Below are 72,089 nucleotides of genomic sequence, written 5' to 3'. Positions count from 1 at the left end.
TGTTAACAATATCTAGTATCCAGAATCCTATGAAATTGCATCAAGTTATTTAGCATGGCCTATTCCAAAAAAAGAAAAACTAGCATGAAATTGGCTTCCATGAAATGTATAAAACTGTTCCAATATTTTATTAGTTGATGGCAGGACTTTGAGTTTGGTTCAGTTTTATTCTATATGGAGAAGTTAGTCTGATTAACATATGTGACCAATGATTGAGTCAATTTCATTCATGTTCTTAATTCCACAACTACAAATTTGTATTTCCACCTGTAAAGAAATGAATTACTAACGCACTAACTTGAACTGAACATGGAATTCGCGTAGAGTTAGAATGTTATTCTTATTTAATTTATTGTTTTGTTCATATTCTCTTTCTCTTCTTCCATTGAGTTGAGAAATTTGAACAAATTCAACGTAATTATTAGTAAGTCCATCCTGATTTGCTTATTTCTATAATGGTGTTGAGTTATTGGAAGGTACTCTTTGGCATTTATTTATATTTTTTAGTATACTCATTTACTACGGATCATATTTTCGTTGTTAGTGTTACAAGGATTCATGATACCCTGTAAAAGCAATAGGCAGGTGTAGCCATTTCTATGAATTTGTTTTCACCTATAGAGAAATGAATTACAGACCCACATAGTTTGAATTGAACATGAAAGTGGAACTTGGAATTAGAATTTTATTTTTATTAATTTTTTTAAAATTATTTATATTCTATTTAAGTTCTTATTTCATTGAATTAAAATTTGAACCAAACTCAATATAGTTATTAGCGAGTTCATAATGATAACACTTATTTATAGAATGATGATAAATTCCTTCAATGTTACTCTTTTATATTTATTACATTTCATCATGGAATCCTTTACTGCAGATCCAATTTTCACTGTTGGTGTTACAAGGAGTTGTGATACTTGGGGTTCTTGATAAAAGCAATATGTATGTTTAGCTGTTTAGGTCTAGGTTAGCTCTCTATAACTTAATATAAAAAAAGGGTTTGCTCTCTACTAGCGAGAAACTCTATGGAGTCATCAATTCCACCTCCTCTAAACAAGTAACAGGTGAATCAAAAGTGTGAAGGCTGTACTGATCCTTCTATGATCAAAGGATAGGGTTTTCCTTTTCACAAGCCTTCCTATTTCTCTAGTCTAAGTGAACAAAAGATAGATGAACGAACTAGGTTGATTACTCTTGTTTCTCTAGAAGGCTGGAAGTGTGCATTCCTGAGGTTGTAGCAGAACCAGCAACAGCCCAAGAAATGCCAAGCACATAAGGTTCTGCATGGTCCATCTTGCAACTGTTTAGTCCAACAGCATAAAACTGTTTTGTGGTTTCGAAGGAACAAATGATTCACAACAATGCTGCTTCTTTCTTTAAGTGGTCAATGATCATTTCCTGTTTTTTGCTCTGAACTAAAAAGTCCAACTTGTCAATTGCAAAAATTCTTTGCTATGTTGCTGAAGAGCTAAAAAGCTACCTTTCTGGAGCATCCTCCTTTTCCTGAAGTTGTTGCTAGTCAAATACAATTTCCATCGTGATCTGGGGTAGAACATTGATATTGGATTGCTTGGTTTGTAGAAATATTTACCTGGTTTCTTTTTTCTTACAAATGGGTCTAAGAAACCATTATGATGAGGAGCTTTGAAACTCAAGCTTCTGAAAGCGGAAGCTTATTTTGTAGAATGCAGGTTATTATTGAATATGCAACTATTTATATGAAGCCCTCAGATATTGCGTATTATTATTGTGGTGTTCAAGAAGCTAAACATAAAGACAGCACTTTGTTTCAATAAACTAATAAATATCAATTATATCCTGATTTTTGTACCTTGTTTCTTCTTTCAATTAACAGAAAGCACTTTTACACATATTAAATTTTATACTTATTTTGGATGTTTGAATATTTAGGATATTACGACAGTTGAAACTCAAAACAGAAGGTGATTATATGGGCAAATGGATTTCAACATAAGCATGTTATGTCGTTCAATATGATCAGAATTGTATTTTATTGTTTATATTTCAAACTTTTGCTACAAACAAGATGCTTTCATAAATGAGGAAGAACTTATAGACTTAATAGAATGTTTGTCTTGCAAATAAATAATTGAAGTGTCAATGGGTGCAACCCATTATTGCCTTTATTATGAGAGTAATTTTCTTATAAAGTTGTACTTTAGAGTTTTCTAGTTTATAGAAGGATAGGTTCTCCTGCACTTTGTGGGACACTTTGGTTGTCTACATTTAAGAAAAGACTTGTTGAGTGGAAGAGGGGTTCCCTCTTCAAAGGCAGCAAACTAACTCTAATTGATGCGGAATCCAAGATCAACCAACTTGATTAGAAACTCACACAATTTTATTCAAAACACCAAAGGAATTTGATCTTATGAAAACTTTCTCTTTTTAATCATCTATCAAGAATGATAGAAACTAAAATTACTGAGAAAAAGAGAATTAAAAAAAGAATGGAAAAACGTTATAAGAAATTACCTTGATTAGTAGATTAACTCCTTACTCAACAAGAAGAATGAAGATACCCCTCTTAAATAAGGCTCACAATATTATTGTTTTCAATCTTGAATGCTTACAATGAAGATTTGATGACGTATTTATATGGTAGGTCATGTCATGTGAATAAAGAAAGTAATAAAAATTTTCTAATTTAAAATTGCAATTGCATAGAAAATTAATTAAAATTTTTAATTATGAGTAATATAATCTTCCCTTTTTATTAAAAGAGATTATGAGTGATTTACGAGAAAGATTATGATAATTTAGGGTCGGCTATAAAGGCTCCCTTGTTAGCCGCCCACAATTTCCTCCTTTTTTTTGGCCGATTACTTCCTTTTATGGCTCATTTCTTCATGTGCTTGAAGTAAGTTGATGAGATCATTATGCCATTGGGTTAATTAGTTGGGTAGCTTCTTTCCTTGGACTTATTTAGTGAATCGAAACCTATTTTCCTTATTAATCCAAGCTTAAATGAAGAGTTGGAGAGTTTGTTGTAATTTTTTAGTCCAGCTCCTTGTTATAGGCCCACTTGGCATGATGATGTCTCTTCCAAGTGGCCCAAGGTGATCCATGCTCACATCACTTACAAAAAGGTACCGTTTCCAACTTGCCTATCTGTTATTAGTCTTTTTTAATCCCTGCTAGTAGCTAAGAAATTGGAGACAACTTAACGTTTGTTCCTGTGGGGTTATTCTAAAGAGTACAAGAGATTCATTTGTCAGCGTGAACACGCTGGAGCTTCCTTTTCAGAGGTCTGGGCTTGCAATTAGATCAATTGTGAAGTTCAAAGAGCTTTTCTTGAGAAAATGGCTTTTGAAATTTACGAATGACATGGCAACCTGTGGTGAAGGGTGATCATAGCCAAGTCAGCATGGCGGCGGGGTAGAGGTCCAAGCAGTCTAGACCTCGATGTTGTGGGTCATTGGATGAAAATTAACTGTAGTTTGGATGAGTCTTATGGGTGGCTCACATGGAAGATTGTTTTCAGGGTGGATGGTGAGGTTTTGGATGGACAATTGGAGTAAAGGAGCGGTTTTATATTAGCATTTCCTACTATATTTTCCTTGGCTGGAGTTAAGGAGCCCACTATGGTTGAGATCTCCTCTTTTTCCTTTGGCTCTAAGGTGTGGGCTACAGATCTTGTTAGAACTTTAATAATTAGGAGGTAGATTAATATCTTGGTCTTCTCTAGCACTTTTTCTTGTTGCAACGATCCTTATGGGATATTGATAAGCCAATTAGGAAGCTGGATTCGGCTGCATCTATTCTTGTGAAATCTTTCCATTTATACCTGGTCAATCTTTTGTTGACCATAGTAATTTCTCCAAGGAACAGATTTGGAAGCATAAAGGGAGAATTTTTTGTTTATTGACAACCTTAGAAAAGGAGTGAAGATCCTAATGAATAGGTGTTACTTGCACAACAGGGTGGTTGAAATCCTGAACCACATCTTGTTATGGTGTTGTTTCTCCTTTTGACTCTAGTGACACTGCTTTTGGTTTCTTGGGAGTGAGTTGGCAGATGGTATAATCAGTGACTGATGAAATTTGGGTTTTGATGAGGTATTCAGGATGACAAGTGTGAGAAGAAACTTTTATCTGTTATCCCTTTGGTCATATTTTGGATTATTTGGAAGGAGTTGGATGAAAGGGCTTTTGGAGGCGCTAAGTCTGTCTTCAGTAGAGTTAGACTTATGGTTCTGGAATCTTTATTTTTTATTAGGGGTCATCCTCTTAAACTTTATTTAACTTGTAAACTTTATCTGTAATTGGGTTGCAACCTCTTGGTGTGGTGTTTTTATAATTCTTTTTTTTTTCCTAAAAAAATGTTAAAGCTAATGCTTTGCTTTGCTATTATTATACTCTTCTTTACAGCTTTTAGTGAGCTTCTGGCAAGATGAAAGTGAGCATGTACGAATGGCTGCACGTTCTTTATTCCATTGTGCTGCTTCACGAGCTATACCTGTTCCGCTGCGTAGTGAGCAGGCAACTGGACATGCAAAAATTATGAGATCTCTGTCTGAAGTTGGCGTAGATGAGCTTGAAGTGTTAAACACAATTAAACCATCCACAAATGTATTGGAGTCTGACAGTTTACCGGAAACAAAAGGCATTTCTCATGTTGAGGACACTAAATTGGTTGCTTGGCTGGAATCATTTGAAATGCAAGACTGGGTTTCTTGTGTTGGCAGGACAAGTCAAGATGCAATGGCATCACACATTATTGTTGCAGCTGCCTTGGCAATTTGGTATCCTAGCCTTGTCAAACCTACACTTGCCACATTGGTTGTGCATCAATTAATGAAGTTAGTTATGGCCATGAATGAGAAATACAGTTCCACTGCAGCAGAGCTCCTTGCAGAGGGCATGGAGAGGATATGGAAGGCATGCATTGCTTCTGAAATACCTCGTCTTATTGCTGACATATTCTTCCAAATAGAGTGTATGAGTGGTCCATCTGCCAACTCAGCTGGAGAACATCCAGCTGTACCAGCATCTATTAGAGAGACTTTGGTTGGTATTCTTCTTCCAAGTCTAGCAATAGCTGATATTCATGGATTTCTAACTGTTGCAGAAAGCCAAATCTGGTCTACTGCTTCTGATTCACCAGTACATCTGGTATCTCTCATGACTCTCATCAGAGTTGTGCGTGGTTCTCCAAGAAACGTAGCTCAATACCTTGATAAGGTTAGTAGATCTGATTCTACTTGCATGATGCATTATTTATTATTTGACAACATAAATTTCAAAAAGTGGCAATGATACTGTAATAAGTGATGAAGACAACAATGTTTTAATGCAAACTGCAGGATGTATTGGTTTTAAAGATTTGTCAAACCGAGTATATCAGATGTTTCTATTGGTATTTTGTTTTAGTGCTACAATTTTATGATGGTATCCTCCTCCTGTCTGCTGCACGGGATTTCTTCGTTTGCAAATGTTTCTACTGTTTTATACTCTTTTTCTTGCATTACTCTTTATTTCCATGTTTTAATCTTTTGCAGTGTTGACTTTCTTTTTCTGAATATTGTCTTGTTACTTTTTATTCAAAAGTGTGATATGGTTGGACATGTATAGGCGAACTTTTGAATAACATTTGGACAGACATGCAGGTGGTCAACTTTATTTTACAAACTATGGACCCTGGCAACTCGGTCATGCGTAAAACTTGTCTTCAAAGTTCAATGGCAGCATTGAAGGAAATTGTACGTGTATTTCCAATGGTAGCTTTAAATGACTCTGCAACTAGGTTGGCAGTTGGGGATGCAGTTGGAGAGGTTAATAATGCTACTATTCGAGTATACGACATGCAAAGGTATCAGAAACTAAATTGTAGTTTAATGTGAAAATGATTTCTTGTGCATCTTTTAGAGGCTAGAGTTAGCAAAATATTATGTTGGGAGTTATACCTGCAACTTATTGGGCCAATGATTAAGTGTGTAACTAGTTAGCTTCTTGCATACAATCTTTTTTTTTTTTTTTTTTTTATATTTCTAATTTGACATAAGAGAAAGGCTCATGTTCAGTTTTTTGAAAAACAAATCTGACTGGTGAAGCATTTATTGTAACATTTGGTAGCATTAAGTAGGATTGGACAGAACATTAGGTTATCATTTCATGTTTGATAGCAAAAATATTTAAACTGAACAGTACAAAAAACATTAAGAGTTGGAACAAGTTTCCTCGTATAGAATACTGGAACAAGGTTATCATTGCTAAAACAAATAAGATTTCTCTTAAGTACCCTTCCTCTCTCTGTAGTATCAAATTATTATTTTTTAAGTTTGATTTTGATTTTAAATTACATTAGTTGGAGGTTGATTTTTCAATTTAATTATACAAATTTTTGTGAAAATACTTAGGAATGTTATTAAAGAAATCTTAACCTTTTAAAATTTTTAAAGCTTCAATTTAAATTTAATAGCTTATGTTTTTACTAAAATTTTATTAATTAATAAAAACTAATTAACCTATTATTTAGCTAATCTAAGTTAAAATTTTAAATTAAATTTAAATAAATTAAAATAGGACAAGAAATTTAAATAGCACAAGGGCATTGAAGTAATTGTATTCTGTGTTTTCCCTGTCCAAATTTATATTTATCGAATCCATTATTTTCTTTGTTCAATCATATTTACTAATGTTCTTTTCTGTCCTGTCTTGTTCTATAGATACACCAGCTTGACCCACAAATGTAACAACATATATACTGAATTTTTTGGAGTTGAATGGTTAAAGAAATATCTCTTTTAAAGATGTGACTTTTGAATGGAGTATACAAATTCCGGATACATGATTCAGCTTGTATATATGAGACTGATACCCAGTCACATATATATATATATTTTTTGAAATAAAAACATGTGAATTACGTATATGACACCATTGGGGGTGTTGCCCCTATACAAAATTATTCATAAATTAGTTAGTGCATCAAAAACCCACCCAAAATCATCTCACCCATACACATCACTTATTTTTTAGATCACATGTTTTTGTGGAAGAAACAATTTGTATTTTTGTTGAGATTCTGGACAACATTGTCATAGTTTTCCATAGATTCAGTAGGAGTAATAATTCTAAAGTTGGGAAAAAAGCATGGAATTGCAAGAAGCCAAGAACCAAACCCCAAATAGTTGCATCTTTTGCATGGAGTTTCTGGCGGTCATTTAGTGATTTGGAATACTTGGGTAGCAGCATTTGTAGACTCTGTTTCTTTGTGAGAAAAAATAATTTACTGAAAGGACGCCAAGGGGATGCCACTTGAGTACCAAATATTCTATATATTTACAGTTCTCTCAGGCTTAGTTGCAAATGATCCACAATATCTGCCCCATCTTGAATGTTTGGCCCCTAAACAAAGTATTTAAGAATCCTCCACCAATGGTGTTTGATGTTACCAAAGGACGAGGACGAAATTTCAAAAGTTCTCCTATTCTTTGCTTCTAAATGACCCATAAAATGGACAAAGGAACAAAGGACATGTCTTCGTTTTGGACTAGTACGATACCTTCCCCAACGTTCCTCTGACCAAGCAACACGTCAGCCGGGAGAGATTGAGAGAGCAAGAGCTGAATCCTAAAAACAATCTAGTTTAGGAACATGAAAGGGACGGGATTCTCACCCTTCTAGACATTAAAAAAGAACATTTCCTGCAATTCTCCCACTTCTTATCAGGTTATCCAAAGTAAGGATCCTACCCCTAGCTCCTTCCTGCTCAAGAAGAATGATAGGAGGCTATCCCTCCACACTTTTTCCAAGGATAAACAATCCAAAATATGGTCAGAAAACTTATGGTGGTAGACTTCACAGGAAATTAGCCATTTTTACTATCTTTCCCATCAGGACATCTTCTTGATTAGGCTCTTTACAAGTTTATTCTAGATTTGCTAACAGGAAGATCCATTCATTGACGTCTCTATCACTGAGGTTAGAGAGGGGAGAGAATGTTTTATTGAATCCTACCACTGTGCACCTTGTAGCATTCCTTTAGCCTTAGTCTTCTTAAACCCGGAAACAGAAAGTAACATTAGGGAAGGTAACTTCCAGTGCCCCAAGGATATAAAAAGGGTCTAAACAGAACAGGACCCTCCTCCCAATTTCAACCTCAAGTATGGAGCAGCTCATAATGTCATTCCAGTCTTTTAATCCAACTCCATGCTAGAGCCAAAAGAACACTTATCCCTTTTAGAAAATCGCTGATTATCAGCCAAACCATACTTGGCAATGATAAATTTTCTCCAGATGGCATTTTGATTATGAAACTGCCACAGGCACTTGGCAAGCAATGCAGTACTAAACTTTGAAATGGATCTCATAGCCAACCCACCTTTGCGAAAAGCTGCTTTCTTTTTATCTCAAGTAAGCAGGTAACTTTTTCTATTCTTTTTGCCACACCATAGGATTGGAAAGGAGACAAAGTAGATCCGGAGGTTAGAGAGGCCACTTTGAGGAGTGTCAACCTGCCCTTAGATTAGTTGCTTTTCTTCCAACTAGACCACTCTTCCATTTTTTGTAATATGAGGTTCTGAAATCCCTTGTCACATATAGTTGCATGATGGAAGCCCAAGATATTTAATCAGAAAGCATGCAACCTTACAAACGAGGACCTGGACGAACACCTCCAGACCAACACTGTTCAGTTAACTTTAAGGTCGCAGATAGCTTGAAAACAAAAAAGAGCACAACAGATGTCAATTAGAGCTTTTATCAAGTTCATAGACAAAATCATATGATTTGCAAATGTAAGACGAGATATATGATCTACTGTTATGTTCTTGAGACCAGGATGTTGTCACCGGGCAGTTCACTAGATAATTTGCTTCTGGATCTTGCTTTTTTCCCTTGTTATGATTCCTTGAGCGATCTATTGTGAATTATTTTCAAACTCATCAAAGGAATTTTGACACCTTGGATCTCGTATAGAGAACTCCGATCTCTATATTGTAATTATAATTTTGCTTACCTCTTTATTAGTTTTAGAGCCCTTTAAATAGGAGTAGATGCTTAATTAGAAAAATTTTTTAATTTAGGTTTCTCATAAAAAAAAAATAAAGAAAATTCCTAATTAAGAAATAAGTCTCCAAAATAAAAATTAAATTTCTAAATAAAAGATAAATTTTTCTAACTAATAAGTTTCCAAAATAGAATAAAGTTAAACCATATCAGCTCCTTATTTGCCTTTTCTGTAATAAGAATAGCCCACAAAAGAGTTTATAATATCACCCTCCCCTTGAAAAAAAAGCTTGTCCTCAAGCTCAAAGTCTGGATAAGCAGTCTGGAAATGTTCATGGGTGTCCCAAGTAGCATCACTTGCATCCGCTCTGTTCCAATACACTAGAAATTCCCAGGTATCTCTACTGAGTCGGGTGCGCAAAACTAAAGCTGGAGTGGGGGTAACACGACCATCTTCCACTGGAGGTAGCGAGGGAATTGAGGCTGGAGGTCTCTTTCTATAAGGTTTGAGAAGGGAAACATGGAAGATGTTATGAAGCTTGGACTAAGCTGGTAGTTGAAGCTTGTACGCAACAGTGCCGACACACTGTAGAATGGAAAATGGACTATAAAACTTTGGAAACAGCTTATGGTGGGGTGCCGATGAGATAGAGTGCTGGCGATATGGTTGCAGACAGAGCCACATAAGATCCTCTACCTCATAGGTTACATCCTGATGCCCCTTGTCATAGAATTCCTTCATACGTGTCTGTGCCTGTTGCAGTTTAGCTTGGATCTCGGTCAAGACTTGATCCCTGGTAAGTAAGGCGTCATCTACTGCATCAACTTGAGAGGACCTAGGTATGTATGAAAGGAGACGTGGCGGTTTGCGCCTGTACACCGCTTTGAAGGGTGTGCTCTGGAGTGCAGTATGAAATGATGTGCTATAGCCGTATTCAGCCCATGAAACCACTGAATCCAACTCTCAGGCTAGTCCCCCATGAAGTAATGAAGATACATTTCTATTTTACGATTCACCATCTCAGTTTGACCGTCTGTTTGTGGGTAATAAGCTGAAGAAAAAACAAGTTTTGTACCACTTAAATGGAAGAGTTCCTTATAAAAATTGCTTGTGAACACAATATCTCGATCATATGTAATAGTCTCTGAAATGCCATGAAGACGAACAATCTGTTTATAGAAAATTTGGGTAACTCTTGTTGCAGTGTACGGATGAGCTAGTGGAGTAAAGTGTGCATACTTTGAGAATCTGTCCACAACAACCAAAAGAACCGATTTTTACCAGACCTTTGCTAACCCGTCAATAAAGTCCATTGCAATATTTGCTCAAATTTGAGTGGGAAGGGGCAAAGGCAAAAGTAACCTAGCTAGACTCAGATTTTCGAATTTGTGATACTGACAAATCGGGCAAGAAGACACATAGTTGGCAATAGTGGACTTCATCCCTTCTCAATAAAAATCAACTTTGATGCGATGCAGAGTCTTTTGAGTCCCTTCATGTGCACTATCATGATAAATAGACAAAATAGAAGCAATTAATGGAGAGGTAGGCAACAAATAAATACATTATTTGTAGAGAATCAACCCTTCCTGAACAGCCCAAGTAGATTCCTTTTGTAAGGAAGAATCAGTGGTGACTTTCTTGTGAATGGCATCTAAAAGCAAAAACCGAGGGTGGCTAATGACATTACACATTTGTTTCCTCATCGTGTTGGGATAGAGCATCTGCAACTCGGTTTAAATGGCCAGCTCTGTATTTGGCAGTGAAATCAAATCCCAAAAGTTTGCTAATCCAGTGTTGTTGAGGAGAAGTAGTGATCCGTTGTTCTAATAAAAATTTTAAGCTGTAATGATCAGTGCAGTTAAGGAAGGCTCTTCCCCATAAATACGGACACCAGTCTTGTACTGCCTTGGCCAACTCGATCAGTTCTCATTCATCAGCAGCTAGTTTGTGATGTCGTTCGGCTAACTGGCAATTAAAAAAAGCAATTGGGTGGTTGTTTTATTGTAGAACCCTTATACTGCTTCCTAACGCATCTATTCTACCACGAACAGTTGCTTAAAGTCAGAAAGTTATAGGACCGGAGCAGCAGCTAATGTTTGCTTTAATTTATCAAAAGAAAGTTCAGCTGCTTCTTCCCAACGGAAAGAATTTCGATGTGACATACTCGTCAATGGTGCTGCTAATTGTCCAAACTCCTTAATGAACTTGCGGTAATAACCAATCAGTCCTAAGAATCCTCGCAAAGCAGTCACTGAGTGGGGTTTTGATCATTCGGTTATGGTTTGAATTTTTGCAAGATCCACTGTCACACCTATAACGAAAATAATATGCCCAAGATATGCAACTTGGGTCTCCTCAAAGACACATTTAGATTTCTTCAAGTATAGATGTTGAACATGCGACAATTTAAAAGTGAAATGCAAGTGTAGCAAGTGACTTTCCCAATAGTTGTTGTAAATTAATATATCATAAAAGAAAACCAGTATAAACTTGCGTAAGTGAGGATGAAATACTTCATTCATAAGAGCTTCGAATGTAGAAGGTGCATTGGACAAACCGAAGGACATAACCAAGAACTCGAAGTGCATGTGATGTGTCCGAAAGGCTGTCATTTCAATTGCTGAGTCATGCATCCTTACTTGATGGTATCCATATTTCAAATATAATTTAGTGAAGTACTTGGATTTATGCAACTCATCAAGTAGCTCGTCTATTACTAAAATTTGTCCTTCACTATTTTAGCATTGAGCTACCGGTAGTCCACACAAAACTGTCAAGTCCTGTCATTTTTCTTAACCAATAAAACCGGTGAGGAGGATGAGGACTTGCTGGGTCTGATGATCCCCTGTTGAAGCATCTCAGCACACTGTCTTTCAATTTCGTCCCTCTGCACATGTGGGTATCGATAAGGTCTAACTACCACTGGTCCTGCTCTGGGTTGTAGACAGATTCGATGGTCACAGTTTCTGGGAGGTGGAAGGCCAGATGGTTCTTGGAACAAGTCATTAAACTCGGCTAGGAGTTGTTCTAATTCCTCCTTATGAGGATGGGGTCCAATAATATGGTTAAGTTGTCGGGTATGATGGAGCTGTAGTTCTTGGAACATGATACTAATTTTATAAAACTTGAAACTCATGCATGGTTAATGATACAAAGACCCAAAGGATGGGTCCCAGAGTTTGTAACCATATAATTCCTAATACCATATCAAATCTAGGCAAAGAAATGACAAAACAATCAGCAGTAAACTCATGATTATCAATTAAAAAGGTTATTGCACTGCAAATTCTTGTGTTGTGGGCAGTTTCCCCATTAACCGCTGAGACGCTGACTTCTGTGTTGGACTGAACTTTGATTTCAAGACTTCTTACAGCTGTTAAACTGATAAAATTGTGTGTACTCCCAGAATCTATTAGGCCTCGTAAATGATAATTGTGAAGACAACCTCCACTTGCATGGTGTGTGCCCCTTTTTGACCTGTGACTACATATAGAGAGATTCCCAGTTCTCCTTCAAAATTGGCTACTAGTTCTACTTCATCTGAATCTGCCAACTCAAGCTAGAAAAGCTTTTTACATTGATGACCTACGGAGTATGCCTCATCATAATTGTAGAACAGGCCCTTTGCTCTTCGTCGCCCTGCCATCTCTGCTCTTGATAATTTTTTGGTAAATGGAGTGTTCTAGGACTTGACTTTTGTTGCTCCTCCACTAACAATAGTGATTGTTCTTTTGGGTGATGAGGTTGTTGCGGAAAGCATATTAGAGGGGGTGCTGGGCCTATTGCTTGACCATAATTCTCTCTTCGGCTCTGTTTTTTTCAGAATCCGTTGTTTGGATTTAAAAACTCTGTCTAAATTCATAGCATGAGCCAAATCAGATGGAATGTGGAGCTCTACATCCAACCAAATTGAATGCAATGAACAAACTTATATGTTGATCAACCCGTACGAACCTATTTACTCTTGCTAGTTTTTCTTAGAATTGTCTTTGATAGTCCTTTACTGACTTTGTCTGTTTCAAGTTTACAAATTCTCCCAATGGGTTACTACTTGCTGGCGGCCCGAACCTCAATGAACAATAGTTTTTGAACTAGTCTAATTGATCGTAGGTTGTTTAGATTCTAACTGGTGGTACCACAGCTGCGCCTCTCCGAGTATATGGAAAGCAACCAATCCCACCTTATTCCCTTCCGGCATGTGTTGATTGGTAAAAAATTTCTTGCACCGGTGTAAACAGATTAGGGGATCTTAAGAGCCATCAAACGTTGGAAAATCTAACTTGGTGTAGCGTGGAATAACTTAATTACCTGGTGGATTATTTGCATCATGTGTTTGACTACTAGCTTGAAGCGCTTGAGGTGGTTGTTCCCGTAGGTGTAAACAGATTAGGGGATCTTAAGAGCCATCAAACGTTGGAAAATCTAACTTGGTATAGCGTGGAATAACTTAGTTACCTAGTGGATTATTTGCATCATGTGTCTGACTACTAACTTGAAACGCTTGAGGTGGTTGTTCCCGTAGGTGGTTGTTGCTTGCAGTCCCTTCTGACTCTGTTTGTCTGCCACAATTTAAGCTGACTAGTATTTCTTTGAATTGTTGTGAGGATAGCTCTTGCAATTAATTGCTCAATCGCCTTTCAATCTCTGCATTCCGTGCCTTGTTTGTTGCTAATCACAGATTTTTTTTTGTTGCAGAGTCTGTTATGTTTTTGAGACCAGGACCTGGTCATTGGGCGGTTCACCGGATAACTTACTTCTGGATCTTGCTTTTTTCCCTTGTTATGATTTCTTGAGCGATCTATTGTGAATTATTTCCAAACTCATTAAAGAGAGTTTGACACATTGGACCTCATTATAGAGAGCTCCGATCTCTATATTGTAATTATAATTCTATTTACCTCTTTATTAATTTTAGAGCCATTTAAATAGGAATAGGTGCATTACATTATAAGAAACTTTTTTTATTTAGGTTTCTCATAACAAAAATAAAGAAGGCTCCTAATTAGGAGATAATTCTCCAAAATACAAATTAAGTTCCTAAATAAAAGATAAATTTTTCTAACTAATAAATAGGTTTCTAATCTTGGATAAACTTAAATCATATCAGCTCCTTATTTGTCTTTTCTGTGATAAGAACGGCCCACAAAAGAGTTTATAACATCAACCTAACCCAAGCTTGAGACCTTAAAAAAGGTTAACTTTTTTGGCCCTTAAAAGAAAACGGTTGAATGATAGAGGGCTTTGGAATTGGTAATTCATGTATTTCTCCGGACAATGTTGCCTATATTAAGGGCCTTCTTGTGCAAGGGATTATTTTTTATTTTATCTTTGTACAGGTTGTGTCATACTTTTTGGTGTTTATAAGAGTTTTGTAATGAAATTGGGTGGGACTAGGCTTACTAGTAGGAGAGGTTCAATAAATATATTTGGGATTTTGAAGTTAGAGATGCTCCTTAGTCTCATGCACAATTCACTTGTTCTATCTCTTGGGACAGGGTTTTGTCTTACTGAATCTATTGGTATTTAGTCTCAAATACTTGTGATGAGATTCTTTGCAAAGTCCTAGCCATCTTATCTTTGATCATTCCCTATTGTTTCAGAGTCTAGTCATTTGCTTTTGGGTCTTACCCCTTTTTGCTTCAAGAATACATGGATTTTATCATCCTTATTTTCTTAAAGTTGTGAAGGGTGATTGCAGGATGATTTTTTAGAGGAAGGATGAGAAGGTTATAATTAATTAAGAAACTTAGGCATCATTTGGTGCATAAAAACCATTTTATAGTTATCATTTTCTAAATTCATATATAAATGTGTATATCTATACACAGATAAGCTACTTAAAAATAAAAGCAATAATTTGGAAATAGTTAGAAAAATTAGAATGGAATTTGAAAAGAATAAAAAGTTATATTTAGTGTTTTATAGTAATTTTCTTTTGTTCATATTTACTTAAAAATAAAAACAATATTTTAGAACTTTGAGGATAGAATTTGAAAGAATAAAAATTTACTTTTGGTGTTTATAGAAAATTGCTTTTGTTTATATTTAACTACTCTCAAATACACGCTACTAATATGTTTTCATAGAAAGAACATGCATAAACACATGAATTAGGAAACAAAAATTTGAAAATGGTTTATATAACAAACGGAGCTTACATTTAAGAGAAAGTTGAAGGCATGGGGTAAGGAGAGTTTTGGGAATATGAGGGAGAAAGCATGTTCTCTTTAAACAAATTAGTCTTCTTTATAGATTGGCTTCTAAAAGAGGTATGCTGAGGATCAACAAGTCAGCTTGTCTTTGAGCAATGAGTTTGAGGAGGTCCTCCTGAGGGGAAGAGATTATTTTAAGATGGAAATCTAGATTTAAATCAATCAAAAAGATTATCTATGAATACGTTTAAATCTATGTTCTTTCATAAGGTGGCCATTGAGAGGAGGGACAAGATTTAATCAAGGAACTGGATCTTAAGGTTAGTAGAATTGTTAGGGACTGTACTTCTATTTGTGTGCAACACTAGTATTTAAGAGGTTTTATAAGGAGGAAGATGGTAATAAACCTTCAAGCAAAGGTTTGGAGTGCCTCCCTTTAGAGCTTGGTAAAGCTACATGTCTTAAGAGACTTTTTAAGGAGTCAATGGTTAGGTAAGTTGTTTAGGAACTAGGTTTGGATAAGTTTCCAGCACTTATGGCTTTTTTATTGCTTTTTCCTAGAGATGCTTGGACTTTGTTAGGGAGAACTATAGAAGTTTTGATGAATTCCACCTTCATGGGTAAATAGGTAGCACATAGCCCATCTTTATCACCTTACTTCCTAAAAAGGCGTCCTATTAGGTTTTTTAATATTTCCCCATTTTTTGGTGACTACTACGGATGAGACCATAACCAGGTCTTACCATCGAGATTGTGGGGAAAAAGGGGATAGAGGGGAGTGAGTGTTAGCATCTACTATTTTGGTCACTCAGATTGCTTTGTTGGCAGATAAATCCTTTGTGCATTCTCAATGCTAATCAAGCGGTCAAGGGTGTGAGAAGAAACAAGGAAGAAGATTTGGTTTTCAAGTTAGACTCCAAAAAGGCATCACAGGATTTATTAGGGATTCCTTGATAGAAGGAAGGGATTTGGTGATTGTTGGAGACAATAGATAGAGGTTGGCATCATGACTACTTTCTTGTCATAGTGAATGGAAACCTAAGTCCCAAGTTTGTGGTTAATGGAGTTAGGTTGGGCAATCCTTTTCTTTTTTGAAATAAAAAATGTAAATATGTATTAGTATAACCACCAAAAGGTACAAAACATATACAGTTGTTTACAGCTCAGTCCTCCATACAAAACATAACTCTGAGAGTCTCACAAAATACCGGAGGATGACCCAAAAGCAAAAATTTGAAGGTCCTAAGCCATCTATTTTTCAGTACATCAAAACCCTTTGTATCATCAAATCCTTCGAACGCTCTTTTATTTCTATCTCTCCACACAGTCCAAATAAGAGTGAGTGGAATTATATCAGCAAAGATGCATCTGTCTCTAAGATGCTCCCACACCCATAACTCTTCCTTAATTGTACCTAACATCACCCAGTTAATCCCCAAAGATTTATATACCATGCTCCTCAACAAACAAACAAATGGACACTACAATAAAAGATGTCTGCAGCTCTCCTTAGCCTGTTAGGTAGGGTGATTCTTTCTTCTCATTTCTCTCTATTTTGGCAGTAGATGTCTTTAGTCATATGATTTCTTGAGGATTAGAAAAGGTTTACTGAGAGATTTATGTGTTAGGGAGTGTGTGTTTAATATTTCCAATTTGAAGTTTGCAGATGAAACTTTTTGGTTATACCTCGTCATACTCATGTTTTTTTATGCCATGCTTATCCTGTTGCAAATGCTTGAGCTTATTTCATGTCTAACTTATACTGTGTGAGTATGTGTGTGTTGTGTTGTGTTTTCTAGTGTCATATAACTACTAAAGTGTATTTACTTCAACCTATGATGTCTGTGTCATCTATTGTTACATAACTATATGAGAGTGTTCACTTCAGCTTACTATGTCTATTTTTTTCCTACATAGTGTGACCAAATTAAAGGTCTTAGATGCAAGTGGACCTCCTGGTCTTCCAAGTTTGCTTTCAGGAACATCAGAAATGGTGGTTACAACAATGATATCGGCTTTGAGTTTCTCACCTGATGGAGAGGTACATGCATGACCATCATTGAAATTTTCTAAACTAATACCAGTTAAGAATGATTTTTTGATTAATGTGTATTCCAATATATATTACAACTCTATATAAATATACTTTTTGTGAAGAAAAAGAAAATAGATAATTAATTACAATTAATTACAAAGGATGTGATTTTACTCTTTAAACTGATTTGCTTCCTCTCTAACACTCTGATTTATTTGCTCTTTAGCACCTTAATTTACCTCATTTTTAACATCCTGATTTACTTCCTGTATAACACCCTAATTTACTTACTTTTTAATACTATGATTTTTTTGTTCTCTTTAACATTATTTAGGAAAAGATATTTTCCATTCCCAGCTTGCCAATTAGAGTTTGGAATCTTGGTTGCTTACACTTTTAGATACATGTTTACAAGTTGAGAATTGGTGAACACGTATGGCGTACATATTAAGCCGTTATCGAGTTTTTCTTTGATAAAATATCTATCAATCTCAATGTTTTGTTTCGGTCATATTGCACCGGATTGTGAGCAATGTCTATATCGATTTGTTTTTACAGTATAGGCGCATAGGATTTTCCTACTTGATTTGAAGATTTTCTTAGATTTTTTTATCCATAATAGTTTATATGCTTCCTGTGTTATGATTCTGCACTTGATCTTGCAACTATATTTTGATTTTGCACTAGGTTGTAGTCAAGTACAATGGATTGGTTAGATCTTCTTTCTACAGCTGACCCTGTGTAATCTGCATCACTATAGAATTTGAGTAATTTGTCATTCTTCCTGAACATAATTCTTTTTGCTGGTGACCATTTTAAGTATTATAGTACTTTGTAAACTGCTTGTAGGTGCACTTCTTTCGAATTGTGTATGAATTGACTTATTACACGTATTGTATAGCCAATGTGTAGTATTGTGTGTGATAGTTATATCAATCTCCTGACTAATTTATGATACATTTCTATGTTTATTGAATAATCTTTCTGTATTATTTCCAGTTTCTAATTAGGATCAATAGGAGTGATGGCTGGTTTGCATCATAATCTATCAGTGTCTTTTAACAAATTATGAATGTATTTCTGTTGAGAAACAAAAATTCCAGATTTAGAGCGAGCAATCTTCAATTCCCAGAAAATGCTTAAACTTGTCTAGTTTCTTGATTTTGAATTCTTTTGGTAGCGGTGTTTTAGTGTTCATTGTTCCTTCTCATCATTTCTTATTACAATAATGTTATCAACTTATACTAGGAGAACTGTAACTTCCTATGTCTCTGAGTGTTTGATGAAAAAGGTCTCATTCAGCTTGTTTAAATCCCAAATTTATCATTACGTTTGCGAACTTGCCAACTCATGATCTTGGAGATTTCTTAAGGTTATACAGAGTCTTTTTTAGTTTACATATCTTATTTGGTTATGCTCGTTTGTCAAAACTTGATGGGATATTCATGTAGATTTTTTCTTCTAAATTTTTATGTAAAAAGACATTTTTTACATTAAACTGCTATAATTACTAGTCAAAGTAATTCAAGAGTGCTGTTCAATTTTGGAGAAGCAAAAAGACACTTAAATGATTGGGAAATTCAAGAGTATGAAGAGCTTTTGTCAACTTTGGAGAAGCAGAATGTGAAAAAGGGCTCGGATCAGGTCTTTTGGAAATTAGAAAAAAGGGTAAAATTTTCTGTTCAGTCATACTACAGAGTACTTTTTGGCGGGGATGGGGAAAACAACTGGGTTTTTCCCTTTAACCAAATTTGGAATTCTAAAGTTCCTCAAAAAGTGGCTTTTTTTGCTTGGGAAGCATTCTCACTATAGACAAATTAAAAAGGAGGGAGCAAGTTATTGTTAATAGATTCTACCTTTGTATGTATGCAGAGGAATCTTTCAATCACTTACTTTTATGGTGCCCCGTGGCCTATAGTTTGTGGAGTATAATTTATGGGCTGCTGGGAATTAATTAAGTTATGGCTGGGAACATTAGGGATGAAATTTGGGCTTGTATGAGCTAAAAATCAATGACAATGTTACTACTTCGGTTCCATTGACTATTTTTTAGGTTCTTTGGAAAGAAATAAATGTTAGAGCATTTGAGGGGAAAGAAGTAGGGTTGTATAATTAAGAGATAGGTAGTTTAATTAGTTTGGGACAAACTAGTTAAGGTATGATATTATGAGTGATGAGGATTTTGGGATTATCATTGACATGCTAACTACACTATAAATCTTTTGTAAATAAGTTGGTACCCCCTTTTTTGGTACCATGCTAATATACTATTTACATTTTTTTTAAGAAAATAATTATCAGTCAAAGTGAACATTTAATGACAACATGGTTTGCACAACATTCATCTTGACTACTGGTGCAAATGTTTCCTTGTAGTCTATTTCCTATGTTTGTGTATAACCTTTTACCACTAGTCATTTGATAAATTATATTTATGATTGTTCTATTTGCTTTATATTTGATTGAAAAAACCTATTTACATGTCGCAGATTTATTGTTTTTTGGTAGATCCACTATTTCCCAATTCTGATTCTTTTCAAGTGTCTGCATTTCTACATTTATAGTATTTTTCTATTTTTTAAGGATAATGTCTCAGATATTGTATTAGATATATACTCATTATTTAAAATTGTGAAAAAATTTATATGAATTGATGAACACTTATCAAATGACATAAATTATGAGATAGGATATAAATGATATTTAGGGATATACTCACTATTTAAACTTGTGAGAAAAATTTTATGGATTGATGAACACTTATCAAATTACACAAATTGTGAGATCGGATAAAGATGATGTTTATTAGATTCTTTTGTGCTTTTACGAAGTGCAATCAGTATATTATTATTAGAGGATCATATAAGTTTTTCGAGACTTCCTTTAGTTTCAATATTAATGTTAGATTCTTAGATCGACTTTGGCTCAATACTCAACATCTTCTTCCTCATTCACCTGAGAAAATTTAGGGTCTAGTAGGATCTTTTGAAATAAATTTTGAAAGTTTTCTTGTGGTGATGAACTTTCGAGTGGGTTTTGAACGTTCTCATGTGGTGATAGTTTTCAGGTGTGTGGTGAAGATGGTAAGTTTAAGTCTATTGAAAATTTTGTATACTTATATTCTAATGTAGGTTTTTCCTAAAAATAAAGTTGGTAAAGTAGAATTCTTATTCAACAAATATGATGTCTCCTGGCATATTGAATTTTTGTTGGTTAGATGATAATATTTATACCATTTTTAAGTGAAAGAGTACCTTAGAAGTATATATTTCAGAACCTGGGGATCCAATTTTCCTCTTTGATGGGAATGAATATAAACAAAGATAACACACTTAAGTATCTGAGGGACTAGATGGTTTGTGACACCTATTGTTGGGTATAACTGTTGAAGTGTTTCAAGAGTGTTTTTGAAGTTAAGAATACTTGTGGACAGATAATTAATAATGTAAGTGGCACTAAGGATGACTTCACCTCAATATTGTTTTAGGACGTCGTTTTAGAAAAAAAAAGTTTTGGTGGTGGTTAAAAAGTTATTGTTTTTGTATTTCGCTATTCTGTTCCTTTTTGTTTTTTGAAATAAGTTGCACCCACACTAAGTGGGTGCAACTTATTTACAAAAGAATTTATATGTTAGAAAGACAATCAATCATATATCCAAAATCTTCCATCTTATACAAGTCATGCCCCATCAATAAAAACCGAAACAAATGGAACCACCTATCTTTAATCTTAACAGTGCCACTTTCAATACTTCAAAGGCTCTCCTATTTCTCTCTTTTTAAGTAACCCAAAAAATAGTCATAGGGATTAAATCAACATGTTTCTCTTTTCTGCCCATTCCATCCCACGCCCAAATCTCTTTTGTAATCGACCCAGCCCTAACCCAATACACACCCAGGAGGCCATAGATCATTGACCACAAAAATTGGACAGCCGGACAAAACAGCAGCAGGTGGCAGCAAGATTCCTCTTGCTCTTTGCACATGCAACATCTGTTAATCAGCAACTGACCTTTCTTTCTCAAGCTGTCAATAGTTAAAAAAAGAAATAAATAATTAATACAATTAATTATAAATAGTATGATTTTATATTTTAAATCAATTTGTTTTTTCTTTCACACTCTGATTTATTTTTTCTCAAACATCCTAATTTATTTTCACTTTAACACCTTGATTTATTTATTTTTTTAATACAATGTTTTTTTTCCTTCTTTAACAATATCAGATACCGATTGTATGACAAGTGTTCTTGAGTTGTTATATAAATGTCTCTTGGAAGTAGGAGTCGCTAAGAGCTGGGAAATTTTGATTTTTTCGTTCTCCTTATGATTTTTAGTTTTCTCATTGTTCACTACTGATTCCTCCGTTTGTGAAATTTGACTATTTGGTGTCTCTATAGTATGTCTGATTTTTGTGCTTGTCGCATGCACTTTATGCTGAACATTTTAGCGATCTTTGCAGTGACCTCATAATGGTGTCTGTACCTTACCGGTGATACTCTCTCTAACTCTACTTCTTTATTCTCAAGATGGCCCTATGTATTCAATATAATGTCAGATCTGATATTTAAATCTTAATGAACTCTTTTTCTAAACTTTCGAAATCATGTTTCTCCCTGTTACCTCTATGAAGAGAATGATGAAAAGGTTGGATCCTCTTAAACTATTTGGTTGTTTGGCTTGATGAATGTTCACTTCGTTAAAGCATGTTTTCCTATAATCATTTGAAATTTATGAAAACATTCTATAAATTCAGGGACTGGTCGCTTTCTCAGAGCATGGCTTGATGATCAGGTGGTGGTCCCTGGGGTCTGTTTGGTGGGAGAAACTGAGCCGAAATTTTGTTCCTGTTCAGTGCACCAAAGTGATATTTGTTCCTCCGTGGGAGGGATTGTCACCTACTTCTTCTAGGTCTAGTGTGATGGCAACCGTAATGGGGCTAGAAAGAGAGGCCAAATTCCTGGTAATTTCCTTTGTTTGATACGGCAGTAATTTTATTGACTCAAAAATCATATTTTCCTCTTTGGTATTTTAGCTTGATTCCCTTGTGTGAAGGATTCATGTCAAATCATGATGTACACTCACAAGAAAAGAGTCAGTAGTATATTGTTTTAGTCTGAGAAGTGAGAACATGTTCATGGCTGTATGTTGCTAAATACTATGCTCCATGCATGGTGCCATCATCATTATAATCAACTTCATCATCATTAGTGTCATTTCTCGCTATATTGCTAGAATATGTATATGCAGTAGTTTCTGTTGATTTTCTGCTTTTGTGCTAAATCCGGTACTTCTTACTTCAAGAGGACCAAGTTGTCAATTGAAATGTTCATGCACAGGCTTCATTGGAGGTTTAACTATCTAAACAGCATACTCTAGGCTTTCTGAATTTATTGCATTCATATTTGTAGGAGAATATTAAGAATTTGAGTCATATGGACCGGCTGAGGCAGTTGATTCATAACCTGGACCTGTCTTATCGGCTGGAATGGGTTAATGAGAGAAAAGTACTTCTCGAAAGAAATGGCCATGAGTTAGGCACTTTCCAGTTATAAGCACTTTGCATTCCGTCAGTGGGTTTTTGTAAAATATTTCAAGTTGAAGAGGTGTAAGTTCTCCTTTGCTGTTGTCTCAAGAAGAAGAGTGCTCTCTTCTGGATGGAAAGTTGTTTCCAATCGACATGTTGTCTTGTCCTTTAGTTCCTTATCAGGATCTTAACATTGCTGCTGCTGATGTCGTTTCTAGAATGATGGGAAGAGGTTGGTGGTGGCTTGAACACTTCTAATTCTAATTCGTGTTGCAAGGTTTGACTGGAGTGAGATTCAATGTAGGGTTTGAGGCATTATTCATTGTTTATTATGTTGAGTTTTGATTATATTATTCATTGTATAATAGCATGTTTTTCCTATATTGTATATTAAGGTTTTGTCAGAAAGAAAACAGAACAGGAGACAAAGTTAGAGGTTTTACCTCTGAAAGACTGAAACTTAATCGCATTATACATGATCTTTAAGAATTATTTAGTCTTTTCTGAAACTATCGAGGTTATTGTAATTGATTAGCCAGAGTCGAATCTGCTGGCACGCAGGGAATAGAATAATAAATTACAAATTGAACAAAGTGTTCTTCTGTCCTTTGATTTGTCTTTTAGTATGTGGAAGACATGCTGTGCAGGTCGAGACTTGGGAGAGGAACTGGAGTTGCCTAAGAAGCGGGCCTAAAGTCTCCATCAGTTTCTCACAAGGATGATTGTGAGTGCCTTGGTATGTTGTCACAACTATGCTTGGATCCTTGGAGAGCCTCTGAATCTGTTTCTTCACGCTGCATGTGTGGTATGAGCAGCGGTAGTAGCTCCTTCATATATAAATAAAAAAATTATTTAGTCATTTATGATGAATTTATATTGTTCCAGAGAAACTATGGAGAAACAAAATTCACTTCTCAGTGGAACGAAATTGAGCTAAGTTGGGCAAATGATACGAATCCAATAAGTATTTTCTAATTTTAGTTGGAGTTGGACCATTGGATAAAGCCATGTTTCTGAATTCTTCTGAATCTTGCCACGCTTCCTAATTTTTTGTCTTTGCACAAGTGTTCCAAAGGAAAAAAAAAAAAAAAAAAAAAAAAAAAAAAAAAAAAAGAAAGAAAAAGAAGGTTTGTTTTCCCCAAAAAAAAAATAGTAAAGGACTCTTAACTGTGGAAGTTGAATTTTAGTGCATTTATATAGAGTGTTTTTTCTTTAAAGAGAGAACATTAAAAATATATCTCAACGGTTGTTATGCACTCTTCAATTTTCACATTTTCATTCTCATTTTGATCCTTAAGTATTTTGCTGAAAGATTACCAAATTTACAGAATTTTACTACTGAAAAGAACTGATTTTGCAATTGCAGCCCAATTCCAATAGATTGGAATAAATTGTAAATCTTTTACAAAGTAAAAATAAATATGTTGAAGCATTAACATGTGTCATTATAAGATCATATATATTAATTATAATACAAAATGAATAGAAATAAACTTTTGGAGCCGGTGATCAAATTGGCATCTTAAACTTAGAATAATTACATCACATCTAAAATCACACAATAAAATAAGCCATCAAGATCAACATTTACCGTATCTTCTTGTATAAAATAACAAGTTTGCAAAGCAACATGAAATGTGCTAAACAAGTTTGCAAAAAAAAAAAAAGACTAAATGAAAAAATTTAGTCTTGTTATATCAGGTACAACGTAAAATAATAAAAATGATCACAAACTTCTAATTTAGTCACTGAATTTTAAATTATACTATATTCTAATTCTAAATTATTTTTTTTGGTTGCAATTTAGTATATGAGAGAAAGAGAGAGTAAGAGTCTTCAGCCATGAAAAACAGAAGATAATATGCCTACTAGGCATCTAAATGAAAAAGCTAAGAGGAGATAATATTTGATCGCTTACAACATCTATTTTACTAACCTTACTCAAAGAAGAAAAATGATTGAAACCTTCTCATGTTCTTCTACAATCATCCTTCATCTTTATTTGTCCTTTTCCCTAAATCAAGCTCTCCAATAACCCATAACATCTCTTTCCTTTTCTACTATTCCATTCTCTTATTCAACCAAAAGAGAGACTGACAAAGAAACCTAAATTCCTCTTCCCACCACTATCATCAAAGCACTCTATCTTTTAAAATGACTGTTAAAATCTTCTTTTCTATATCTTGATATGTCAAAAACGCTATAAGAAAGTTTCTTTAAATCACTTTAAACAGATTTATTTTTTTTTTTTTTACGTAAACAAGATATTGTGTTGGACTTAAGATAGACAAAAACTTAACATGTCGATAATATTTAGTTAGACGAAGGTATAATATAAAATTAGTTTTTATGAATTTAAATTGAGATTAGTGAGCATTTGATGTAGTTGTAATTTATGATGTGAATTTTAAAAATACTGTTAAAATAGTTGTTAATTAAAAATATCTTTACTGAAAAATTATTTAATATTTTTTAAAAATAACTGTTAAAAGTAATATTATTATAAAAATTGAAATAGTGCCTTTATTGAAAATGACTATTAATATTGAAATTGTTAAAACAATAAAGAAAGAATAAATCAAATGCAGAAGTGAACTATTTGGCTAAAATAGTTGTTTTATGGATATTATATAGATATAATATAATACATAAAATATTATACTAATTTGTTATATATATAAATTATATATAGATATAAATTTATAAGTATAATACAAAATATCTTAATGTATATTTTATATGTAACAACGTATGTAGTTACATCAAAACATAACAGATCTATGTCGAAAAAAACAAGGTATGCACTTCGAAAAAAGAAAAAGCACTGCAGAGGTATTTCGAAAAGAAAACACCAGTATATATATGTATTTACTAGCTATAGAGAAGAAAGAGGAAGCTGGAGTTGCGCGCTGCCAAAGAGGGGAAAAATGCAGATCCACTGGGGAGGAGGCTGTCAATGGTGGTGCACCAGTAAGATTGAGTAATTTTTTTAACTATTTATACTAAGTTTCGATTACCACCATTAATTTTTAGTAATTTTGAAACAAAAAAGATTGAGATTAATTACCACCAATCTTATTTTTCTTCCTTTTTTTTTTAATCTAAAGTAAGAGAATAAATTGAGAAAGATGGCTAGGTTCTTGAAAGTTAAAGAAATCAAACAACAACATATTTTTGCATTGGAAATGAAATCAGCTGCACAAAATACTAATATGTCTACCTGGGTTGGACACTATTCTTTACAAACTTCTGACCATATTTTCGCCATCTATACCCATCATCCAGAATATCATCCGCACTCCTAGTGTGAAATGCAATCCTTGGAGTTGTAGTCTTCCTTGTTATGCTATTTTTTCCTTTGTTTTTGCCTCGGACATTCCTAATATCTCCGCCATTGTTCACCAATCTCGGTGGCGGCTGATCATCATATTGATCTGGAGCAGAGATGTTAACCCAGTCTAAGTCTTGTTCATGGTGTACGGTCCTATCTTGAGTGTGAAATGAGATTAGGCATGAGATATCGTCCAGCTGGGTGATTATTGGTAGTGTTATATCTAAATCCATTAATTATAGCAAAGGGTTAATATTGAGCAATACTGAAGTTGAATAATCCTATTTACCCATGCAACTTAAAGGGGAAGTGCTGTGTGTGTGTATATATATATTATGTATATCTGCCTTATTTAGTCTGTAGGAGTGAAGCCAACTACACTTCACCAACTTTCTGTTCAACTGCTCGTAGCACAAATTTTATCGTTATCCTCGAAGAAGACATCCCGGGAGCACAAGCAATGATCAGAAGCTACCTTAAAAATTCCATTGTAATTAATCAAGTAAAAAGCATGTAATATAAGGTTGTCATAATGATTGGTTCCTTAATGACTTAAAAAGTACGGGGTTTCAGTTTATCTGATGTGTATTTATCCACATATATATATATATATATATATATATAATCTTGTCCTGACTTGGACGCATCAAATGCTGTTGTGGTAGTTTAGAATATGTACTATATGTTGTCAATACGATCAGAGTACTGATCGCCCACAAATTAATGGTTAACCCTATCCTTCATGTATATTGTATACATACTATTCCATATGCATGTATATATATTGGACGAATCAACTTATCATAAAAGGTGACGTATGATTCCCATGCATAAATATGGTAGAAAATTACGTATGGAAAACACAAGTAATGTAAGTAAAGTCTAAAGTCCAGATTGCTCAGCAAACTCTGAATAAATTTGTAACGAAAAATAATTACTGATCCCAAAGTGGATAAAAACACTGAAGTCAATAAAATTAATGAAAGCTGGATAATGCACTCAACTAATTATTGATTCCACATATGTCAATTTGAACGCAGCGCCTATAGTTCTCTCTCTCTCTCTCTCTCTCTCTCTCTCTCTCTATATATATATATATATATATGCGCTAAATGACACCGTAATATATATACACACACATATACGTATATACATATATAAATACACACACACAGAGGAAGCCAAAACGGGGACTCATGGGTACATTGTGGACATCGAAGTCAAAGTAATACCGCTGCATCTAGAAATATATTGATCTCTTAAACAATACTATTCATATTTGTGGTATAATTAGGTTTGTTCACTCCTTGAAAATATTTAAATATTTTTGGTATAATTTTTGCCGTGATTAAGTCGTAAACTTAATATATATATATATATGAATATTACTAATCTGTTACTCAATTTATTAATTAATCTAATATGCATGGCGTCCAAGTTTGACGCGCACGGAAGCGCTAGATATATGTATCTCTCTCTCTCCCTTGAGGCCACCAGCTTCTCTTCTCTCTACTTTCTGAAAATTCGTAAAAAAACAAACTTTGAAATCCCCTTGATTCAAATATAGTTTTTTACATTAATTTATAAATTTTAATTATTTAATATTTAAAAATTAATTACAAAAATATTTTCCACATGATTGAAATTAATTTTGTTTACATATTTAATTTTATACCCATAAATTTAACATATAAAAAAATATTTAAATTTAATTAGATATGAAGTAAATTTAAAACTAGAATAATGTTTTTGCCCAAAATTAACTTCATCATTCTTCCACAAAATTGTCATTTCTATTTCATAAAATTAAAAATTTGACTTGGAACACCAACTTTGTATTAAGAATAATTAATATATTTAATTGTAACCGTTTTTATTTCTTTTTTCTTTTGTTCATTGCCCACGTGCCAGTACTGGTACGTTCTCCTGCTGTATGTTTTCCTGTTTTTTTTTGTTTTCTTCTGTAACGGTATTCCCTGTGCCCTGCATTCTGTTTCATTTTTGTTTTCTTCTGTTATGGTGCCATTCCTGATGGCTATATATATTGTGTAAGCTGCAAACGTATAGTATTGAATAAAAACATTTCCCTTCTACTTACTCTTAGGTTCATTTTGCTCTGCTTCCTTTCTGTCAAATTTTCTATCATGGTATCAAAGTCTTAAACCTTCAACCAACATCTTTTTGCTCAGTAGTTGAGCTACAAAACACTTGATCTTCAATGGCTAGAGATCAGTCTGATGACCTCTAAAATCCATTCTTCCTTCACAGCGCTGACCACCCCGGTTTAGGTTTGGTATCCAATCTTCTCAACAGGAACAACTACAACACATGGGAGAGAGCAATCAGGATAGCACTAACAGCTAAAAATAAGTTGGGATTCATAGACGGAACCCATGATCAACCAAGCAGCACCGACCCCCATGCCGTAGCTTGGTCACGTTGTAATAGTATGGTGGTTTCTTGGTTGCTGAATGCTGTCACCAATGAGATAGCTGACAGCTTGTTATATCATGAAAGTGCACAATCCATCTGGACCGATTTACAGCTCTGTTATCAGCAGAGTAATGCACCCCGTATTTATCAATTGAAGCAGAGCATGAACAATCTTACTCAAAGATCACTCAGCATCAACACATACTACACACGAATGAAAACAATCTGGGATGAACTCAAAACCTTCCAACCAGCTCCAAGCTGTCACTGCGGAAACATGAAGGCGTGGAATGATTATCCGGAACAAGAGTTTATAATGACTTTCTTAATGGGATTAAATCCCTCCTATGCTGCTGTTAGAGCCCAAATTTTGATGATGGAATACTCTCCATCCATTTTGAAAGTCTTCTCGCTGGTGGTGCAGGAGGAACGACACCGTGCAATCGAGCTCGACTCACACGCAGAAATAGGTCACGGTTCTGCACCCTCTGTTGCCCTAACTCAAGGAAGAAGGAGACTCATCTGTTCACACTGTGGGCTTGTGGGCCACACTGTGGACAGATATTACCGCCTACATGGATACCCACCGGGCCTCAAGCCCAAGCCCAAAACACGTTTTAATGATGGAACTGTGCAGGCCCAAAAACAGACCCACAATGCTCCAGCTGTCTTTGATGAGGGTATGCCCAAACGCGGGCCCAAACCCGTAACCCACCAGCTATCTCTCGGCCCACTCATGGAACCAATTTTTTCAACCCGCCTGGCCCTCAATCTAAGCCCGGGTTCTTTTCAGCCAACCATACCTTGGCCCATGAAGTTTCATCCTCCTCAGGCATGCACCCGACCACAAGACAAGTGCAGAATTTTTCCGACTCTCTCGACAACTACTTACCGGGATCTCATCCCGCTGCTTCTATCGATAACTTAAGCACATCGCAAATTCAGAACATTATTGCTCACCTAAGTGCACGCCTCCACCAACCCAACACCGCCATCATGCCTGACACTCTATCTCTCTCCATAAGTCATACCACCCTTGACCCTCACGCGGCAGGTATATCCTACACACCCTTTTGTCTTTCCAACTTCACACACACACTTACCTCTGAATACTGGATCATTGACTCTGGAGCCACACATCATATTTGTTGTACACCCATATTTTTCACACACCTTAAAACTGTGCATCCCATTCCAGTTACTTTACCAAATGGTAGTTCAGTGATAGTCAATCAAGTTGGAAGTACACCACTCACTGACACCCTAACTCTACATGATGTTCTCTTTGTCCCTCACTTTTCTTTTAACCTTGTCAGTGTCAGCATGTTGACCACCACCCACAACTGCACAATTAATTTTTCTCTTCATTCTTGTGTCATTCAGGACCGCACTCGGGACTTGTTGATTGGGAAGGGTAGACGCATTGGCAACCTCTACTATTTAACTACCAGATGTTTTCCTTTTCCTGCTGTTCATTATGTTTTCACTCACTCTAAAAGTAGCCTATGGCACTTTAGATTGGGTCATCATTCCAATGTAAAACTTCAGTATATTAATGACTCCTTACAAACTTCGAATATTTCTCATTGTAAGATTTGTCATTTAGCTAAACAACGTAAATTATCTTTCGTTTTTAACAATAGATTATCTGATAATCTATTTGATCTAATCCACATTGACATTTGGGGACCCTTCTCTCCACCCACTGTCGAAGGGTACAAATATTTTCTCACAATAATTGATGATTGCACTAAAACTACTTGGATGTATCTCCTTCGTCAAAAGTCCGACGTTCTTACTATTCTCCCTGAATTTTATACTCTTATACTTACACAATATAAAATTTCTATTAAATCTGTGAGATCTGACAATGTGCACGAGCTGAATTTTCATTCTTTTTTCAAATCGAAGGGCACTGTTTCTTACCATTCTTGTGTTGAGACTCCCCAATAAAACTCTGTCGTTGAACGTAAACATCAACACATTTTAAATGTAACTCGTGCTTTGCTGTTTCAATCCCATATTCCCCTTGTGTATTGGGGCGATTGCATCTTGACCGCTGTTTACCTAATTAACCATACACCATCCCCCTTGTTATCAAATAAAACTCCATTCGAGCTGTTAACTAAAAAAAAACCTTCCTATAATCACTTGCGTACCTTTGGTTATCTATGTTATTGCTCAACTCTTGATAGTCATCGCCACAAATTTTCACCTCATTCCAGGGCTTGTATCTTCCTCGGTTATCCTTCAGGCTACAAAGGATATAAACTTCTCGACATCGAGAGCAACCAAATTTTTATCTCACGTAACGTCATTTTTCATAAACATATCTTCCCGTTTCTTTCCTCTCAATTACCTGATCCCATTCACAATGATTTCTTTCACGATCGTGTTTTACCGGTTCCTCTCCATACATCTACACAGTCCTCAGATTGTCTTGATACACCTCTTTGCTCACAACGTGAATCCTCCCAAACACGCTCATCTCGCCCACTATGTATAACACGACCACCCTCTTATTTGTCTGACTATCATTGCTACCATACAGATACCCGTGCACTCTATCATATTTCTTCGTTCCTTACTCATACCAAACTTACCTCCCAATATCACAACTTTATTTGCGCCATTTCCTCCCACACTGAGCCTACCAACTTTCATGAAGCTAACCGGTCCGATGTTTGGATGAATGCTATGAATATGGAGTTGCGTGCCTTAGAGAACAATAACACTTGGTCCATTGTTTCCCTCCCTCCTGGGAAGAAACCAATTGACTACAAGTGGGTTTATAAAATTAAATATCAAGCTGATGGGACCATAGAAAGATACAAAGCCCGTCTGGTTGCTAAGAGCTACACACAATAATTTGGCATCGATTTTCTTGACACCTTTTCTCCTGTTGCCAAATTGGTTACTGTCAAGATTTTACTTTCACTTGCTGCTATCCATGGTTGGCGCCTGACTCAATTGGACATCACCAATGCCTTTCTACACGGTGACCTTCACGAAAAAGTTTATATGACTATTCCTCCAGGCTATTCTCCTCGAGAGGGGGAGACTTTTCCACATCAACCTATTTGCCGCCTCCACAAGTCAATCTATGGGTTGAAACAAGCTTTCCGATAGTGGTTTCATAAGTTTTCACGAACATTGCTTCAAGAAAGCTTCTATCAGTCACAATGTGACTATTCCCTATTTGTCAGACAATAAGGTAAAACCTTCCTAGCATTGTTGGTGTATGTCGATGACATTGTTATTGCCAGTAATGATGATCAGGCTGTCGAAGAACTCAAAAGTACACTCAAACAAAAATTTAAAATGAAAGATTTGGGAACTCTCCGATATTTTCTTGGACTTGAAATTGCAAAAAATGACACAGGAATCACCTTGTGCCAAAAGAAATATGCATTGGATCTCTTAACTGAGACTGGATATCTTGGTTGTAAACCCTCATCTATTCCTATGGATCCTAATATCAAAATGTCTAAAGATGATGGCGAGCTCCTGAGTGATATCACCAGCTATCGGCGACTAATTGGAAAACTGTTGTGTTTAACCATCTCTCGCCCTGATATATGCTACTCTGTCAATAGATTGAGTCAATTTCTGGCTGCTCCTAGAACCAGTCACCTCCAAGCCGCCTTACGGATTCTCCAGTACATCAAGAGAACCCCTGGACAAGGTCTTTTCTTTCCTTCATCATCTGCCATTCAGATTAAGGCCTTTTCTTATGCTGATTAGGGCACATGTCCGGATACTAGAAGATCTCTCACTGGTTTTTGTGTTTTCCTTGGGTCTTCATTAGTCTCATGGAAATCAAAGAAACAACAAGTCGTTTTTCGGTCATCTGCCGAAGCCGAATATCGCTTCATGGCCAACACTACTTGTGAAATCATTTGGACTCTGAAGCTGTTGCGTGACTTAAAGTTCAACACCAAGGCCCTGCATTACTTTACTGTGATAATTAAGCCGCTCTACATATTGCTTCAAATCTAATGTATCATGAAAGAACAAAACACATTGAACTTGATTGTCATTTTGTTCGTGAGAAGATTCAAGATGGTACCGTGAAGACGATGCACATATCCACTCGAAATCAACTGGCAGATTTAATGACAAAGGCCCTTCATCCTACACAATTCGCCAATTTACTGAGCAAGATGGGCACAATAAATCTGTACCTTCCATCTTGAGGGGGAGTTTTAAGAATAATTAATATATTTAATTGTAACCGTTTTTATTTCTTTTTTCTTTTGTCCATTGCCCACGTACCAGTGCTGGTACGTTCTCCAGCTGTATGTTTTCCTACTTTTTTTTGTTTTCTTCTGTTACGGTATTCCCTGTGCCCTGCATTCTATTTCATCTTTGTTTTCTTCTGTTATGGTGCCATTGCTGATGGCTATATATATTGTGTAAGCTGCAAACGTATAGTATTGAATAAAAACATTTTCCTTATACTTACTCTTAGGTTCATTTTGCTCTACCTCCTTTCTGTCAAATTTTCTATCACTTTGTTTATACGAAGGTTGAGACTTTCTCTTAAATCCGGAATTTTCTCTGGCCTATCAAAAATATAATCTTGAAATAATTAGAGATTAGAAAACGGTGTATAGAGAGATTGGCTACAAGGATATCAACAAATTTATGTTTTATTATAAACTTGATGTATAGATGTAACTCAGTAAAAGAGAGGTCATATATATGGCTGGGCTCTCTTTATCCCAATTCATCGTTTCTTGTCATTTTCTCCCATGTCTTTCGATTTCTCAGTTGCTTCCTTTAATATATATTTTCTTGTTCCAAATTAAAAAATTTAATTAATTTGGATTCTAGAAAATCAGACCCACAATTTTTTTTATACTTAGCTCCTCCAGTAAAAAAGCAACCCATTTCTAAATAATTCTAAAAAAGAAAAACTTCAAAATTTGGAAAAACACCCTCATAACTCATATCCTGCACATGGGAATATTGGGATTCATTTATACCAGCTTGGTGACACCCTAGCACATGGTTAGTGCCGTGCATGCGCAAAGGAGCAATAGTTTATATATATATATATATATATATATATATATATATATATCTGTGTGTGTGTGTGTGTATATATATATACATTCTTTAACTTTTTTATCTGTTGGAGCGATAAGTAAGCAAGAATTCTGTGTCCATACGTATTTGCATAACCTAATTACTAATTGAAGAGAGTAGTTTATCCGTCACGCTAATAATCAGGAGGAAGTTAAGAATGGCGAAAAGGGATAGGTCATTACAAAAAATTGGCTATGTGGGTATTCAGATTTTTGATAGCTCTATACATATTTTCAAATGAGATCTAAATTTTGACATCAAATTACTATTTTAAGGAGAATGCGTGATGGGATTCAAACCTAAAATTCAATTAAAATATTTCAATGTCACTCACAGAAGTATAGAGCACTACGTATCACTCGGGCATCAGCCATGTGGTAGGCATATATATATGTATGTATATATATATATATAGATATGTATATACATATATAGATATATAGAATAAAAGAAATGTAAGTTTGCAATTTGAAGTTTGTCATATAAAAATGGAAGTTTAGGCAGTGATTTGATGTTCATAAGCAGTGCATGACTAACAGTTTGAGCTCAATGATGATAGCGTTAGACCCGCAATCCCCTCCAAACATGAATATAATCTTTTGTCTTAAAAAATAACCAAACTCTATTGTAGTCCAACCTAACATGTTCAAATTCAATCTTATCATACTAATTTTACATTACCATCAAATCAATTATATACATTGGATTAAAAAGTTACACTATGCTCATTTTAAATCCAATTATATATATATATATATATATATATATATTAGATACCGATGATATATTATAAATATTTAATAATGAAACTGAAGATAAATAAGATAGAGAGAAAATTTGAAGTGTGATTCTTTTAGAATCAATTAAATTCAGTAAGAAAATGTGAAATATTCAATTGTTCTTATTCGATGTTCCAATCGAGATTTCTAATATATACTAAGAATATTGGTTTTGCTCTATTTTCTTAATTATCGAAGATCATTTTCTTATTCCTGCCACTTGTTGACTAGTGATTCTCCTATTCTCCTTACTTTCATGGTTACTTCAATTTTTTTTTTAGTTTGTCAAGTGAACCATGTGACAACCCTAGTTAGGATTAGACCTAACTGAAAATGATCATCTATTGCCTATGCTATCAATCATGTTTTGATCACACATTTATTATTTATTTACTAGAGTTGAGATCTTATCTTTTTAAACTTAAAGAAATTAAAGGTCCCAGAGCATATAAAATAGATCTCATTCAAGTTAGTTTGTAAAAGAAAATACATATTGTATGGTAACTTTATTAAAACATTATTTATATTCAATAATAAAGAAATTCAAAATTTCTAAGTAACAAAAAATATATATGTTTAATATTTTGAAAATATAAACAAGAAGTATAAGTTACTTACATTACTAACAAAGTAAACCCAATTAAATGAAGCAATCAAGTAAGTCCAATTATAACCTAACATTATATTAATTTTGTTTAATCAAAACCAACTCAAATCTATATCCATTAGTTTTATGCAACCTAACTTAGTAACTCAACCCTAATGAAAGTTACCTTATTTATTGCAGAAGACTTGATCTCTGGAGCTGTTTACTTCAAGTTAAAATCAATTCCACAAAATCAAGATTTTGTCGCAAATAAAACTACAGCAGAATAACTCTTTTTTCTTGACAAAAATGTCTTTATTTTCTGTACAATTTTAGACTGTTAGTTGCTCAAATTCTAGTATAAAAGGGTACTTCTGCCAGTAGAAAAAATAAATTTATGCAGTTCCCTTTCAGCCTTATAAACTTTGTCTTTTTTGCTCTTTATCATATTTGGTTTGTCAAATAAACACAAAATAAAAATACAACAAGAAGTTGGTATCAGAGCTTTATTCTTAAGAGAGTTTAAAAATTTTTCCTAAACACCAACTCTTACCTCACTTCAAATAGAAAATAGATTTAGAAGCTTCATTCACTCTAATTACACCTCCATTGTTTGATGGAACAAATTATCAAATGTAGGCTATTAAAATGGAAGCTTATCTTGAAGCTCATAATCTTTAGTAAGAATATGAAGTTCTAGAGTTACTAGACAATCCAACTCTTGGGAAAATCAAAATTTAAAAAGAAAGGAGGCTCAGAAAATAAAAAATCAGATCAATTTTATTTATAACTGTTTCTTCTGTTATTTTCAACAGAATAATAACAATGAAAACTACAAAAAATATATGAGATTTTTTAAAGAAAAACTATGAAGGGAGTGAAAGGATCAAAGGAATGCAGGTACTTAATTTGGTTGGAGAATTCAAAATGCAAAGAATGAAAGAGTTAGAAACTATCAGAGATTATGTAGACAAACTTCTCTGTATCGCCAATAAAGTAAGACTTTTTTACATTGATTTTTCTGATTCTAGAATTATTCAGAAAATTTTTGTTATAATTCCTTAGAAATTTGACGCTACAATTATCTATCTGGAAAACTCAAAATATTTGTCAAAGATTACTTTGGTGTAATTGTTAAATGCTCTATAGAGTCAAGAAAAAAGAATGCAAATGAGGCAAAAAGGTTCGGTGGAAGGAGCTTTCCAAACTAAAATACAAATCTAGAAAGGTGACAAAGGCAAGAAGAAGAACAAGTAATAAAGGTGATGGCAGCAGCAACAACAAGAAAACTGGAGATTTTCCTCCTTGTCAACACTATAAGAAGATAAATCACTTAAGAAAAAATTGCTGGTGGAGACCTTATGTGAAATGTAAGAAGTGCAATCAATTGGAACATGTGGAGAAGATGTACAAGAAAGGGGCTCACCAACAAGAAGGAGAAGCACAATTTGTTGATCAACAATAAGAGAAGCAATTGTTTGTTACTACTTGCTTTGCTAAAACATGCTAGTGATTGCTGCCTTATTGATAGTGGTTATATAAACTACATGATTAATGTTATAAGCTTGTTCAAGTAATTTGAAAAATCAAGCATCTCCAAAATCAGAATTGGCAATGAAGAATATATTCCAGTTGAAGGCAAGGGCATGGTTGTCATTGAAGAAAATTCATATACAAAATTAATTTTAGATATTCTATTTGTATATAAAATTGATCAAAATCTGCTGAGTGTTGGACAGCTTCTTAAATGAGGATACCCCTTAATTTTTAAAGACAAATGTTGGTCAATTTTTTATCATACTGGTGTGGAATTGTCCACTATAAATATGAAAGAAAAAAGTTTCTCATTAGACTGGACAGAAGAGGGTCAGCTGCATTTCTTAGCACAATAAATGAAGAAAAATTATGACATAAAAGGTTTGAGCATTTTCACCGAGTAGCTTTAGTGCATATGCAGAAAAAGGAAATGGTGCAGGGAATGTCAAAGCTGAAAAAAAAAAAAATCTAAATTTGTGCTTCTTGTTAATATGGCAAGCAAAACAAGCTTCTTTTTCCCTAAAATGGAGCTTGAAGAGCAAAGCAATAGCTCAAACTTATTGATACTAACATTGTTGGGCCAATCAAAATAGAATCCTTAAATGGAACCAAGTATTATATTGCTTTCATTGATGATTTTATAAGAATGAGTTAAGTTTATTTTTTAAATTTTAAATTTAAAATTGTAAATATCTTTTGGAAGTTCAAAAACTGGATTGAGAATCAGACTGGTCAAAAAATTCAGGTGCTAAGATTAGATAATGGCTCTGAATATAGCTCTAACAAGTTTGCTGAGTTTTATGAAGATGCAGGGATTGAACATCAGTATACTACACCTCACACTCCATAACAAAACGCTGTGAGTGAAAGCAAAAATCGAACAATCATGGAGATGTCAAGCTACCTATTATTTGAGAAAGATTTACCCAAGAAATTTTGGGCAAAAACTGTGAATACTGCAGTTTTCTGTTAAATATGCTGCCAACAAGAGCACTCCATAACAAGACTATGAAGCTTAGCATGGTTATAAACCCTCACTGCACAATTTAAAAATTTTTGGATGCTTATCTTTCACTTATGTTCCTGAGGTAAAAAGAGACAAACTTGATAGGAAGGCTGAGATTGGTATTTTTGTAGGTTACAACAATGTTACAAAAGTCTATAAAGTTGATTAGTCCCAAACAGGAAAGCTAATAATCAGTAGAGACATCAAATTTTTTGAAAGTAAAAAGTAGAATTTTAAAGATATAAAAAGAAGTCAGAGTGACCTGATTGTACAAAATTCTAATAATCTTGTTGATGAAGCATCAAAATAGAGGAATAAGATCATTTACTGAGGTTTACCAAAGATAAAATGTAATCATTTTAGAACTAGTAGTATTTGAAGAAGCAAAAAAAAAATCAAAGATGGATGGATGCAATGGAGGAGCTCATGATGATCGAGAAAAATCAAATATAGAAGCTAGTTGATAGACCAAGCCACAAAAAATCCATTAGTGTAAAATGGGTATGAAACTTAATGTAAATAATACTATTAACAAACACAAAGCCATATTGGTGATCGAAGGTTATGCTCAAGTGTTTGATGTAGATTTTTCAGAAACCTTTGCACCAGTAGCAAGACTTGACACCATCAGAATGTTACTTGTCATTGTAGCACAAATGATTAGAAAATACTTCAACTTGATGTGAAATTAGCATTTCTAAATGGCTACTTACAGGAGGAGATTTTCGTAGAACAACCAAAAGAATTTATTATCAAAGGAGAAGAAGACAAGGTGTATTTATTGAAAAATGCCTTGTATAGCCTAAAACAAGCTCTAAGAGCTTGGTATAGCCAGATTGATGAGCATTTACTCAGTCTTGACTTCAAAAAAAATCTAAATGAATCAACTTTATATATAAAAAACACTAATACTGATTTGATTGTAGTCTCAGTGTATGTTGATCATTTATTTATAACAAGAAATAATGCAGCAATGGTAAACTAATTCAAAGAAGAAATTATAGAAGTATTTGAAATGACAAACCTTGGAAAATTTTCCTACTTTCTTGGTATTGAAGTGCAGCAAAATCAGCATGGGATCTTCATTAGTCAACAAAAATATACTAGGGAGATTCTAAAGAAATTCAATATGGAAGAGTGCAAACAAATGGATACACCAATTAACCAAAAGGATAAGTTTTGTATTGAAGACGGAGTTGAAAAAGTAGATGAAGGAGTCTATAGAAGTCTCATTAGCTATTTGATGTATCTCACAGCAACAAGACCAGATATCATGCATTCTATGAGCCTACTGTCCAAATTTATGTATTGTACAAGTAAAATTCACCTTAAGACTGGCAAAAAAGTGATAAGATATATCAAATGCACAATTAGTTATGGTATTTAATTAACTCATTTTTAAAATTCTAAGCTACAAGGTTGTGTGAATAGTGATTAGGGCAGCTGTTTTGACGACATGAATAATACTTCAAGCTGCTGCTTTAATTTTGGTTCATGAATTTTCTCTTGACGTTCAAAAAAATAAGAGATTGTTGCACAATCAACTGCAGAAACTGAGTACGTATCAGCAACTGCAGCTACAAATCAAATTTTATGGCTTAGAAGGATTTTAGTAGACCTACACATGGAGCAAAAGAAAGCTATTGAGATTTATATTGACAATCAAGCTGCAATAGTCATATCAAACAATCCAATTTTTCATGGAAGAACCAAGCATTTCAAGATCAAATATTATTTTCTAAGGAAAATTCAGAAAAATGAAGAAGTACATCTTATCTACTGCAAAACAAAAGATCAACTTGCTAATATACTAAGCAAGCCCTTGTCTAAAATGAAGTTTGAAATCTTGATAAGCTAAATCGGTGTCTGTAGTAAAAGATACAAGGAGGAGTGATAAAAGTTGCCTCATTTACTACACAAGACTTGGTCTTTGGAGTTGTATACTTCAAATCAAAATCAGTTCCACAAAATCAGGATTTTATTGTAAATAAAATTGAGTAGAATAGCTCTTTTTTCTTGATAAACATGTCTTTAGTTTTTGCATATTTTTAAACTGTTAATTACACAAATTCTTGTAAAAAAAAGTGCTTATATCAATGGAAAAAATAGATTTCTATAGTTCCTTTTCAACCTTATAAACTTTATCTTATTTCCTCTTTATCATATTTGGTTTGCCAAACAAACGCAAAATAAAAATACAACAACAAACCTTCTATGTAGTGGCAATTTAATTCGTATAAAGCTGCCACAATTTTTTAAAACTATGATTTTTAAATTTGATTTGAGTAAATTAGAAAATTAGATTATAGTATTAAACATATACAAGATGTGCACCTGCTTCATGAACATTAAGAACATGACAACAAATGTTTTCTGTAAAATTTTAAACTTCTAACAATATAAAAATCGAGCACACCATTTTTAGCAATAACTTCTTGAAACTCACAAATTTTTAAAAATCACTTAGGAAAAATATGAAAAATAACTAGAAAATCAAATATAATTTCTGAAAAACATGAAATATTTCAACTCCAAATTCATTCTATAATATTAGGGTTGAATCTCATTGTCCTTAACCTAAGAGTAGAATATATTCCCACATCTTAATAAAAAAAAGATCAAATATGTATGATCAAACACTTAATTTTATATTGTGATATATCTCAGTGTAGAATGAATGAGAACGTGATCTTAATATTATTGAGAAGCTTGTTCAAAAAATTATCAAACTTATTCAAGAATTGTCTTAAGTGGCAGATAGAATGTATTTTTTGGGACCAAAAAACTGGCCAAAAGTTGACATAAAAACCGGCAACTTATAGATTTAAGGTCTTTTTTTTTCTCACAACACCCCCTGTTGACCATAATTTTTGTATAAATCCTAAGCTCCTAGGAGAGTATTGTGATGGTATATAATTTACTGTATAAATCTACTTGAACAATAAAATTATTGTAAGAAATTAAAAAAATAAAAATTATACTCAAAACTAATTAAATTATTAGTATTTTTTTATCTATACAAGAAAATAGTAAATACTTGTCTCAATATTATGTTTCTATCCGTGAATGTCTTTTTTTCCCGTCAAAGAATTCTTTAAAACTTACATAGGAAAGAGGGTAGACTTTGGGAAAGTATATTAGAGTGTATACTTGTACTAATTTATCAGTAGATTAGTGTATGAAAGAGTATAATAACCTAAGCATCATAATTAATTACTTAATTAATTCATTTTTCTATTATTATTGTTGTCACTGTTATTATTATTATTATTATCATCATTTACTTCTTTTCTTTAATTATTTTTTTCGGTTGTTAGAAAAAACTATCTGTTAAAGTATTTTGTAATTAGAGCCTTCTGGATTTTGTTGTGTAAGGAGAATGGAAACGGCCACGAGGCCCAAACGCCTTGAAGAATACACATGTGAAGGAGGATTAAAACTTGGTGATCTATGTAATAGTATTTGTCTGTATATTCATGATTGTGGATGGGGGTTTGGATATATACTGTTAAAACAACAATAAACTAATGATTTATTCAGATTTCCACATATCACCTCCAATGATTCAAACTTATCTATCCCTTCACGCCATCTCCACTCCGCAATTGTCATTCCTCACTTGCGTCTCAAATTCATTAATTAATTTCCTCTCAAAGTTTATTTATATATATACAGCACGTACTATATGCAATTACTATGTAAAACAATATCAATATATAAGGTATTCCCAGTTGGTACGTCTAGTAGCTGTATAAGTTATAACTTGCTTGCCAATCCCATATTAATTTTTAAAAGTAGAAAATCAGTAATTAACAAATATGGGAGTGTGGGATGTGGTGATCCTCTGGTGCGTCCTGCAGGCTAATATTCAGGCTCTGTGCTCCGAACCTAATTATGACTATGGAGATGCATTGGCCAAATCTATCTTGTTCTTTGAGGGACAGCGGTCTGGCAAGTTACCCTCCAACCAACGAGTCAAATGGAGGGGGGACTCTGCACTTTCTGATGGCAAACCTGATAATGTAACACATAAAACATACAGAACTATTTGTTCTAATTCATGAATTAATATCAAAGTAGTTACAAATCATTTTTTTAAAGTATACTAATAGTAGATTAATGTTTGTTTTTGTTTTTGCGTGACATAGGTTAATCTTGTTGGAGGGTACTATGATGCTGGTGATAACGTGAAGTTTGGGTGGCCTATGTCATACTCAGTGAGCTTGTTGTGTTGGGCTGCTATTGAGTACAGACCAGAGATTGGTTCGGTTAACCATCTGGGTCATCTTCACACTGCCATCCGCTGGGGGACTGACTTCATTTTAAAAGCTCATACTTCTCCCACCACTTTCTACACCCAGGTATATATAGATATAGATATATATATATATATATTTATTACATATGTTTCCAATTTGGATTTTGATATAATTATCTAAAATGGGCCACTAATATTCATGCTTTGTTTTTCTGGAAACATAATTTTTTGGACAGGTGGGAGATGCAAATGTTGATCATCAGTGTTGGGAAAGACCTGAAGACATGGACACGCCGCGATCGCTCTACAAGATAACTTCTACTTCACCAGGCAGCGAGCCAGCAGCCGAGGCTGCAGCTTCTCTTGCTGCAGCTTCCTTTGTTTTTAAACCTATTGATCCAACCTATTCATCCAGGCTATTGAGAAAGTCACAGTCTGTGAGTGCCACGCACAAGCTAATTTTTACTTCTTCTTTAACAAAATATGTAATTTGTCTAAAAGATACATATGTATATATATATCTACAGTTGTTCGAATTCGCAGACAAATACAGAGGATCTTATCAAGGTTCTTGCCCTTTCTACTGCTCTTTCTCAGGCTATCAGGTATAACTAATTAATGAAGCTATATATAGAGTTCTACAAACTGTTGTATTAGCTTCATGCTGACTTCATTTTTGATGCGTTGGAATTTGCTTATACTACCAATGATTTTAGAGGTATAAAAGTTTATTGTTAGGAAGTAGTTTAAATGTGTTGTATGAAGTGGGAGTGGTGTATGATGACTTTGTAGTTGTAGTTGTTGTGTACATGTTTTTTAGAATAAAGATTATATATAAATAGTAATAGTTCTCATCATTTATTCATGGCACAAATGATATCTTTACATGTATAAACATATAAATAGGACCAATCTAAAAAGTCTTTTTTTTCCTATAACTTTACACAACTTTTTAGATAGTTGTCTTTTTTTTATATATAAAATTCAGTTAACTTTTAAAATTTGTAATCATCTTATAGTATTTTCTTCTAACATCTTCTAGAATTTTCTAGAGAATTTTCAAAATTTTCTATATTCTTCTAGAATATTCTAGCTTAATTCAAAAGTCTCATTAATTTAACATGATGAAGGATGAACTGTTATGGGCTGCTGCTTGGTTATACAAGGCAAGTGGAAATGATGAGTATTTGAAGTATGCGGTGAGCAATCAAGGTTGGAGTCATGCAGTATCTGAGTTTAGTTGGGACAACAAATTTGCTGGAGCTCAAGCATTATGGACAAAGGCAAAATTAATTAACCTACAAATATTTTCTAATTTTTTTTATAAAATTTTGTACCTATAAGGAAGTAGATAATATTGTGGACAGGAGTTTTATGGGGGCAAGAAGGATCTGGGTAGATTCAAGGCAGACATGGAATCATTTATATGCGCCTTAATGCCTGGGAGTAGCTCTCAACAAATCAGAACAACTCCTGGTATACACACACACACATATATATAGTTTATAAGATCACAACAAACCCATTTGGATATGTATGTATATGCATATTGTTTTCAAGGCTGACTTTGATTCTGATTCTTGGTTTAATTTTCAGGTGGTCTTCTTTTTACCAGAGATAGTAGTAATTTACAATATGTCACAACATCTTCAATGCTGATGTTTATCTTCTCCAGAACATTAAATGAAGCTAATGTGGGTGCAATCCAATGCGGCTCCGTTAGTTTCTCTGAGTCTCAAATCAGAAACTTCGCCAAATCACAGGTCACAAAATTGAAATTCTCTCATGACCCATTATAGCCTAAATGATTTTTTCCCAACAGCATGTAACTCGAGGTAATATATTTGATCAGGTGGACTATATACTAGGAAACAACCCGATGAAGATGTCATACATGGTAGGGTTTGGAAGCAAATACCCAAAACAAGTACACCACAGGGGCGCCTCCATTCCATCAATACACAGCCACCCAGCCAAGGTTGGGTGCAACGATGGGTACAACAGCTACTTCTCTTCTCCCCAACCCAACCCTAATACACATGTTGGTGCAGTGGTGGGAGGACCTGATTCAAATGACCACTACAACGATGTCAGGTCTGATTACTCTCATGCCGAATCCACCACTTACATCAATGCTGCATTTGTGGCTTCCCTCGCTGCTTTGCTTCCCCACAATCAACAGGCTTTGACTTTCACTCACCTCAATTCTACTACTCAGCATTTCAATAACACTACTTACTAACAGTAGCCACGAGATCAAATGGTGTATAATTTGAAGCCTATACATATATATATATAGGTCATGAGAAACATAACTAGTAGTGAATTTGGTATGTAGCAGAATTTCATGGGTTTTAATAAATTAAAATGTTTAAAGAAATTTAATATAGCAGTGTAATGTGGCTGATAAAGTTCATTACAGGAGTAATATATAGTGTGCCTAAAATCGAACATGTAATATATGGAAAGTCCTGTTGCAAAAAAGAAAAAATGGCTGTCATTGTCGGTGACGATTAGTCCGTGACAAGTAGCCAATATTTCATCGATTATATCCAACTTGGTTTATGATATATACAATATATTTAGTAATTCTCGAGAATAAGAGATGATGTGATATATATATATATATGTATATATGAATCTTTGTGCTGCAATCTCTGACCAAAAGAAAAAAAAAAGAACAGTTCCAAGTTCGTCTTCATTAGTGTTTACGTAATTATGACGTACTGAGCTACCTTTGAACTTTATTTTCTTGACATACAATTCCATTTTTCTGTGGAAAAAAAGCAATTACTGGAAAAGAAAGAGAGTACTCTATACAAGTTACGACGGTAAAACCTAAGTACAAAAATGATAAGAACTTTTTTTAAATAAAAAAGGTAACTACTTCTCTCTACATATGCCGAGAAAAAGTTAACAGGGTGTGTGATTTTCATGCAACTCGTCATCTCCAACTTGCAGAATTAATAATCTGAGAAGCAGCCATCAAAAGAAAACTCCATGGCCATTCCATACAAATTTTCCAAGTTTGGAAACAATTCATCACTAAATATAATATCCGGCATAGAAATGTCAAGATCATGATCACAACCTTTAAAAACGGCAGGCTTTCGTTCCTCTTCCTGTTTGACTGCAACATATTGTAGTAAGCGATCATATTCAGTGGGTTTAGTTAAAGGTTTTGGTGGAGGAAGATGAAGATGGTCATGATCATGATCATGATCATGATCATGTGTTGGTGTAGCAGGAAATTTAGGTGTGGAGGACTTAACTCGGGTGGTTCCAGCTAGTGAGTTTCTTCTTGTTGGGTGTCCATGGCTGTGCTCTGCAGTGTAAGTTATGATAAATACTCCTGGATCTTCTCTGCTCCTTTCTACCTGTTTTCTTGCCAAGCATCCTTTTGAGCTGCTGCATCTGTAGTAGCTCCTGCTTAATATTGTTCCAAATGAATAAAATAAAACAAATTACAAGGCTAAGTCCACTTTAATCATAGATGAATATATGTATGTGTACTAAATGAAAATATTATCGCAACAAATTAGTCAAATAAGAAAGGAGTTTGGTTAAATTTAACCTTGGATAGGGAGAGCCTTTGATAGGTTTCTGTCCATATTTACGCCAAGCCCACTTATCCGATGTGAGATCATCTTCTGTTACCTGTTTCACCACCTTCTTCTGTTGAGTCTTCTTGCTGAGATTATATATGTAAAACATGAGACTCAATTAGAAAAATCTGTCAAATTAAAATTTCAGGTTCAATCTACTAACCTCCTTTTAGCTTTGGGTTCATGAGCAGACCCAGATGGAAGAGGCTGCAGCAGCTTCTTCTTCTGCCCATTTTGTGGGTGTTTGAATTCTTCAGGAAGAGACATGGAAGTGGCAAAAATGGTTTGCGGAGAAAGAGGGTGCAACACAGGATAAAAAGGCTTGTAAAGTTGTCCTAGTTCATCTGAGCTACTTCTCTTGATTCTTGAAAGATTTCGCTCGAGATCAGAAGGTCTTCAGGTTCATCCATACTTCTCAGTTCATGATGATCAAGACCAAAACAAGATGACGGTGGAACCTTGAAATCTCCACATGCCTCAAAATTGGTGCATCCAGCTCTTACGATTGCTTGCAAATCCCAGCCTTCCATGCAAACGTACTCACCCATGTTGATCAAGATCTGATGGTGTTTAATTCAGAAGTGAAGTTGACTTTGGAGAGGTAGTGTAAGGAGATAGACACTAGAGGAAGGTAAGGATTGGTTATATATATATATATATATATATATATATATATATATAATATCATAGAGGATTTTCAGATCTTTTTAATGAAACACAAGTCTTCAAATATTCATTTCCCACTTTTTGCAATATTGTTCGAGTTGACTTTTCAAAAAGTCAATGGATGCAAATTAAGCTTGAATTTATGCGCCCGGCGCAGCAAGTTTTTACTCGCTTAGTATTGTTCAATGTTGGACCAATCTTTAGCTACTTGCATATTTTAGGGTTTAAATTAATTCTAAATAAATTGCTTTTCATGAAAAAGTGTCACGCAATAAAGTTAATAAAATAACTTGGCAAAATTTTTATTTAATTCTAAATAAAACACATCATTTGTTCTTTACTATAACAAATATATTCAAGAACACATTAGTAATCATTTGAAAGTTAAATACTACCAATATAATAACTCACATAATTTCTCATGGAGGGTTGAATAAAAATATTTTTATGAGTCATTTATCTTATATGGTTTTTTTTTTATATTTTTATTCAATGATTCTTGAGTATGGGGCATTATAAACCAGTAACAAAGTCATCTCATAATTAGTTTAGTTTTACATCTCATCTATTTTGTCATAAACTTATTAGTTTATTATGTTTTTTTTTTTATAAGCTCAGTCTCTAAATTTATGTACCAGGATAATTCTACAAGTTTAAAGAAATCAAATCTAAACAAAGTATAAAATAAATAATACAACTACGAAATATTTAAGTCCAACAAATTGATTTTCTTGTAATGATTTTGGATATGTATAATTTCATAAAAATAAATTCAATCAAAAATATCTAAGATGATTGAGAAATACAATACCCACTAATTTTTTTTTTTTTTTTACAAATTATTAAATTAGTTTTTCATGTTTCACGTTTATTATAATTTAATTCTTAATTTTTTAATTTGCAATATGAATCTCAATGTCCAATTTTTATTCTATTTTTAATAAAATAGTCAAATTATATTTGGATATATTAGTTAATTAATTAATTTAATCATTAATAATACATATTATTTTTATTAATTTTTTTAGTTTAATTAATTAGTAGGTGTTATTTTTAAAATTATTCCATTCAAGTATTCAACTATAATTTAATTATTTTAATATTTTTTATTAAAAAATTATATGTCTGAAATAAATAAAACTCAGTTGGTAATAAAGCATTAAGTATCAAAGACTAATTTAGAAATTTTAATATATATATATATATATATTTTATAATAAGATTGAGGAAAACTAGCTGGGGATAATCTTATCCTATAATTGGGACCGGAATGATTGAAGAGTGTTTGAGGAGTAGCGCGTTGTGTCCCTTTAAGCTAGTCTCTCTCCCATGCAGCTAGAGAGAATAGAGTCACCTTTTAAAGCCCATAATATCATCAAATATCCTCCCACTACTCCTTATATATATATATATATGATATTCATCTTCTCACTACAATACATTTCTTATTTGTGCTGCAAACCATCTATCCATGCCAAAACAAAAATTATCCCCCCGGTGCCATTCTCCCTTTAGCCTAGACTGTGAGGTAGGCCGAGCATGCGCATGAGGTCCATGCAAGACAGTGATTGCTCTCTTCTAATTTACGTAACAATGTATTAATTATTATTATATATATTTTATGACATATAATAATAATTAGTATTTATATTTATATGAGGTAGGAGTAGAAGTAGGGTTGGTTTGACTAAAGATTTGGAAAGCTGCTGGTGGGACGCGGAAGGAGAGTCGTTGGTGAATATCATTGTCCAACAAATTGTCATAAGATTACAAGAAACCGAGTTTTTTGTTTTCCTTTGAATTAGTAGTAGTCTTCCTTGTGATTTTATTTTCTTTCTTTTTTTTTTTCTTTTTTTCAAAATGTTACGCTGGATACACACTAATTTCTATATTTCTGTCTACTTAATATTATTCTCTCTCCCTCCCTCTCTCTCTATATATATATATATATATATTACTTTTAGAAAACTTTTGTAAATTAACCAATTTTATATCATAATCTTTTCCCAACATCAAAAATTCACAAAAAAAAAATATTTTTATTATTACTATTTTGCAAACTCATTCACAAAAATTACCAACCAAAGAGAAAATATCCAGAAGTGTTTAAGTATTCTAAGTACACATTTTCTCTAGGCATTTTTAGTAAATGAAATTTTGGTATCTAAAAAACATCTCTAGGTAGATTTTTTGAAAACTTGGACTTTTCTTTTTTTTTTTTTTTGATGTTATGAATTTTTTTTTAAAAAAAATACTTTTAGATATTTTGAAGAGTTTAGAATTTTAAATATTCTAACATCTTTCTAAGTGTTTTATGTATGCAGAGCTAATATTTAAGGTAACTAATCATATTTATAGAATGTTTGAATGTATGTGTTCATACGTTTTTAGATATTCAACAATTTCTATGGATATTATAGGTACCTAAGAGAAGCTTCAACTATTCCAATGCATTTTTTGGACTTTGCACATTTTTTAGCTTTTAGAAGACTTAAATGTGTTCTACCTAGCAAATTCTAAATGAATTTCAATATCTGACCGTGTTTCTAAGCTTTACGATACACCTTATGCGTTTTAAGATGTTTTATGTAGTGAAGGTAAATGTAATTATAATTGTTACTATTTACACCATTTGATTATATTATATACTACATGTACATACACCTCTATTAATTCGAGATAAAGACTAAAATATCTCAAAAGTGGAATAATGTGTCTGTTAACTGATATCACTTTAATTTTAAATAAACAAATAAATATGGTAGAAAATAGATGAACCACAAAAAATTCAGATTGTTCTAATTGCAGTAATTGTTGAAATAAACAAAGAAATATGGTAGAAAATAGATGAACCACAAAAAATTCAGATTGTTCTAATTGCAGTAATTGTTGCTGCAACAATTACTGCAATTAGAACAATCTGAATTTTTTGTGGTTCATCTGAATTACTGCAATGTGTCTGTTAACTTCATCATTGAAGAAAGATGTGTTGAAAAAGTCTCCAAGGTAGGAAGTAATTATTATTATTCATGTGTTTTCTTACCAATCTTCTTTCCTTTATTAGAGGATATAACCATATATATTGTGTCACTTCCACTTTTAAAGAACCTATTGAAGACAGACAAACTCAAAAATCATGGAGTTGAGGAGTTGAAAAGCCTCAAGCAAATTATATTGTTGTGGGTAAGTGTCAATTGCCAAATCTTGTATTAGTTTGAACTTATTGTTGCTATGATATAATTTATATCATTAACTGAAGGGATAGATAGAAAAATCCTAATGTGTGTATTGACATGTCAGGTCAGGATTTACAATGTGTGTTAATGCAAAGTCATAGAATTATTGCCTATGGGTCAAGACAATTAAAGAGCCATGAACGAAATTACCCAACTCATGACTTAGAATTAGCCGCAATTATACATGCCCTTAAAATTTAACGTCATTATCTGTACGGAGAGACATTTGAGATTTATACTAATCACAAGAGTCTTAAATATCTCTTCACTCATAAGGAGCTGAACATGCGCCAGTATAAATGGATGGATCTTCTTAAGGACTACGATTGTAAGATATCCTACTGCATAGGGAAAGGAAATGTGGTGGCTGAAACATTGAGTCACAGCACCTCTGGCATGATTGCAAAACTAGTAGCTTCTAAATGTAATATTCTGGAGACCTTACAAGAATTATAATAGGATGTTCACAAATAGGGAATATATATAGCCAACTTGAGAATCGAGCCAGTATTGATTCAGAAAATTAAAGATGCTCAAGAAACTGACTTTGCTATAGGAATCTTGAAGAAAGAAGTTGAACAGAGTTTAAGACCTAACTTCAGAGTTCACAATGATGGGTTGCTTCGATTCAGATGAAGATTGTGCGTTCCTAATGACCTTAACTTGAAGAGACTCATATTAGAGGAAACACATAATTTTAGACTTACGATACACCCAGGCATCACTAAAATGTATTGAAATTTGTGACCCTGATATTGGTGGAATGGGATGAAGAAAGACATATATGAATTTATTAGTAAATATCTTACTTGTCAGAGGATTAAAGTTGAACATCAAAAGTCAGGAGGATTACTCCGACCTCTATCAATCATAGAATGGAAGTGGGAATGCATCATTATGAATTTTATAATTGGTTTGCCTAGAACCAGATTGAACTATGATATTATTTGGATGATAATGGACCGATTAATAAAATCAGCTCATTTTCTACAAATAAAATCTACAGAATCCTTAGATAAACTTGTCAGGTTATATATTAAGGAAGTTATTAGACTTCATGGAATTTCGGTATCAGTAATTTCATATCGAGATACTCTTTCACCTCTAGGTTTTGGACAAGTCTTCAGCAAGCCTTAGGCACCACTTTATTTTTCAGCACAGCATTTCACCCATAAATAGATGACCAAATAAAGAACCGTAAAGACATTAGAAGATATGCTTAGGGGTTGTGCACTAGAGATGGGAGGAAATTAGGATGACCATCTCCCATTGATTGAATTTGCCTATAACAACAGTTATCAGTCCAATATTAGTGTAGCTCCATATGAAGCACTTTATGGCAGACCCTGCAGATCTCTTGTATGTTGGGAAGAGATTGGAGATAAGAAATTAATTAGACCCGAATTAGTTGAAGAAACTACATCAAAGATCGTCCTAATTAAGAAAAATCTTCAAACCTCCCAAAGCAGACAGAAGAGTTATGCAGACAACCCTAGAAGGGGCTTAGAATTTGAGACAGGGCATTATGTATTCTTGAAGGTATCACCAATGAAGGATCTTATGAGATTTAGAAGGAAATGCAAATTGAGCTCTCACTTTATTGGACCGTTTGAAATATTAGAGAGAATTAGAACTACTGCTTACCGATTGGCTTTGTCATCCGAGTTGCTAACGTTCATGATGTATTTCATATGTCCATGTTACACAAATACCATCTTGATCCTTCACATGTAATTCAGTATGAAGAGATTCCTATTAAGGAAAATATGTCATATCAGGAGATTCCCATAGACATATTGGATAAGCAAGAGCAAGTATTGAGAAACCAGACTATTCCAATGGTCAAGGTACTCTAGCAACACCATTTACCAGCAGAAGCTACCTGGGAGATTAAGGACTCGATACGAGCTCAATTTCCTCACCTGTTTTAAAGACATATCAAATTTGGAGGACCAAATTTTTGTAAGGAGGGGAGAATTGTAACATTCACCCCTTTTAATTGTGAAAAATAAATAAAAAATTGAGAATTGGATTTAAATGAAAGAGTTTTAAGAATTTTGGGAGTTTAATTAATTTCAAGGACTTCAATAAAAATAAATAAGAAAAAATAGAGGTAAAAGTATAAATAAGTAGAAATAGAAGGGGACAAAAAAATAAAAAACAGACGGTCCTGATCGAACTATCTGAGGAGATCGAATGGCTGAGATTTAATGAAGAACAGACGGCCCAAATCGAGTCAGTGAGATCCAATGGTTAGGGAGGACGAGTATAAAAAGGAAAAGTTTAGGGTTTCTCTTCATTTGGGTGAGAGGAAAGAAAAGGAGAAGAGGAAAGAGAAAACAAGAGTAGTCGAATGGGAGAGGGAAGAGATGAGACTATCACACGGGGAAAGCCGAAAGGAAGAAAGAAAGAGAGGAAATAAAGAGGGAGGCCAGAAAAGAAAAAGGGAAATGAGCAAGAAAAAAGGAAAAGAATAGAGGAGTGGTCGAGCTGGAAAGAGAATGGAGAGCCGAGAATAGTCGCCACAAGGGAAAAAAACGAAAGAAGAGATAGGCGAAGGAGGGAGAGTGGAGGAAGCCGAGCCAAAAAGAAGAAAGAGGAAGAAGAATCAGTCGAGATGTCGTGTGACGACGAAGACCATCGCAAAGACGATAAGAAGATTTCATTTTTTTTCATTTTTCTTCCCCTTTTCTTTATTAATCCTTTTCTATTTTACATTAATCAATTTGTAGGTTTAAAAAAAATATCATCCGAATCTCAAGCAAGCTAGGGAGCCGTGGGTGGTTGAGAGGGGACCACGGGGAGCCAAACCGAGGCTGAATCATCCCACGTCAAAAAGGTAAAGCTTTTTTATGTTTTTAATGGCTGTTGAGCGGCAGGGGAGTGGTGGTCAGGTGTCGAGCTAGTCGTGCGAGCTCGGCTTGGCTACCTACATGCGCAGGAACTGAGGAGCCTTCCTCGGGAGTGGGAAACTGGCCCACCAGTGGAAGCCGAGGGGCCTTCCTCAGGAATAGAGACCAGATTCACCCTTTTGGGATTTTGATTCATTATTTGAGAAGTTGAAAAGTCTTTCTCGAGTACGGGAATCTGATGTGTCGAACGGGAAGCCAAAAGGTCTTCCCTAGGTACGAATCTCGATGTTTCAGGATTATTCATCGGGTTGTCATTGAAACCCCTAAATTTGATTAAATTAGTTTTTTTTTAGTACTTAAATTATATTAATTAATTTATGTCGTGGCGTAAAGGGTATTAGAACATTCAGACAAATCCGAGAAGACTGTTGTGTAGGAGTGTAAGTATTTCTTATTCTGAACCTGGATTTGAATTTTGAAATTTGCATGTATTTTATTAATTTATGTGTATTTAAAATTTGAACGGATATTGACCCGATTTTCGATGAAAAACAGAACCCGAACCTATAATAAATGAACCTAAGTTATTGAAAATTTATGAGGAGATAAAACCAGAAAACAAACTCAAAGACTAAGGAATACTTGGACTATGATGAGAAATAGATTTAAACCTAAAAGGAAATTACTAATTAAGTAAAAAGTTGAAAAAAAAATAACATAAGGAAACAAATAAAAATAAAAATGATTAATTATGGTGGTGAGACGATTAATTAAATAAGATTTCAGATAAAATAGAATGAGAGTAAAATATATGAGAAATCAGAAATGAGAAGATACGAGTGATTAGGGTATGGACTCTGAATGCCCTTTTTTCATTTAGTCTGAATCGAGGAGGGGAGTGTGTGTGTGGCTGAAGTTCAGCGGACATGATGAACCTGCACATGGATAGAGTTTAAAACCTAGTTCAGACGTAGATAGGTGTTTATGAGTGTGGGTCACCTAGTAAACGTATTTGTTGTGGCCATTGTGAGATTTTTATATGTGTGTGTGTCATCCATGCGATGGGGGGATCTATTTCGTTTCTTCTTGATGACGACATAAACGGCATCACGCGATGAAACCTTAGAAATGACCTTTCAAGTATATATGTAATCTTTCGTGTGTATGTTGTTATGTTTTGAGGCTATGATTAATATTCGAGTGTATCTGTGTCTTTTCGAAAGTATGTAGATATACAGTTGAAGATTGTATATGATATTCGAGAGAATTCAGAAATCTGATCAAAAACATGTGAAATGGTGAAAATAATAAATGAATTTGGCATTGAAACATGACTATTGCATTTGTCTCATATTGTATATTTTACATTAAACCTTACCTAGGTTGAGAGAACAAAAATATTTATTGAGTTGATGAAGCTCATTAAATTTCACCCTGATACTTTTCATATGAGAAAGAAGAGATATAACCGCTGTCAGACGAGTAAAATCTGTAAAAAAAGTTCATCTTTTTGTAGATTTTGTGCATATTCGAAAAAATTTTGTTTTGTTTTGTTAAAATCTAAATTTTGACCTCATATTCTATATATATAATTACAGTATAGATCACATAGGATGGTAGGTTGTATGATAAATTTTGATATGTGTATATATATATTTTGTGGACCCATTACATGAAAATGACATGAGCCGAAATTGTGTCTCATATCAAGTGTGGGGTGTTACACAATTGTCAAATCTTGTGTTAGTTTGAACTTCTTGTTGCTATGATAGAATTTACATTATTAACTGAAGGGATAGATAGAAAAATCCTAATGAATTATTGGAACCTTTGTTAGAGGATAAAACTATATTTATTGTGTCATTTGCCCCTTTGAAGAACTTATTAAAGACAAGCAAACTCAAAAATCATGGAGTTGAGGAGCTGAAAAGCCTCAAGCAAATTATGTTGTTGTGGGTAAGTGTCAATTACCAAATCTTGTGTTAGTTCGAACTTCTTGTCGCTATGATAGAATTTACATCATTAACTTAAGGTATAGATAGAAAAATACTAATGAATTGGAATATTTGTTGGAGGATAAAACTATATTTATTGTGTCATTTTCCCCATTAAAGAACCTATTGAAGACAAGCAAACTAAAAAATCATGGAGTTGAGGAGCTGAAAAGCCTCAACCAAATTATATTGTTGTGGGAAAGTGTCAATTCCCAAATCTTGTGTTAGTTTGAACTTCTTGTTGCTATGATAGAATTTACGTTATTAACTGAAGGGATAGATAGAAAAATGCTAATGAATTATTGGAACCTTTGTTAGAGGGTAAAACTATATTTACTGTGTAATTTTCCCATTTGAAGAACCTATTGAAGACAAGCAAACTCAAAAATCATGGAGTTGAAGAGCTGAAAAGCCTCAAGCAAATTATATTGTTGTGGGTAAGTGCCAATTGTCAAATCTTGTGCTAGTTTGAACTTCTTGTTACTATGATAGAATTTACATCATTAACTGAAGGGATAGATAGAAAAATTCTAATAAATTATTGAAACCTTTGTTAGAAGATAAAACTATATTTATTGTGTCATTTGCCCCTTTGAAGAACCTATTGAAGACAAGCAAACTCAAAAATCATGGAGTTGAGGAGTTAAAAAGCCTCAAGCAAATTATATTATTATGGGTAAGTGTCAATTGCCAAATCTTGTTTACTTTGAACTTCTTGTTGTTATGATAGAATTTACATCATTAACTGAAAGGATGGATAGAAAAATCCTAACTAATTATTAGAATCTTTGTTAGAGGATAAAACTATATTTATTGCGTCATTTCCCCATTTAAAGAAGTTATTAAAGACAAGCAAACTCAAAAATCATAGAGTTGAGGAGTTGAAAAGCCTCAATCAAATTATATTGTTGTGGGTAAGTGCCAATTGCCAAATCTTTTGTGACTTTGAACTTTTTATTGTTATGATAGAATTTACATCATTAACTGAAAGGATATATAGAAAAATAGAAAAATCCTAATGAATTATTAGAATCTTTATTAGAGGATAAAATTGTATTTATTATGTTATTTCCCCCTTTGAAGAACCTATTAAAGACAAGAAAACTCCAAAATCGTGGAGTTGAGAAGTTGAAAAATCCCAACCAAATTATGTTGTTGTAGGTAAGTGGCAATTGCCAAATCTTGTGTTATTTTAAACTTTTTGTTGTCATGCTAGAATTAACATCACTAATTGAAGGGATAGATTATAAAAAAAACAAGCTCAAATGAATTACTAGAGGCATTTGATTTCAGTTGGACTTTTTACTTTTTATTAAATTTTTTTTTTTATGTACAGTGTAGTACTGATAGTGAAGAATAGTTAACTGATCATGAGGAAAATATTACATATATGTATTTTTAGTAAAAAAAATACATATATGTAATATTTTAAATTTCATTATATTCTTAACTTTTAGTTTTAAAAAAAATATATTTAATATTTTAAATTTAATTTAGGACATTGTGGATGAATATATAAATTTTATAATATTTATATATTTTTTGTTTTATAATTTATAATGACTTTCAATGTTTAAACAATTAATTTACAATATTCAAATTTTTTATGATTGATACTGAGAAAGTTTTATGTCAATAGAGAAAAATACATTTAGCAACGGATGAGCTGTTGGTATAGTTCTAATCTATACATACGGAAACATATTTCTGTTTGTACATATCCAAATACCTATTCAAGCATATAATACATTCACCATTTCTTTTAATTTTATGTTAATTTCCAATGAGTATACAAGTTTTTTGCTATAAGCACATATTGAATTAGAGAGCAGAAATTTTCAATAATAATATCCGTAGGTATATATACAGATATGAAAACTAGAAGGGACAATGTGCATGGGGTTTGAATCTGTTGGGCTGCATTTCTACTCCGCTGTTTAATTCAAATTGACATGACATGCCCTAGCGCGCCAATTCCCTTCTCAGAAACCCTCTAATTACAATCCCTGCTCTGCTCGCAATGGAAGATCTTGGCAGATCGTCAATGCGGTTCTTCTCCGATCAGCGTATCTGCTACGCCGATATCCTTCCTCCTAATGAGGTTGCATTTCATTGTCAACATCATTTTTTCTCCATTTCCACTTCTGAAGAAAATCGTATTCAATTGAAAATTTGTTGTTCAGGCTCGGGCGAGAATCGAAGTAGCCGTGCTTAACTTTCTCAGGATCTTGAACTCTCGAGACCCTGCAATCTCAAGTCTCCCTCTGGTATACATTTTTCATTGCGTTGCATTTGCCATCAATTTAGATCAGTTTAAATTCGTGGCCAGATTTTTCATATTAATAATCATTGGTTCTTGCTCTATACTAGAAACGTTTGATTTGACTTCTTCGTGAAATATCAGGGAACCTATTTCTTCTGATTCCTAAAATTACTTCCAGTACTTTTCTTGGTAGCCAAACGGGAAGTTATGCTAAAAGAAAATTGATATTCGTTTGGTAGGTTAATAGAAAATGGAGTAACAGCCGAGTGAGTAAAGGATTGTTGACGGATGTTTCGCGGATTTTTCTATGCCGTTCCTTCTGTATAAGGTCCTTGATGAGAGTGAAGGCAACCAAAGCCTTCGTTAGAGGTATTGCGGTCAGTTATTTGGTGTATTTTTTGTTCAACAAATAATTGATTTTGCGAATTGATCAAGCCTAGTGTGGAAAGTGATGGAGATGTGCTTTCGGATTCTGATTCAAGAAAAACGAGTGACACAGAGGGAGCTCTTTTACTTGTTGATTTGTGATTCACCGGAGTATTTCTCGTCCCAATTAGAAGTCAACAGGACAATCCAAGGTCATTTTTAAAAGGATAAGTATTCTATCTGATCTCCTTTGACTCATTAGACAACTCAGAAAACTCCTATTGGATGATATAGATGTGGTAGCACTGCTCCAATGCAGTCGATACAGTCTTGGAATCATGGCATCTAGCCGGGGAATTGTTGCAGGGCGGCTTCTGTTGCAGGCACGTCATTTTTTTTAAGGGAAGACTGCAGAAGATAGTAATTTAATTTCTGTAAAAAGAAAATAGTAATTGTGAGCTTGGAAATGTATAGGAACCAAACCAGGAAGTTGTGGATTGCTCGGCATGTGGATCTTCTGGATATACAATTTCTGGTGACCTGAATTTGATCCAAACCTTGATACTGAAGACAGATGCTCGGTATATCATCGTGGTGGAAAAGGTATTTCTCAAGGGAACATCTTCTAACCGGATAAGTAGTTTCCAGGTTTCCATGGCAAACATATTTCTGACACTGGATTTGTTTAGCATGCAATATTTCAACGACTATTAGAGGATGGTATATCCAATCACATTCCTTCCATTATAATTACAGCTAAAGGGTATCCAGATATTGCCACAAGGTAATTAACCATTGAGGGAAGCGAAATGCCAGTGGATACCCACTTTCATTTTCCAGCTTTTATCACTTTCAGTCAATGATTTCATTCCTGATCACGATTTAAGTGCTATATAGGTTTCTTCTTCATAGAATGAGCAGCAAGTTTCCTGGCATGCCAATTTTAGCTCTAGTCGATTGGTAGGTTTTTCATTCAGCTTTACAGTGATATGCCCACAATTGTTGTTACCAACGCCATTTTCCGTTCAAAATTTTCTAGGAATCCAGCTGGGTTGGCTATACTGTGCACCTTTAAGTATGGAAGTATAGGGATGGGGCTGGAGGCTTACAGATATGGTGATCTCTTATGGCACCCATATTCTTATCTAAAATGTGAAATTGACGTCGGCACTGATGCTAAATGCATTTGGGTTTCAGCTTGCAATGTGAAGTGGGTTGGTCTGCGAAGGGATGATCTACATCTGGTGCCTGAACAAGCATTAATTCCGCTTAAGCCAAGAGATCTGCAGATTGCCAAAAGCTTGATGTCGTCAGAAGTCTTACAGGTAGAGCCCTCGGTGCTTGACTGCCGATCTTGAATTATATCATAGAAGATTGTATCATCACCAACATTTTAAAGGTGCTTTAAACTTTTGACAGGACGAATACAGAGAGGAGTTGGCATCAATGATCGAGAGTGGTCAGAGAGCAGAGATTGAAGCTTTGTTTTTCCATGGATATGATTATCTAGGGAAATACATAGCAAAAAAGGTTGTACAAGCCAATTACATCTAAGGACATAAGTACTTCAAGCCAATGCCCATGTTATTGCATACTAGCACATTCATTGCCAAATGCGGTTAATAATTACTGTCTCGGAAACAAAGATATACAATGGAAATGAAAATTTTCAGTTACAGTGTATAACTGTAATTAGTAGAACACATCATTCCCAGAAAATTAACAATTGGTTTGCCACTTGTCAAAAGCACAGAAAAAAAAAAAGGATCCAGGCTAGTCAAAGTCATTTCTCATTCTATTTTTGTAGTCGTAAAAGCAAATCACATCATTACCTATTAATTTGCAGTACATACCTCATCAATGGATAAGCAGAAGAGAATTACAAATATTGACAAAATTGCAGACAAATCACATTTGAAAATGCAACTTAATCTAATTCTAATCCTGCCTCAGCTGCCATATACAGACCGTTACAGGCATCTAAACATTCTGACAAAAATGTTCAGGCTCTCCCTGACGTGAGACCAACTCTTTTTCCCTCCACAGAGAACTTCTGGCTGCCTTCCAGCTGCAACGAAAGGAAAATCTGTTAATTTACAAAATGCAAACAGCAAGAGAATTCATAATGAAATGTTCATCTAGCAGCCCCAACTCTTCACGAAGTAGTGAAGGAATTGCTGTTCTCTCAGAACGGGAAAAAACAAATTCAATATAAAAGTTGAAAAAATTGAGGTTTCTTTAACATATAGAAAGAGGTAAAGGTAACATGCTCCATTCAGGGATTATCACGACCATTTATAGCTGCAAATATTGATGCACAGGAGCTAGAAGTCCATACCTTACGCTTCAGGTAAGCAAGACTATCTTTTGTGGAAGACAACTCCGAGAAAACTGAGGGTGCATGTTCATCAATCAGAGCTTTAAGCTGTTTCAGCTTCAGTGATTCTCCAGGTACCTGAAATGAGCAAAGTTTAAGAGAAACCATATTCGCATCGTTCTTTATAGAACAACATTATGAACATTTAACTAGCTTTATGTTATTTGTAATGTTAGATGTGCACCTGAAGTAGAAGCTGTTTGCATAATTTTTTCAATTTCACTTTTGGTTCATATATGTTTTTTGACTCAAAGGTGCCATCAAGTTTTTGTTTTTTTACTGAAAAATCAACATCAGGTTCCTCATCACTGCCCTCGCCAAAACATGTCTTTTTCCCCTGGAATCGAGCCCCTGCTATTTTTTTTGGTCGGTCCTTAATGCCAAGTCCTTGCTTGCCCACCGTGGACTTATCCTAAAAGCACGAAGAGAGAAAAGCACAAGGTGACTGGTTCGCCCTTCTGAGAAGCATATGCTGTACAAACTAATATCCAGTTTATAAACTAGAACATGTCGTGAAACTAATTAAAAGTAAAGACAAATGATTAGTAACATGGCATTTTCAAATTTAACTTACGTACTGCCACTGAGTTCGGCATATAACATATTTGCAGGACAGAATTACAATTAGCGAGACATACTTGAACAAGTTTATAAAGATTCTCCTGATCATCTTCACAAAATACTTTCCTCGCGCCACCACTTTGTGCATCTCCAGTTTTCAGCGATTTCCTTCTAGCAGATCCTGCTCCAAGAAGACCTCCTGAGACAAATCCATACTTAAAGCCCCACCAATTTGGAGAAAGATCTTCAACTCCATCTGTTGGCAATAAGTACAGATGTTATTCCATAAAAGTGATAAGTCTATTTACGAAGTTTAGAGCCTAATATTGAGAAGGAACAAAGGCCTCATCATAAATAGTAAACTCTCTGCATATTAATGACCATGATGACCCATTTGGCTCAAGTCAGATGAATTCTCGTCTATATAATGATCACAATTCTTGATATGTAGGATTTATAGGAAGAGGAAATTTTGTAATATAATATATTCTGACAGTTAAAAGTACAAAAAGATGACAAAATTGAATGAGAATTGAAATGAACACACCTTCGAAGTAACATTGTTAATGAACTAGATAAACACATAATGTCAAACAAGTGGCGTATGAAGAAAGTTGTAAATGGCTCCAACAATAAACACAAACATATGAAAGAAATGAAGCAAACCCCATAATCATCACTGGAATAAACAACTCTTCAAGGGTTACAAACACGAGGACTTAATTTTTTTTTTTTTTTGAAATAATACAAACACCAGGACTTAATGCACTTAGCTTTGATCTTCCTTTGACCATGCAACAAGATAAATATCAAAAGACAAACAGCGGTAGGTGTTCTGGAAAAATGTGTTGAGTGGCTCATATTCAAAGGATTTATTGTTCAAAATTTGGGCGTTCCAGGTTTTTTTTTTAAGGGAACATTTTAGGAAAATTAGGTTTTCACCTATTCCCTGTATATAGGTAAAATCCAAGCGGTAAGAGGCAGTTGGTCACATTGTAAAAAATTTGCAGTTGGTTCCAAGGAGTAGACACATTGCGAAAATCAGTTAAAATTCTGTGCTTTTCTTTATGTATAACTCTTCCTTTAATCTGTGTACATGGCACAGGTGTTGACGCAACACAATATACAATAGAAACGCATCATTGAGAATATTATTATTACCTTGAGGACAAAAATCCTGACTTTCAGATGCCTCTGCAGACTCCAATATATCACCCAAGCTAAGATTTGTCTCAGGAGACTCATCTTTCTTGTTTACCTAAAAGTTCAGCGTGCCTTGTTAAATAAGCAACATATTTAGAATCCAAAAATGAACTAAAATACTGCATCTATAAATTTGAATTCAATTAAAAGATATGATATAATTAATGACCATCACTACATTATGCATAGTTTTTCTTAAATCAATCACTCTTACACACTGGAGCTCAATTATTGTTATTTTTTTTTTAAATAAAAGTGAACTATTATTATGCACAAAGTTCCAAGGGGATATCATTCATATACAAAATAATTACAAGTCTATCAATTGGTCAATGACCATATCCATATCAGCCAGATCTTTAATATCATGACCAAGCAAAATAGATCCAAATGTGTGAATCTATCTATCTCTAATGTTACTAAAGTTAGTCTCTATCCCCTCAAAAGCTCTAACATTTCTTTCTTTCCAAATCACCAAAAAAATAATAAGTTCTATAAAAAATAAACATCTTTTTTTATACACAAACCTGCTCAAGCCCAAAGTTCATTACTTACACTACCCCCCATAACTCAATCCACCCCAATAAGCCTCAAAACAGAAGACCATATGCCGTATGTTACAGGACAACCCAGCAGCAAATGGTAACAAGTCTCCTCGTTGGATTTGCAGAAATAACACCTGTTTATCAGCACATTCCCTCTTCTTCTAAGCATGTCAATTGTTAAAATCCTCTCTTTAGCCACTTCCCAAGCAAAAAAAAACGATTCTAGGTGGTGCTTTAGATTTCCATATTTTCTTGAAAGTGGCTGTTTGGCTTTTGTTGTTCTCTCTCATAGTAATAAATTCATAATATGATTTTACAGAAAAGCCCCTCCTTTTGTCTAACTTCCATACTCTTTTATCATTGTTCTCGGATATTTTAATATTAGATAAACACAGCAGCAACTCCACATACTCTTCCACTTCCCAATCCTGCAAATTATGTTTAACCAGCACATTCCACGCCCTTCTCCCACCAACAACCTCATAAGCTTCCTTCACCCTCATCCCCTTATCACTGGCCAGGAAGTAAATTCTAGGGAATTTATCTTTGAGTTTAAACTCCCCAGCCCATTCATCCAGCCAGAATTGAATATTCTCTCCATTACCAACCTGCCACCCCAAGCATTTCTCAAAAATGTTGATGTCATCCCTGATTTTCTTCCATACCCCCATCCCAATCTGTCTGAACTTACCCCTTCTCCCTCTCTCCCTCTCCCAATCACCCCATCTCGCCCTAACAACTTGCTTCCACAGCCGCTCCTCATCAATTGAAAACCTCCAAAGCCATTTACCTTGGAGTGCAGTGTTCATTGCTCTAATGGATCTTATACCCAAACCACCTTCTCTAATGGGCATCTTCACATCTTCCTACTTTACTAAATGATATTTGCTATCACCCACTTCATCACCCCAAAGGAATCGACATTGAAAATCTTCTCAAGTTTGTCCGCAATACTAGCTGGAATAGTTAGGATAGAAAGATAATAGATAGGTAGGTTTGCTCTTAATCAAAGTGAGCCTACCCTATTTAGACAAATACGCCATTTTCCACCCCGCCAACCTCCTTTCAAATAAATCTGCCATGGGTTCCCAAATATTAACATCTTTATATTTAGCCCCTAACGAAATCCCAAGGTACTTAATTGGTAAAGTGGTAACCTTGGAGCCCAACACCTGCGTCAACCTCCTTTCAGCCTCTCCACTCTCAATTCTCACTAATTCCATCTTTCTCAGATTAATTTTCAGTCCCAAAACCATTTGAAAGCAAAGTAATATGCATTTCAAATACAATAAAGTGTTAACATCAGATTCACACAAGACCAGGGCATCATCAGCAAAGAATAAGTGGGAAACCCTCACCCCATCCCCCTTCCCCACCGAAATACCCGGCACCAACTTAAGTTCCCCCACCCCATCCATCAACCTACTGAAAGCCTCCATCACTGTAAGGAATAAAAGAGGAGAGATAGGATCCCCTTGCCTGAGACCTCTCGAAGCTTTAAAGAAAGTCGACGGGCCGCAATTCACCATAACAGCAAAAGAGGTAGTACTAATACAGCATCTAATCCAATTCCTCCATCTACACCCAAACCCAAATCTCATTAACATGTAATCCACAAAATCCTAGCAACCCCGGTCATATGCTTTCTCTATATTGATTTTGCAAATAATTCCTCACTTTTTCTGTCCAACCATTTCATCCACCACCTCATTAGCAATCATAACCGTATCAAGAATTTGTCTACCCTCCACAAATACATTTTGATTCTCCCCAATTACTTCCCCAATAACACTAGCCATACGCTTCGCTAACACCTTGGAAATCAACTTATAAATACTACCCAAAAGACTTAATGGTCTGAAATCTTTGATATCTTTTACACCAATCATTCTGGGAATAATCACCACAAAGGAAATATTAATAGATTGTACAAAAGATCATGTTCTATGGAAATCACTGAAACCGCCATGACATCCTTCTATATGACATCCCAAAAAATTTGGAAAAACTTCATATTAAAGCCGTCAGGACTTGGAGTTTTATCCCCATTATGCACATCAAGACACCCCCGAACTTCCTCTTCAATTAAAGGAATCTCCAACCCAACCCTACTCTCTTCACTAAGCTGTTTAAAATGGAGCTCATCAAGTTTCGGTCTGCTGCCATGTTCTTCATTATATAGGTGCTGGAAAAACATTCTAGCCCTTTCCCTCATAGTTTCATTATCCCTAACAGCTTCCCCATTCACCCTTAATTCTTCCACATAATTATTTTTTCTTCTATAGTTAGTCATGCTATGGAAGTATCTTGTATTTCTATCACCTTCACACAACCACTTTTCCCTTACTTTTTGTTTCCACGAGATAGCCTCCAAGTGCATGTTCAAAGTTAACACTTTTTTAATATTCTCCCTCCTTTCCCTACCATTCTCCCCAATGTTCCCCTCCATTTCTTTCAGGTCCAGCAACTCGATCTCCTTTAAATTGTCACTGATTGTCCTCTCTATCTTGCCCTCCTCAATTCTCCATTCTTCGATCTTGTTTTTCAAAGCCTTTAATTTATAGGCTAGTTGAAAACTAACTGTACCCTTCACTCTCGACTGCTGCCAAACATTAGCTGCCAATTCTTTGAAGCTGTCCACCCTCAACCACTTATTATCCAGCCTAAAAATTCCAGGCCCCCAAGTAATACCTTCGGGAATAAGGCATATGGGAAAGTGATCCGAAATGGGCCGATTTAACACTTTCTGACTTAACCTTGCAAGCTGCATTAACAACTTGTTAGAGATAAAAAATTGGTCAATTCTTGACCATGATGGCTGCTCTCTCGAATTTGACCACGTCCATCTCCCACCCAATAAACGAAGGTCCACCAGGTTGAATTTATCCACACCCTCCCTGAACTCCTCAATTTCAGTAGCAGTAGTCCCCTCTCCCGACCTCTTGTTAGAATAGAGAACCATGTTGAAGTCCCCACCAACGACCCATCTCTCTCCCCATCTAATTTTACATCAATGCAGGTCCGTCCACATCTCCCTTTCCTCCTTACCCCCATTACAATAGATACCCAAATACACCCAGTCATCTCCGCCCCCAAAACGTTCAAACAGAATGAACAAAGAAATCCTCCCTTTCTCCACCCCTTTACAGCTATACAGCTATATTTTTCTCCATCCCACATAATAAGAATGCCCCCTGCCGGTCCAGACGCAGGTAAGAATTCTCATTCAACCTTGCCTTCTTTCCACAAACTTTTAATAATCTGCAAATCAATCACCTCCATTTTAGTCTCTTGTAAACAAACAACATCTGGCCTCCACCTTTTGATACAGCCTTTAATTACTCATCTCTTCTACCTATGGTTCAAACCCCTAACATTCCAAAGAGATTATCTTTCCTGTCATGATTTTTTACATCATTGCTATGATTCCCCTCCCCCTTTCTGCCACTCTTCTTTCTCTCATAATTCATGGACCATTCAAGTCTTTTTAATTCCCTGCTCCCTCCTTCCCCTTGCTTCTTTCTTATTTTTTTACCTTTCTTTCTACTCGTCTTTATTTCAAAAAACTTTTGTTCCATCTCCTCAAGTAAATTCAAAATTTTAATTTCGAGACCATCAATACTCATACCAAACATCTTACTAACATTTGTAAAGTTTCTCTGAACTCATTCTGAATACTGTCTCTCCAAGCTAACCTCATCCCTCCAGACCTGAATGGCATCATTCAAGGCATCACACTGTAGAGGAGTCACGTCCAACCCTTCACCATGCTCAACATACACCCCAACATCCGTCAATGGTTTCCTTCCCCCCCCCCCCCACCAAACACACTAACACCAAATTGTCTCTCTCATCTTTCGCTTCCTCGTACTCCTCCACCATTGTCGTTTCACTGTCCACATTAGTGACAGCATTTGTTTCTCCATTTTTCTCACTAATCACATCAGTCGTATCCTCCACACTCGGCACTAACGACTCGGCCTCTCGTTCCTCCCAAGCACTAGCGATAACAAATTCCTCAAACTGCTTTTCTCCTTTTTCCTCTTTATTTTTCTCAAGCAAATTGTTTCTCTCCAGTAAATTTAAGTTGGTTGGACCAAATTTGACGTGTTTGGGTAGCCATATTGTTTTAACCTGTTTTTTACCCAACTTCCTACTCGGTCCAGTTTGGGCGATCCATTTACCTTTTTCAGCCCACGTGAATTTTTTTCTTCTTTCCCCTTTCGGCCCAAGTAATGTGGTTTTCAATTCCTGCCCTTTCTCCCGAACGTGACCTCTCATCTCCTTATTTTTGAAATTCAAATGGATCCAGGCCACCTCTTCACGACCTGACAGCCCCGTCTACCTTACCCATCTTGTGGTTGTCGGCGGCTTGCAAAGGATCTCTGCAAAAGTCACCGATTTCTGCTCTAACCGAAAGTCCCACTCCAATTTGCACTCATGACACTTCATAACCATCTTTAAGGGTTCGTCTTGAGTAATCTGTTGCGTTACTGCCACCTGACCACTACCCTTAAGCCAATCCGAAGGGACCAGCTCTATCCCTGCCACTTCGTGGAAAGCCTCCAAAAGTTGCCACCAATCATCTGCTTTGTCTCCTTCTCTTCTTTTTCAGCAGAGTGCCATCCACAATGTTCTCCAGCTAGACTTGCAACGTCTTCCCCATGCTCTTTCTTTCTTACACCTGAACTCTCTGAAGCAATGGAGCGGCCAACCCAAGTCATCTCTTTGATAGAAGATGGATTTTCGAAACCCCCGACCATTCTCGTACACCCTTATCCCTCTCCCATCTCCCACAACGTCAAAACGACTTTTGCTCAACAAATAGGCGTCTCCTTAGGCCCACGACCATTTCTAGCCGAAGCGACTATCATCTTGGAACGGCAGTCGCGATTGTAAGGTCACTCTCTCTCACTCTCTCTAGGACGCTCATTAGTAAACGAGAGACAACAATACTATAACTGCATCACACTGGAGCTCAATTATATTTTCCATTTTAAATGGCAAGCGCAGGGCCGTGATATAGTAAAAGGCTTCTCCTTTTCTCCACAGGAGAAAGAAAACTTCCAATTTAAATATTCTTTCACAATAGAGTAAGACAGAAATGTAATAAGTTTTTTCTTTTCCTTTTTAAGTTTAGAAACTATATGTTAGTGCTCCAGGCATAGCAAGATCTATATGTCAAATGGAAGAATGTGAAGTGCAAAGTTTGAAGATCTGAGCTCTAATCACTAGACTTCATCTTAATAAAAACCTTCATTTCTGAGCTCTAATCACTGGACTTCATCATAATAAAAACCTAATAAATGATCTAAGCATACCAAGAGTGACCAACCCCATCAAAAAACTGATGGAATGTAGAAGAAGCATCTCGCAATGTGATTCGAAGCAACAATTTTTTTAAATTCAATAGCACAATCACCATTTACTGGCTTTAAATTGGAACTTACAAGAATCCCTTCAAGATCCTTTGAAGAATATGCATGGACCATCTTCCCTCTTTCTCTTCCCTTATATCTAGTATCCACAAAAAATAAATTACAAGAAAACCAGAACAAGCGGCTTTGGCATTGAAAATGTACATCAATCACACGTCATGAATAGCACACCAACCTTCCTTGTGGTCGAGTAGCCTTACTTGCTGAATCCTGAACTTCATCATTGGCATCTACCTCAGTGTCTACTTCAGTATCATTCTTCTCAAAGACTGTTAGATACAAATACAACATTTCATTAACCACAAATGGCAAGTCGAGGCACAATATCTACTGTCTATATGTTTTGTTTTCACCTGCATTACTGTTGTCTGCCGCTTTCTGTCACAACATCAAAAAGAAAAAGTGAACATGAATACCTTCTCTGGACTATCAAACTTCATTACTACCCTAAAATTAAGAACCAGAATATGAATTTTACCACTTTCAATCTTTTGAGGATACTATCAAACTGAGCTGTATCAAATGCCCAAGGATTTGGCTTATCTAGACCAATACCTGTTAAAATTCATTGAAAAGATAGTAACAAAGAAATTTTAGTAGTCGAATCAACAATCAATAAGCAAAAAAGTGCATTCACAAGGAGAACATCTTTTCAAAGTTCAAATTCTATGTAATGTCACTAGGGCATAGGCCCAGCTCGAGTAAATTTTCCATCTTTAACATTAAATAATACTAACTATAGCTCCATAATTCGAAGTCTACACTAATGTCTTTTTCCCAAACTATTTTCCAGCAAGCAAACAGGACATCAAAATAAACAAACAAAAAGAAAATAGAGTAGAAAGAAAGAGAAGAACCAATTGTGTCCTGTTTGTTCTTTACTCTGATGTGCCCTTTTATTCCTTGCTTATCCTTCCCAAGTCCTTCGCCTTCTTCCCATCCCTAAAAACACATCCAAACACACAATAGATCACGCATTTAAGAAAATACATAAACCTAAATAATTGCACGTACTTCTGCATAGAGAAAAGAGTAAGTACCATTTGTTTCATGAGGCGGAAAGCCGCGGATTCACGAGGGACACCGACATAACGTAAAGGGGCTTCGGGGGCGGCCATAGTTTCTTCTTTTGATCGGCCGCCAACGATCGACCACCGTTCTGTTGAAGGTCGTGAAAGAGACGAGACCCCGAGATGGAACTCCAGAAAAACCTAGGCGGAAGCGAGAAAGTACACGATGTATCGGATACTAGGAAAATTGCTGTGTAACCATTTCGCTAACGGTGAAGATTTGATCGGCTACTTTGTGGTCCCCATGATCAAAGTTTGGGCGCCCATGATTGGACGTCTGTTGTTCTCTTTAACTACAGCAGCTATGATTCGACTACCAGGGCATTGGCATGTGAAGCTTCCACGAATTAAAAAGAACGTCTTCGTGGCAGATTCGAAAAGAAAATTTTTATTTTAAAATAATTAAAAATAAAAAAATGTAGGGATGAATTTAAAAGAGAGAGAAGTAAATAAGGCAAAATTTTGGTCTCCCTCCCTCTAATTCACCTTGGGTTTTCCTTTTTATGGTGGTAGGCTTGTCTCTCGCATGCTCCTCCGATTTTTATGATCTTCTTAAGAGCTCCCTACCACCTCCACCAACACCAAACACAAGAAGCTTCCTTGTCACTTGGGCATGAGCACATATTTGAAAAAAGCATTTTAAGGCCAACTTAGCTTCCCTACACATAGTACTGTAGAAGATTATACACCAACAAATGCAGATCATACACCAACAGTTGCAGAAAATTATATACTAGCAGCTGCAAAACATCAAAAACTAGCAGCTACAAAGAATCTGACATCAACAGCTTTTCAGTCACTCCTCACCAGTCATGCTGTCATTTTGCAAGTTCTTTAAAACAAACTTTGTCATTATTTGTTTTCTCTCTCACAACACATGTTCATCTTTCTTTGGTACATGTATAATCTTAATCCATAATAAGAATTGATTTCTCTCAGCAAACACAACTAAAAGTTATCCAGTAATATTCAACAAATATTTTATCTTAGTATCAGAGTCATCCATGGCTAAAGATGATATGAGCTCCTCTATTTTAGGATGAAAGAAACAAGAAACAAATACCTTAAATATCAACACAGAGATAAAAGCATTAAACATGTTTTGAAATTCTATTGCGCCTTATTCAACAGTTAAGCTAAACCATGACAATTTTCTTTTGTGGAAGAATATGATTCATCTAGTCATCAAAGGAAACAAGCTTGAAGGTTATAACACATGTGCGAAACTTTGTCCGCTTGAGTTTTCTCAAGTTCATGTTGAAGGAATAGAAGATATTCAAGTGGTTATGAATCCAGAATATGAAGAATGGTTCACTCTTGATCAGATTCTACTTGGTTGGATTTATAACTCGATAGAACCTGATGTGAGCCTGGACATAGACCAGAAAGAGAATGCTCAATCCAAAAAAAAAGGAGGAAATAGGCCAAAAATGAGATCTTACAGCCGGCCCTAAATTTTCATATGTCTCCCCATTAATTTGATCATAATCTCTTTTAATTAAAGGAGAAGATTAAATTAATCTTAGTTAAGAAATTAGCTTTTAATTTTTAATTTATTTTCATATGTCTCCCATCTTAATTTAGCCACAATCTCTTTTAATTAAAATGGAAGATTAAATCTATTTTACTTAAGAAATTAGTCTTTAATTTTTAATTTTTAATTTATTTTTTATGTAATTACAAATTAAATTAAGAGATTTTATTTTTCTTTTTATTTACTTGACTTAACTTATAAATAGGTCACCAAGTCTTCATTGTAAGACATTTATAAATTATTTCAATAATATTAAGAGTATTTCTTTTCAAAAGAGGTTTTTCTACCATCTTGTTGAGTAAGGAGTAGATCTACTTATTAAGGTACAACCTTATAGCATTTTTTCACTCTATTTCTTTCATTTCCAGTGACCTTAGTTCATATCATTCTTGATAGTGGGTTAAATAGGCAGGGTTTCTATAGGATCAATTTCCTTGATACCTTTAAATAAAATTATGTGAGTTTCTGATCACGTTAGTTGATCTTGGGTTTCACATCAGAACCTCTTGCAGCCTTAGAGCTAATGGGTTATGAGACCTCCAAACAACTTTGGGATGCAATCAATTATCTATTCGAAGTTAAAATCTGATCTAATGTGGTTTTTTATAAGAGAGAATTTGTGAAAATGCAAAAAGCAAGTATGAAGATGGAAGATTATTTAAAAATAATAAAATGCTTAGTTGATAATCTAGCATTAACAGGACATCCAGTATCACTTGAAGATCTAGTCACTCAAGTCTTGGTTGGACTGGACTCACAAAGATACAACCTTTTGGTGTGCCAAATCAATGAAAAAGAGAACATAAGTTGGGTTGAGCTCCAATTAAAGTTGTTTAGCTATGAGAGAAGATTGGAACAACTCAATGTTGGAATTACAACAATTAATCTTGGGAAACTGGTGGTAAATTATACAAATGCGAGAAGCTATAATCATAGAAACAGAAACTCAAACCAATCAAAAAATTAATTTCATAGCGGAAGAAATGCCAACAACAACAACAACAACAACAAAAGAGGAAGATTTAACCGAGGCAGAGATGTCAAAGGTGCAAGTAGTAATAGACCAATATGTCAAGTCTGTGGTAGGATTGGACATACAATAGCTTATTATTTTTACAGATCTGACAAAACTTACATGGGTGTTATTCCAGATCATAATACAAAAAGGCAACCACATTCAATGTTTATTGCTTCAGCTGAAAATTATATAGATCTAAACTAGTATGTCGACAGTGGTGCAAGTAATCATATGACAAATGAAGTTACATATCTTGAGTAGAAATAAGACTATCCTGGTAAAGAATCTCTAATCGTTAAAAATAGTGAGAAGTTTGATATTCATCATGTTGGCTTAGCTAAATTGCCTACTTGTAACAAACAGTATCTGTTACTTGAAAATACATTGCATGTGCCTAAAATTGAAAAGAACTCGATTAGTATATCTAAACTTACTGAAAATAATAATGTCACTATCTTATTTGATTCTCTTGGTTATGTTGTTAAGGACAAGGCAACGGGAAATGTTGTGTTAGAGGGAGACATAAAGATGGACTTTATAAAGTTGAGCTGAAGGATAAACTAATAAATCAAACTCAAAATCCTGTTCAGGTTTTTATTTCTAAATTTTCAAAAAGGTCTTATTTCGAGTCTACTGAGTCCTATCACAAACGTTTGGGTCATCTATCAAACAAAGTGTTATCAAAGGTACTTGAGTCTTGTAACGAAAATTCTATAGTTAATGAAAATATGAGTTTTTGTGATGCATGTCAGCTTGGTAAATCGCATTTGTTGCTTTTTACTATTTCATCTTTACATATTTCACAGCCATTAGAGCTTATACATTCAAATATATGGGATCTTTCTCCAATAGTTTTAATGTCAAGTTTTAATTATTATATTCTATTTCTTGATGATTATAGTAAATGTACTTAGTTACATCCACTTAGGCAAAAATATGATATTATCCGAACATTCATAAATTTCAAAACTCTTATTGAAAACTAATTTGATAAAAAAATTAAGTGCATGCAATTAGATATGGGAGGTGAAAATATAGGTCTTACCAGTGTTTTTCAAAAGTATGGGATTAAAATTCAATATTTTTGTCCTTACACATCTGTTTAAAATGGAAGAGCATAAAGAAAACACTGACATGTGATAGAAATAGGACTTACACTTCTTACACAAGCTAAAGTTCCTCTAAAATATTAGCCATAAGCCTTTTAAACTACTGTCTTTTTGATAAACATATTGCCTACACCTGTCTTTGACAACTTGAGCCCACTTGAACAACTTTTCAATAGAAAATCGAATTATAATCTCTTTAAAATTTTTAAATGTACATGTTATCTGTGATTGAGATTATACTAAACATATAAATTTTAATATCACTCAGTCAAATGTGCGTTTCTTCGTTACACCCATGAAGGATACAAATGTCTAAGCTCAACTAGTAAGATCTATATTTCTAGACATGTAGTTTTTAATGAGTCTAAATTCTCTTTTTATGGTATCTTCCGAAACAAAGAGTCCTTGAATCTCAAACTTTAATTATTCCGCCAAATTCGTTTATCTTTCCATCTCATTCAACAAGTCAAATCTATTCTGTTAACTCAACTGAAAAAATAATGTTTCTCAAACAATAACACATTCTCAAGTTAAGTCCAAAACT

General features: G+C 34.5%; 5 protein-coding genes across 8 annotated transcripts in view; 3 read left to right on the top strand and 2 right to left on the bottom strand.

The window, feature by feature from the left end:
- The window catches only part of LOC110824661 (Transducin/WD40 repeat-like superfamily protein), a 27,934-nt gene extending 4,653 nt beyond the window's left edge, over positions 1-23,281 (top strand). The window contains exons 5-9 of one of the 2 annotated variants that reach the window (XM_088217809.1): positions 4,392-5,204; positions 5,630-5,832; positions 17,046-17,169; positions 21,918-22,124; positions 22,573-23,281. In XM_088217809.1, the coding sequence (XP_088073935.1) occupies positions 4,392-5,204; positions 5,630-5,832; positions 17,046-17,169; positions 21,918-22,124; positions 22,573-22,716 (1,491 nt within the window). In that variant the 3' untranslated portion in view covers positions 22,717-23,281. Of the gene's footprint in view, positions 1-4,391; positions 5,205-5,621; positions 5,833-17,045; positions 17,170-21,917; positions 22,125-22,572 lie in introns of those variants that run through there. The other variant, XR_015818413.1, reaches the window with a different exon arrangement.
- A 17,864-nt stretch (positions 23,282-41,145) lies between these two features.
- Positions 41,146-44,297, top strand: LOC110807189 (endoglucanase-like). Its single transcript, XM_022032234.2, has 8 exons — positions 41,146-41,472; positions 41,599-41,811; positions 41,945-42,145; positions 42,236-42,313; positions 42,839-42,991; positions 43,076-43,184; positions 43,305-43,471; positions 43,561-44,297. Exons 1-8 carry the CDS (start codon positions 41,269-41,271, stop codon positions 43,948-43,950), a joined length of 1,515 nt encoding a protein of 504 aa, XP_021887926.1. The 5' UTR covers positions 41,146-41,268; the 3' UTR covers positions 43,951-44,297.
- Positions 44,298-44,380: 83 nt separating this feature from the next.
- On the bottom strand, positions 44,381-45,948 carry LOC110807194 (putative WRKY transcription factor 29). The gene is given in 4 exon segments (XM_022032241.2): positions 44,381-45,134; positions 45,283-45,399; positions 45,477-45,658; positions 45,661-45,948. Coding segments are annotated over 4 exon segments (963 nt in total). The 5' UTR covers positions 45,862-45,948; the 3' UTR covers positions 44,381-44,671.
- A 3,287-nt stretch (positions 45,949-49,235) lies between these two features.
- Positions 49,236-58,368, top strand: SPO11-2 (sporulation 11-2). Of its 3 annotated transcripts, XM_088217807.1 has the most exons (13): positions 49,244-54,498; positions 54,660-54,737; positions 55,931-56,162; positions 56,245-56,328; positions 56,564-56,693; positions 56,765-56,902; positions 56,985-57,073; positions 57,165-57,293; positions 57,380-57,474; positions 57,588-57,650; positions 57,730-57,806; positions 57,888-58,015; positions 58,110-58,368. In XM_088217807.1, exons 3-13 carry the CDS (start codon positions 56,082-56,084, stop codon positions 58,242-58,244), a joined length of 1,149 nt encoding a protein of 382 aa, XP_088073933.1. In that variant the 5' UTR covers positions 49,244-54,498; positions 54,660-54,737; positions 55,931-56,081; the 3' UTR covers positions 58,245-58,368. The 3 variants fall into 3 exon arrangements, with proteins under 3 accessions (XP_088073931.1, XP_088073933.1, XP_088073932.1); XM_088217805.1 differs by having other exon boundaries at positions 49,236-54,498; positions 57,730-58,015; XM_088217806.1 differs by lacking the exons at positions 49,244-54,498; positions 54,660-54,737 and having other exon boundaries at positions 55,836-56,162; positions 57,730-58,015.
- A 96-nt stretch (positions 58,369-58,464) lies between these two features.
- Positions 58,465-68,233, bottom strand: LOC110819122 (D111/G-patch domain-containing protein). Its single transcript, XM_088217808.1, has 11 exons — positions 67,855-68,233; positions 67,672-67,756; positions 67,293-67,369; positions 67,168-67,192; positions 66,990-67,083; positions 66,827-66,893; positions 60,790-60,886; positions 59,706-59,884; positions 59,252-59,479; positions 59,029-59,145; positions 58,465-58,758 (listed from the first exon to the last, which is right to left on the bottom strand). Exons 1-11 carry the CDS (start codon positions 67,930-67,932, stop codon positions 58,693-58,695), a joined length of 1,113 nt encoding a protein of 370 aa, XP_088073934.1. The 5' UTR covers positions 67,933-68,233; the 3' UTR covers positions 58,465-58,692.
- Between the last annotated feature and the right edge of the window lie 3,856 nt (positions 68,234-72,089).

This window comes from Carica papaya, chromosome 4, assembly GCF_054855325.1.
Source record: "Carica papaya isolate Zhongbai chromosome 4, ASM5485532v1, whole genome shotgun sequence".
Taxonomy (NCBI): Eukaryota; Viridiplantae; Streptophyta; class Magnoliopsida; order Brassicales; family Caricaceae; genus Carica; species Carica papaya.
Note: the sequence above shows the minus strand (reverse complement) of the source record. Positions and strands in the feature narration are given on the sequence as shown.

Coding starts and splice junctions, on each gene's coding strand:
- LOC110807189 (XM_022032234.2), top strand. CDS start 41,269: ATGGGAGTGTGGGATGTGGTGATCCTCTGGTGCGTCCTGCAGGCTAAT. Junction 41,812..41,944: donor CCACCACTTTCTACACCCAG/GTATATATAGAT, acceptor TTTTTTGGACAG/GTGGGAGATGCAAATGTTGA. Junction 42,314..42,838: donor GCTCTTTCTCAGGCTATCAG/GTATAACTAATT, acceptor AACATGATGAAG/GATGAACTGTTATGGGCTGC.
- SPO11-2 (XM_088217805.1), top strand. CDS start 56,082: ATGGAAGATCTTGGCAGATCGTCAATGCGGTTCTTCTCCGATCAGCGT. Junction 56,694..56,764: donor AACCAAAGCCTTCGTTAGAG/GTATTGCGGTCA, acceptor GATCAAGCCTAG/TGTGGAAAGTGATGGAGATG. Junction 57,475..57,587: donor TATCCAGATATTGCCACAAG/GTAATTAACCAT, acceptor AGTGCTATATAG/GTTTCTTCTTCATAGAATGA.
- LOC110819122 (XM_088217808.1), bottom strand. CDS start 67,932: ATGGCCGCCCCCGAAGCCCCTTTACGTTATGTCGGTGTCCCTCGTGAA. Junction 60,887..66,826: donor AGGATCTTGAAGGGATTCTT/GTAAGTTCCAAT, acceptor CTGAACTTTTAG/GTAAACAAGAAAGATGAGTC. Junction 59,480..59,705: donor ATCTTTATAAACTTGTTCAA/GTATGTCTCGCT, acceptor TCGTGCTTTTAG/GATAAGTCCACGGTGGGCAA.